The sequence below is a fragment of the Numenius arquata genome, chromosome 3 (genome assembly GCF_964106895.1).
Source record: "Numenius arquata chromosome 3, bNumArq3.hap1.1, whole genome shotgun sequence".
Taxonomy (NCBI): domain Eukaryota; kingdom Metazoa; phylum Chordata; class Aves; order Charadriiformes; family Scolopacidae; genus Numenius; species Numenius arquata.
In genome coordinates, this window is record NC_133578.1 from 65,368,688 (window position 1) to 65,423,962 (window position 55,275).

Genomic DNA, 55,275 nt, shown 5'->3' on the forward strand with positions numbered 1-55,275 from the left:
ATTAAACTAGATAGATTATAACTGATTTAAAACTAACACTTCTACCTTGTTGTAAAGCACATCAAGCACTTTTTCCTACTATAAATTACATTTGACTTTAAGGAGATGTAAGATGAGTTTAGAGTTGAAGATGGTCTACAATGTTTAGAGAAGCATTTGGAGACTGTTCTTTTATATTTCAGCGTGTGGAGCCCTTATAGTGCACAAATAAACAGTTTTAAAAAATAAGTAAAAAAACAGTAAAAATAAGAAAGACAGGGGATAGGGGGGAAGGGGAGATAAAAGATCTGATAGATTCAAGGCATCAGCAGTTAGAACTGGTGGGAAGTTGCAATACATTGCAGATATTTCTGAAGACAAAATCTACTCTCTTCCTTTAGCTAAAGACAATTAAGCTTGTAGTGGATAGAAAGTGCTCATCTGTCAGTAGAGAAGAACAGAAGAAACACTACCATGAGCTTAGAATCATAGAATCATTGCATCATTTAAGTTGGAAAAGACCTTTAAGATCATTGAGTCCAACTGTTAACCTAACAATGCCAAGTCCACCACAAAAGTATGACCCTAAGTGCCAGGTAGCTTCCCATATTGCAAAAGAGAGACAACGTACCCTACCTGAAAATAGCTGGTAATACAGCTGAGCAATCACAGCCATTTTTTTATTTCTGTCATCTCAAGCAGATGCCAGAACCATGCTCGGGAACAGAGGCTTATGGAGGAGTGATGTCACAACACCAGAAAGGGTAGCTGGTCAGGATGCTGCTGACAGTGCTCACCCGCTGCAGCTCCAACACAGATTGATGCTGATAATGTGCATGGGAAAATGCAGACGCAGACCCTTAAAAGCAAATTGCCAGGAAGAGCCAGCAGGAAGGCGGCTGCTGAGTCGAGGTGCAGGTCTAATAGCGACGGGCAGAGCTCTGAAAAGGGCTGGATTGATCCAGGGATGTTGAGTGCCTACCCTGGTCTTCATTTTTGCCGTGTCCATTTTATGTGCTTTATTTAGTGGATGTCTAAGTTCAAGCTTCTCTTTGGTTGATGTTTTTTATTTTTCTTTGGCTTAACAGAAATAAGCAATAAATCTCAAAATGGCAGCACACAGAAAGGGCAGACAGAGCCAGCCATGCTCTTTACAGCGCTGACTCCTGCACAAGTGGAATAAAATTTAGGGCACTGTTCAGTTGTTCAAACATAGGTATGTGGTGCCGTTGGAGGTGCCCTAGGGTAAGCTGCCCGCTGCCTGTCAGAAATGAGTGGTCTCCTGTGGCACCTGCACCTGTGAACCTAGTGCAGATGGCTCGCATACCTGGGGGCATCTCCAATGGTTTCTGGAGGTGGCCAACAGAATCATACCACAGCTATTTCACCAGTTTTCTTATTATTCACATATTTTTAATTATGTTCACCAAAATGCATTGGAGAAAACTGAGGTTTTAAAAAGAATGACATAAACCAGTTCCATGTGCAACAGTCTGAGCTTTCCTTTCTACCAAGCAGGTGAGCTCATGCCTCAGCCTTTTGTTCAGGGCATTTCTAATACAGTCTCCCTCTCCTCAAAATCTTCAAGAAATGTAACAGGCACCTAATACTTTTGAGAGTAACACCCTGCTGGTAAACTCATCCAAAAATTGTCCAGTGGGTTCAAGTATTTTCAGCTGGAGTATCAGATCTATACATACTGATGTTTCTTTAGGAAGCCAAACCCCAAACAATCCATAACGTCCCAAAGGTGAGCACAGGAATGCCAGAAAAACAAACAGATAAGCCAAAACAATTGAAAACCCACCACAGATCAAAAACTGGAACCTGTTAAGATTTCTCAGTTCTCACTCTGCAGTCACTGAGTCACCAGTTCAAAGACCTTCGGGTAGCCTTGTCTCCAGCTAATGAACCAGCTCTCTTCCAGCTCAGCACCGCTAGAGCTGTCAGGACTGGTTTGGGCAGAGCTGATCTTGCTGTAGGCAATGGATAAGTGAACTGACATCTCAAGGTGCCTTCCAGTTCTCTGATTTTCTGTATTCCTCTTTTGTGTGGAGAGGAGAAATTATGTTCTCTGTCTACCAAGAAATGTCCCAAACCATCTAGTTCCCTTGTTAGCATAATAAACAACAGGATTGGGCTGTTTATCTTATTAGTTAAATTGTATCTAATACACTACGATCACGAAAGACAGCTTTTGGCAAATCAGCACCTACATGATTAATTTTTTATCAACACACATATACTCAAGATTAATTATTTATCCTGGCAGAAGCATTTAGTAAGCTATAATGCAACTGGAATCCAAGGTTAATCCTAGACTAACAGTACTGGATAGAGAAAAAAAAAAGGGCACGTTGTCTTGATCTTGTGGTTTTAGTCTTCTACCTCACACGTTGTCAGGATAACATCCTGTTAGCAGAGCAACCTCTGAGCTCTTACTCAAAGGGATAGTCTTAGAGACAAACAGCCCAAATCTCATCACTCATTTCCAAGCATTTCCGTGTGTTAAGAACAAAACACAAGAACAAAAATGGAAGTAGGCTGCAGTATTTTGGTTCTGATCTACTTCCAATGACAGACTGAAAACATGATGCTATGTTTGTACTTCACCAATAATCTGATTTACCAGAACAGACATTTCCAGTCATAAATATTTTTTTTCACCCTGTTGTAACGCTAGCCCTAGGCCCCTTTGAACTGGGTCAATTTTTGGATCATAGCAGAAGGTATGAGCAGAACAATATTCACAGCCTTCTACCCCTATATAAGGTATATTATTCTTTTATAATATTGACACTTTATTTTAAACCTATGCATTCCCAATAGAAAATAAATCTGCCTGCTTGTGTCAGTTAAAAACGCAGTCAAGACCAGAATGAACATCAAAAGAGAAGAGGAAAAGCCATTTCAGCAGTAGCATCCAACCTGCCTGACAAGCAACATCCCTCCCTCGCCCTTGGCCAAGAGCCTGGAGGCGCGTATGGCACATCTCGGAGCTGCGGATGGGAGAGCTCTCAGAGCTGGTGGGCAGAGGATCATCAACGCCAGGAGCCTCTGGCGTTGCTGTGGGATGGATGAGGACCCTGGGGCAAGATGGACATGGAGCTTGGTGATCTGTGGCTGCTCCCTGTAGCAGCAAGGCCCCAGACACCAGCACAGCCCTGCTCCCAGCCGTGTCAGCCAGCCAGGTATGGGGCTGCAAATATTCCTGGGGGATAAAAGGGTGACTTGCTCAGAAAGCTCCAGACCATCATCAGAAAGGGCACAATAGCAGAAAAAACCCATTTAATTTCAGTGCATAGGTACTTCCATGAGAAAAACTTCTTAATATTAGAGCTCTTTAATATAGTGGAGAAGCAAAAGAAACAAAGATCAATTACTGTTAGGCAAGGTCGGGTCTCATCTAGCTAGGGAAGGCTGTTAGGGATGAGGATATCCGGTCATTAGCGGATCTGGATTCCCCATCTCCTGTCACCCTTGCATCAGACATGTTCTTCTGCAAGCTCTTCTTCAGTGAAATTCAAATAATTGGGCTCATTTATGTGAAATGTAAAGGCTTTTGGCACACAGGTCAGAGTAGATGGGTGCTAACATTTAAAGGCAACCAGAAGCCCACAGCTGTGGCACGTTGCAGTGGGGCAGTATCAGCAGGCACCAGGGTTCGTGCTATGGCAGTAAAAGGTGGGGCTGAGAAACACCTTTTTGACTTATGTTAATTGGCAAGCGCTACCGTGAGGACTATGTGAGTCCTTTTGACTCACGTAGCAGAGGTTTCCCCCTCCGCTGTTTTGCAAAACGTACCTGTCATTTTTGTTTGTTTGAGCAATTTTCTCAGTCAACCACAATAATATGAAACTGGAAAATTTCCATCTGCCTCCTGACTGCTCAGAGAATGGTATCGGCGTCGCCGAATGCCATCTGCCATCTGCCAGGCAGGCTGTCACTCTCCCAAATCCTTACGGCTGTTTTAGGTCTCACAGCTGTATGACAGCAACACGCACTGTCAGGCTAGCTTGTTGCTGACAGTCTGTTGCTATCAATCAGGAACAAAACAGTTTCTATATGAAGTATAATACAATGGATAATACAATGTATGTAAGTCATGTTGACTCGACTTCATTACTCGACAGCCTTTGCAATGATTCAGTGACTCCTTCCAAACGGAGAGGTGCATATAACCTTATTTTCTACATCTAAGACTAAAACTACAGTGACAACAAGGTCCTAATAAAATTAGTGGCATTTACTTTTTCCTATTACAAACAAGTGGCAACAGTGAAGGTAATTGCTCAGGCAGTTATTTAAACTGCAAAATTAAAACCATCAATCTCCTACAACATCCCTCCTGTTTCTGAATAGCTGTTAATAAATCATCTCATAACAGCTTATGGCTAGTTTTTATCCATTCAATTTATTCACGCTCATCACCATGATAGAGAAGTCCACAATTTAGAGAAAAAATATATGTTTGGAGGGTTTTCTCGTGGCTGAGTTTTACACCATCCATTTTTATTTTGTGTCCACACCTTCTTGTGGCTGGTGGAACTCCCGAATGCAGATGATTACTTTTAAAATCAGAGTTAGCTACCAGGGTACCATGCAGTGGGAATGCCAAAGTTGCAGAACTGCAGCTTTTATTTCTAAAGGGCTCAATTCATCTGCTGAAATACAGATACCTTTGAGATGTGCCAGAGCACCCGGAACCTGTGGTGGTGCTGGCAGAGGTGACCTGACTCCCCTGGTGTGGCAGCTGAAGCTGAGGCAGGAAAGGATGCCAGAAATCTCCAGAGGCTCCATGCTTGTGTTTAGACATGAGTCATTTCCTTTTAATACTAATCTTGCAAATGGAAGCCACAAAAAATGGCAAACAAATGGCTTTATTCACATGGGACAAATCTAGAATTCCAAGTCTGCAATAATTCTCTGTGGAGGTGGACTTGTCTACTTTTATTTATTGACGATAACGCCTGGTTGCAAAACACTTTGTATGCTGGGCCAGTAGGGATAATGATAACTAAAATGATTGGAAACTGGCATATTCTGCCTCTGAGATAGATACCCAATCTCTGACTTGCCTACTGATAAAGAGAGAGCTTAAGTTTTCTTACGTCTTATTAAAAATTTTACACTCATTACCTCAACTGAGACTTGTGATGATTTTTGGTAAGTTAACACAGATGGAACTGAAGTAAATTCATGGGCATGCCAGCATGAAAGCTAACATGACTTAAGTATACCTACGCAGGGCTCAAATACATGGACACAATCTTTGGGAACATCATGCTGACTCTTTTGTGTATTCTAAAGCTGAATTATTTAAAAAGAGAAGAACTAAAAGGATGTTGCACTCCATCAGGGAAGCCCCAAGATTACATGCTTCTCCTCTTGGTCCCTTCATTGTTTTTAAAACGTTCCTCTGCAAGATGCATTATTTAAACATCATCTATACATTCACAGACACATAGAAGGGCTGTTACTATACAGACATTGCATGTTTAGTGTCCGTCAAACCAACTGTGTCTACTCAACTTGGAGGTTTCTGCGTCTAACTCCTTTCTACCTCACAGGATGGAGGAAATCTCAAGACACTCCCAGGTCAGCTGAGTCACCCAGAGCAGCATTAATCAGTCCATTGCTTCAGTCAGAGCCATAGTTAATAATAAAGCAGAGTAATTTTTCCAGATAGTAACAACAGAACTTAGTAGAATATACTAAAACTGTTGTATACAAAAAAAGAGCATTAGAGTCCAGATATTTTGGAATTTTTTATGTTTTTGTAAAACATAATTGTTTGACCTGTTTATATGATGTAACACATAAATGTAATCACCCTTTGATACTTCAGATGGGTTCTTTTCTTTTGCCACAAACTCATAATAAATTTTTCATGGGCAGATGCTTTTTAACACCTACCACAGCTGCAGTCACAGAACAGCCTCAGACCTAAAAGGAACAGCAAGTGCCCTGGATAAAAGGGGACCATGGAAACGAAAAGAATCTGCCACAGCTCTTCCCCGTGTTGTGTGGCTGAACAAGAAGGTATATTTATTTTCTGCTGACTGTGGGGTTATGGCCAGGGACTGAACAAGAATTGACTGTCACTGAATGTTGGTCTGCCCAGGGAAGCAACAAATAGCAATTGTTGAGCTTTGTGATGTGATAATAAAATCGCGCTGTAGTAAGTAATACTTGTACTACAGAAACATGTTCTACAAGGCTAGAAACGTCCATAGGCAACACAGAAGCCCTTCTGATGTTTGTGAGCTTATCCCCAAGAGGACCCTTCAGGCAGATGTGCTCTCCAAGTTATACTTACTTTTTTACCTTCAAGTTCTCAAACCATCTGGCCCACAACAACCTGCCACCCCCCATCTTACGTTATAGTCCTCCCTGGCAGAAGGTTTGGGCTCCTTTACCATGAGACGATGAATATCAAGGGAGTTCCAGAGAATCTCAAAAAGTGGTTTAAGTTAAAAACAAAGAACTCGCACACTCCCCAGATTAATTCAAGTCACAAACATCACAGAGAACAACAGGATAATGCATAAAGAGTCTTCTTGGATTCTTGAGAGAAGGCTAAAAAACAATTACACAATTTCACAAAAGTCAAAATCCATCAAACTTTTCAAACCATCGTATCATCAAAACTATTGCTGCTATTCCCAAAATGTCCCCAAAGCACCTTGCTTACAGCAGAGCAGCTACTCAGATTTTCAGGTGGATTGATTCTATTTGTGGTAATTTTAAAGGCAGCAGAAGTACAGATAAGCTTGATGGAAGACTGCAAACAGAGTAAATAATTAGAGACTTTAAATCTCTAAGTATGTGCAGTCAAAAACTTTGTTTGATTGTAGAAAAAGGGATCAAGTTCAGAGAGCAAAAAGCATGTGGAAATAAGCAAATCTGGAGCTGTAATATTGCACCAGGTGCAGCTCTTAATGGAGAGCTCAGTTTCTATTAGAAAGGTACACTTTAGAGCTGGTTGGAAATTTTTGTTGAAAGCATTTTTTTCAGTAAAATTTGTTATTTTTTGTTCAAAATTTACATGTTCAGGAAGATAGTAATTTTGATAAAACCTCCATTTTAAAATGAGTCATTTTGATATAGCTGAAAAGTTCCATTTTAACATCCACATAATGGAAGCTTTTCTTTGAACAATGCTTAGCATTCGGTGAAAACTTCATTTAATAATGACATCTTAAAAATAAGTTTTAAAACCTAAATCCATTTAACCAAATAAAATACCTCATTTGACACAGATGATTAATTTGACATTTCTCCCAGCAGAGAAATGGGCCATTAAAAAAGATTTCACTCCTGATATTTCAAGGCAGACAAAATTTTGGAAAGATGCAGTACTCAACAGAGTGAAGCAACACAGTTTTACCCAGCTTTCCAGTGTCAGGCTTGACCATGAAAGAGGAGTTGCCTTTGTGCACTGCAGTGCCTCCCAAAGCCACCATAAACCACAGCAACATGTGCTGCAACACCACGGTGCCCCTTTCATCCTTCATTAAAAAAGCGCTTACTGGCTCCTCTGCTGACAAACTGGTAGTCCCTACGGTTGGTTTCCGCATATCCGCTGCGAGTTTGTAAGACTTGCTCTGGAGGTTTAAAAAACACAATACATAAGACACTCATGAACCTGTGGTTGCAAAACATGAGATTAGGAGAAAGAACAAACTGCAGCTGAAAAGCTCTGTTAAGAATTTAATATTTTCAGGCTGTTCCAGAAGCGGTTCTCTGATGCAGGTGCAGACATTTCTCCAATGTTACCTGCAATTTTCTAGGGACAAACACAGAACGATGCAATTCTCAGAAGAGTCATGGGCTGAATCGTGGGATTCTATTCCAACATGGGCTCACACCTCTTCCCACTGGAGCCGACAGCCAGTGTACTGCCTCTATATCCAGGCTACCTGGTCCAGCATGGAGCTCATACAACTGCTAAACCTGCCTGAGATGCCGTGCTGAGATGTCTCTTGCCATAGATAGACCTCAACTGGCTAGTTTAAACCTAAATGGAATAGGCATCCAGTGAGAGGCTCTCCAGGGTCAGGACCCTCAGAAGATGCCTGCCAACAACCCTACGGTGTGTGCTGATGTGGACATGTGGGGCAGGAGCTTTCTTGGCCTTGTTTCCTACACAAAGACAGGTTGCTGAATGGCTCGCTTCTCTCCCATCAGACAAGCAGCCAGGCTACAAAAGGATGGTGAAGAGATGGGACCATGTACCCTTTCTCAGGGGGACAAAAAGCTGGAGCTTTGTACAAACGGTATGGGCTCTCTTGCTCAGCCTGGCAAAGAAAACATCCTGGAGAGCTGGTCCAAAAGCAGCAGATGCTCGGCATCGCTCAAGGCCTTGCTGAATTTGAATTAAAAAAATAGTCACAAAATAAAATAATATAAATCTTAGAGAAACTAATGTCACATTAACCTGTATCAGCAAACAGGCTGTCGTCTATCAATACATACTGTAAACCTGCAGGTTTTCAGACAGCATTCAAGGAGAAAATGCGCTGCTAAATAAATATTGCCCTTTATCCATTAGTTTAAAATTGGAGCTTTAAAACCTCAACTTCCTCAGCGCAAGCTACTCAACTTTCAGAAGCACCAATTATTTAGAGCTACCACACAAGCTTTTGACAATCAGGCTGTTTTGAGGTTAAATATCTTTATGAAGATTTAGATACTTATTTTTAAACACCCAAATGTTAGCCAAAATTGTCTCAGTCAAAACTCATACAGTAGTTTGATGTAGGAAATCCTGATACCTGGATTTTAATCAGGCCCTTCTGTGAGCACCACATTTGAGACTACTCCTGTCCCTGCTATTCAGTGATAAAGTTAGACAGATTTTGAAAGTGTTGGCCTTTGGGACAGGAAGTTTTTCATACATCTTTAGGGAATTATTTTAGTTTTCAGAATGTTCCAACACAAATTTGCTAAACTAACTAAAATGAGTTTTCCCATGACATCCTACGCATCTTTTTTTTTTTTTTTCTAAAATTAAAGTGCTGCCCTTTTTAACTAAGCCACAATGGATGTTAAAACACCTAGAATCTGTGTGTTACAGTGTTTCATTACTCATGTACTGCAATTAAGGGATGTTACCAGCTATAGACAAGTTTCCCACCCACACTTAAAGTAGATTTTGAGGGTCAATCTTCATTTGCAGCTGTATTAATGTCATTTAAAGTGAAAATGGACAAAAATAAAAGCAGGAAATTGTTGCATTCTTGATAATCCAAATTAAATAACTACTTACATGTGAACTGCCCATTTTTGCTTAGCCTGAGGAGGGAAGATGCAACTCTTCTGCTCTTCAATAAAGCAAGCATTCAGATGGAATAGTAAACTTTTACTAGAGCGGCTATATCCTACCCAACCCTGGGTTAATCAATAACGCCTGTCATTATTTAAATTCTAGTCATTACAAGGTGGGGCATATTCATCATTACATGGTGGCTTTATTATCCCTACTATCTAATAGCACATCCTGTTGGGTCATGGAGCTGGCTGGTTTCTCCAAAGAAAATCAGGATTTCACAATATAAGACTCGAGATTATACATATTCACTTATCTAAATGTTATTACAATGCTTTAAAACATATAGCTATGGTAGTGCCCAACACCAGCTTTGCAAATGTTTTAGAAGAAAAGATGCCTCCTCTGAAGAGTTTATATTGGATCTTCTAGGACTTAGTGGTATTTAATATGTCATTGAGAACTCTCACCTCCTACAAAGTATTTTGAACATAATCTCACTGCTTTTATTGGGTTTACGTGGCAAGGTTTTGATAGTGGGGGGGTTGCAGGGGTGGCCTCTGTGAGAAGAGACCAGGGGCTGTCCCCATGCCAGACAGAGCCAGTGCCAGCTGACTCCAAAACAGATCCACCGCTGGACAAAGCTGAGCTCCATCAGCAATGCTGGTGGTGTCTCTGTGATAACATATTTAAGAAAGGGTAAAAAATACTGCATAGCAGCTGTGAGAGAGGAATGAGAAAAATGTGAGATAAACACCCCTGCAGACACCAAGGTCAGTGTGGAAGGAAGGGGAGGAGGTGCTCAAGGCTCTACAGCAGGAGATTCTCTTGCAGCCTGTGGAGAAGACCACGGGGAAGCAGGTTGTCCCCCTGCAGCGCATAGACATCCAGAGTGGAGCAGATATCTATCTGCAGTCCATGGAGGATCCCATGCTGGAGCAGGTGGATGTGCCCTGAAGGAAGCTGCAGCCCATGAAGAGGTGGCCTCTGGAGAGGAGACCATGCAGGAGAAGGTTTTCTGGAAGGACCTGTGACTCTGTGAGGGACCCACACTGGAGCAGGGGAAGAACACGAGGAGGAAGGAGCAGCAGAGACAAAATATTATGGACTGACTGCAACCCACATTCCTCAACCCCAACTCCTCCTGTGCTGCTTGTGGGGAGGAGGTAGAAAAGTTGGGAATGAAGGAGTCAAGTTTAGCCTGGGAAGAAGGAGGGAGAGGAAGGTGGTTTTAGTTTTGTCTATCACTATCCTACTCTATTTTTAATTGGCAATAAAGTAAATTAATTTCCCTAAGTCAAGCCTGTTTTGCCTATGACAGTAACTAGTGAACAATCTCCTTGTCTTTATCTCAGCCCATGAGCTTTTCATCTTATTTTCTCCTCCCTGTCCTTTTGAGGAGGGGGGTGTGAGAGAGCAGCTTGATGGGCACTTGGCAGCCGGCCAAGGTCCTGCTTTAGACCTCAAGTAGGACACCCTGAGAAAAATAAGAGAAGAAAACAAGTACACTTGAATTTATAGCAGTTCCGGGGAAAATAAAAATAAAATAAAATATCTATGTGATTATCTAAACAGTAAGCAGAAGAAAATCACTGTGTTAGGTAGTAATACGTATAGGTTTTAAATGGTTTGACAAACAGTACTTTCCTGTGAAGACCCTGCTACCATCCACACACACTTAAAATAAATGTTCAGCTTTGATTATGGTGTTGAAACACATGCAATGTAAAAAGCAAATGTGAGTACGAAGAATTTTATCCAGAATTCAATACTTTGTGGTAACATACTGTCTCAAAGGCATCTTTAAAGCCTTTACTGAGCTGAGAACTAACCACTTCTTTCATAATATTTTTGGGAATAAAGCTGTCCCAACTGACATTTAAGGAAATAATAAAGTTGGAGCGAGAGCAACTGCAGGGTTTCTCTTGAATCTGTCAGGTCAGAGGGCACTCATAAACTCAAAAACAGACTAGTAATCCTACTGCTTTTACTAGCTGTGAGCGAAACACAGCAGCCCAGAAGGTGCAACTCATTCCGGACTTAATACAAGCAGCAGATTGAGTCATACTGTATTGTACTGTGCATGCAAATGGTCTGTCTAAAGATGCAAATAGGGTATCAGTAGGAAAATTATGCCCTACTCCCACTGATCAATTTGGTTGACTTATGTTATGTACTGAGAGTTTAAAAGTTTGTATAATAAACAAAATTAATGATTATATGGTACTTTTCAGCTTTGTAAATAACTGGACTCACTCTCCGCAGAAGACCTGAGGACCATACTCCCGTGGGTGACATACCCCAAGCAATGAGATGGGGGCATCTCTTGGTATCTAGTGCATGGAGTCCACCTCCACCTATTTCTTCCTCCTTTTGCCAGAAGGATGGAAAACTGAGGGATGGATATCACGCCATGGGAAGATCAAGCAGGCTGGATGCAAAGAAGGCACTAAGGATTATAACTTCAGAGTCCAATGACCTCAATTGAAGGTGCAGGAGTTTAGTGTGTTTTATCTATGACTTTTATTTAGCAAGTGAATTTGAATCAGCTGTCTGCAAATTCTCAAACTGACTGATAAACACAGAACAATTTTGTTGTATGGTGTCCTTTCTGGTAATAAATTAAAATTGTGTTAAAAATCAAGTACTTGCACTGTTGCTTTCTAATCATAGCTCTGATGAGTTATTCTGCCTCTCTTAAGACCTACCTTACATCAATAGTTTCTAATTGTCTTATTTCCTTTTTGCCAATGCTATCCCTGGAAAGTCTGAGGCAGATAACAGAAATGTAACAGAAGCCTCCAAGCTATAAAATAAGTTTCTTTTTACTGCATACGTTACTGTTATTCAGATCACCTGACTTTTTAGCTTGTGGATTCTCATATCTGTGTTTTACTTATTCAGATGTTGGTTCCACTAACAAGATAATTTACCTCAGAAACATGCAAGAAAAAAATTATCCCGCCCTGCTGAGAGGTGTGTCTAATTTCTCCTATCAAAAGCAAACAGACAGTACCAGCCAAAGACCTGTACCATCTGGTTTATGTGGCAGTGGGCAAGGCAAAAAGGGTTTCTCATTAATATCTTTTCATAGTTTATTTATAAACCAATGTAGGGTGTGACAAAGAAAGGTTCATAAGAAACCTGACAGCTGGGGTTAAAAGAATTAAGGTTGGCAGGCTGTAACTGTGTTCCTGGACTGAATCCTGCCAGTGGTATCAGCAGGCAGGCCTTATCTGAGATTCTGGAGATTGAGGGAGCTGCTCACCATCTCCTCAGCTGCAGGGATCTCTGCATGTTGGCACCACGGGGCACATCTGCCGGCTGAGCATTTGTGCTTCTGCAGTTACGCAGAACTGGGATCCTGAAGACACCAGTGATGCCGAAGGTGAATTGGGTCTGCAGTTCCCTGGGAACCTACTCGAAGTTAACAGAGCACTGAGTTTCTTTCTACTGCTGTTGGTCCCCTTTCAGCTCTGTCACCACTGATCCAAGGTTATTACTGAGTGTGCAGGGTAACAGCCTTAAAAATAAATGGCACAAGTGATCAGGGCCTTTCTTGCTTTGTTTATTCTACTTATAAATCAAATCATTCACTAAAGTGTTGTGCAGTGTTAAGAACATACAGCCCTTTCCCCCATCTGCAATTCCCTGACACTTAAACAATAAGAAAATGCTTCTGTATGCAAAGTTGGCGCTGGTTTTGATGCAGGTAAGACTTTAAATGACTCACAAGAACCTAGATCCTAAGATAAGGAGGGGCACCTGCTGCTTTTTTATTTGAAGCTTTCTCGATGACATTAGCCCACTTGCTCAAGACCCCGTATGAACAGGATGGGCTGCTGTTGGTATTTGGTTCTTCAAGCTTTCAGTCCCCATGTTACACAGACCACACACTGGGGGCACTGCTCGGTTGGCATAGCCCAAGGCCGCTGCTAAATGATCTTGTTTGTTCCTTGTCATAAGTGCTTATTAATGTTCCGGCACGAGCAGCTGTTAGTGACTTCTTGGAGCACTCACTCACATTTGTCCAGGTGTTTTGTGAACTGCATTAGGAAACTAACATGAGAACTGACCAAGCAAGTAACAGAGGCATTTTAAGCTTGGATCCGTTCCCAACCTGTGTCAGCCCAGGGACGGTGGCGTTGGTGCATGTGGGAAGCAGCCAAGGCGGGGGATAACCTTCTCAAGGCACAAGCGTGTGGCGGTGCAGTGCGTGTAAGGCCTCGACACTCCTCCCGCCCGCTGCAGTGGCCGAGGCCTCCCCTCCGCCTACACCAGCTTATTAACACCGAACGAAATGACCTCGCCGCGCCCCCCTGCCGCCCGACGAAGCCGGTGAAGGAAGCTGCCCACCGGAACTCTCCGGGGCGAAACACCGAACCCTGCTCCCCCGAGGCCGCGGCCGCTAAGGGACCGCCCGCCGCCGCTCTGCGCATGCGCAGCCGCACTCCCACCCTGCCACCGGCCCTATCCCCGCCCCGCCGGAACTGACGTATCAGGCGCTTCCGGGGGCGTAACGCGGAAGCGGCGGCAGGCGGGAGGTGGTTGCGGTAGTGGCGGCGGGCCGAGGGCAGGGCGGCCCCGGGGCTGGAGCGCCTCCCGGCGACGGGGCCCCACGGCGCGACCGGGCCTTCCCGCCATGAACATCGACGTGGAGTTCCACATCCGCCACAACTACCCCTGGGCCCGGCTGCCGGCCAGCGTCAAGCAGGTGCCGGCGGGCGGGCGAGCAAGGTCCGGGTTGCCGAGCTCCCGGCCCGGGAAGGGCGCCTGGCAGTGTGAGGGGAGGTGTGGGAACTCAGCCCTGCCTGCCCTGGAGGAAGGCAGGCGGCCGGGGCCACGAGTCGCTTGCGGGCGGGGCCAGGGGGAAGCGTGTGGCTGTTGGGAGGGAGGCGAGATGAGGTCGGTATGGGGCTTTCTGTAGAGAGAGTGAGGTATGGGGAGGGTGTGGGGTCGTATGTGAAGAGGAGGGGGGAGAGGGGGTGTGCAACTCCTCTGTGGGGAGAGGGGGGGATGTGTGTGTGGTGTCTCAGAGGAGAGGGGGGATATGAGCGTCTGGATGTGAGGAGTGGGGTGGCGGGGTGGGCCTGGGGTGGGCGTTGTCTGTGAGGAGAGGGGAATGTGGGGGTGGCTTGGAGTCTTTGTGAGCAGAGAGAGGTGTGGGGGTCCTCTCTCAGGTTGCGCAGATGCAAGACCATGCAATCCCCCATGCAATCCCAGAATAGTGTGAGAGCTGAACCAGGACAGGTGTCATTGGAGACTTGTCCAGCCCTGCGTTTCGGTAGCCAGGGAACTGTTGCATGGAGTGAATTGTGGAAAAGAAAACCTCATGAAATTTTGATTTGCTGGGTCTAATGGGCCTCTGACAGCAGGGGGGAGGTATTGTGTCAAGTTGAGGGGATGCTCTCATCTCCAAAGTCTTATGCTACTTGAAAGCAGATGCTAAAAAACAATTCCTGCTCTTGCACAAGGGAAGGATGGAGAGAATGAGTAGTGTCTGCAGGCCCTAAGTAATTGAATTCCTTGAGTTTGGGATTTCAGAAGTTAAACGATGATTTCTCTTTACCTGCACAGCTGAGTGCCATACTGCTGGCTACATGGATAGAAAACATACTAGTATTTAATGCATTAGTTGCTTTAGTGTAACTTCTCCTTTTATTTACTTTAGCATTAGAATAGTCCTTATTATTTTTGTGCTTTGTACTTCGAGCAAATACTTGGAACCCTCTTTGGATGTTTAATCAATTATGGACCCTCTCTGTGATATCAGGTGTTTCTTTTCTAATACCTGATTCTGCAGTATGTGAATTATTTGTTTATCCCATATATGCAGTAAAGTACTTTTTTATCTAAAGATCTTTTTAAATATGAACATGACCGAGGGAGCCGGGAGAGGGAGAAAAAACCAAAAACCCAAACAGGCTGCTTGTTGCAGATGCAGAATAGTAGAGTAATATGAAGAATTTTGAGGGGACGGTTTTTGAAATAAGGCATTTAAAGCATCAACCAAAGGTCTCTTTTTATCTTCTTTCATGATAGTCAAGTAATGTGCTATGCTTATGCCTTAATCTTGTGACCTAAGATCACTTGATTGCTTTACTTGTGTGAAGCTACATGTTGAGCTGTTTCATTATTTATTTTTTCCATTATAAGCTTCTTATGTGCAGCAATTGAAGCTTCACATATCATTCACCATGCTTGGTTTATGCTACGCTAATTCTGGGCAATTCTTTAAGACTGAGACAGTGAAAGCTTGGTAAAATGCTTGATGCTTCATGTCAACTAAAAGATGGTTTAAAACCTTTGATTTAAGAATTAGATGTTCCCTTTTTTATAAGAATGGCACTAGGAAAAGAAAATCTAGAAATTATTGCTTACATCTGCATCCTGTATAGGGAGACGTATTTAACTAAAGATACTTTTGACCTTGTACAGAGACTGGAGGTGCTATCGCTATATTGAACTGGGGGACTTCTTGAGTAATGACAACCACCTGCATAAAACGCTTTGCAGTGGTTTAACTAAAAGTGGTTTTGTGCATGTCAGCTAAAAGGCCTTTATGTTTTCAAGGGTCTTGGAAACTCTCAGAGGGAATATGAAAGGCAGGTCGTACTCTACAGCATCCGCAATCAGTTACGATACCGGAATAACTTAGGTGAGTAAAGAAGCTGAGTAACTGCTAATTTCTACCTGATTCTTCTGGCTTTAGTTTGTCTTTACTGTAAAACTGCAGAAACTATCCCTGTTCAAAGGTCTCTCCTTACCTCAGAATAGATACTTTAAAATGATAAAACATCAAGAAAAGTCTTGACTTTTGAGTACATTTGGCAGCTTTACTAGTGAAGCATTCTTTAAGGTTACTGAGTTGGTAGGTGGAACTGAATTTCTGCTGTAGTTGTGCCGACCTTTTCCGAGATGTTAAGAGAGGACTTGATTAATAAAATGAAGCCTGCCACCAGATGAGATGCAGACGGTGGCCCTGACTCACTAACGGCTGTGACTTGTTTGCAGACTTTCAATTTATTTTGCATTGACTGCATCCATTTGTTCTCCCAAAGTAGATAATACTTTCACTAATTAAAAGATAATTTTCTACAGCCTATATGACATCTTTCTCAATGGGCCACTTCCTGGTAACCTGTGAAATAAATCTGCTCTGTTCTAATGTCATCCCTAAAGGCTCTGAGAGTACTGCTATCATATGTAGAAATACTTGGATGCTGAATGCCCTGTTTTGTGTCATTTATTTTGTTTTTAATTTTCTGTCCATTGCCGTTATACTGTTTTTAATCCTTCTAACACTTTTTTTTAATTGAACTTCATAGAACAATGTAACTGTTTTTTTCCCCTTGTAGTTAAGCATGTCAAGAAAGACGAACGTAAATATTATGAGGATCTGTTAAAATACAGTCGAGATCATCTCATGTTGTACCCTTATCATTTGTCTGACATCATGGTAAAAGGTCTGAGGGTAACACCGTTTTCATATTACACTGGCATAATGGAGGTGAGTACAAAATTATGGTGAGAATATGTTGTTTTCTGTCCTAGAGATGTTGATGATGGCCCTTTAGTGCATACAAGGCAGTATCTTGTAGTTTGTTCACTTTTGGGTAGGTTATGCTGACAAATAAGGAAACAGTAAGGAAGCTTTCTAAACAACTGCTTGTACCTGCAGTTTTTTCCCTTCTGTCCCGGTAACCCGTTCAAGAGCTGGACTTTGTCATGTGGAACGGGGTGGGACTCACGCTAAGGCCAGTCTTTCTCTTTTGGTGTTTGAGATTGTGACTTGTCACTTCAAACTGTAAAAGAAATAGCTCAATCCGTTAGATTAATAAAACAAAGAGAATTTTCAGTTTTAAAAAACAGCACATTTGAACGGTTATTTTCTTTTTTATTCCCTTTCAAAAAGGATACTTAAACATATTAAAGCTTTTTCAAAAGCCTGAAGCAGATCTTTTTTTATGAGAACAAAGATGTTTCTGTTTTCTGTCAGCACTCTGACAACCTTCTTTTATTTTCATTGGATATCAGAAGTGCTTTGTTTATTTTGTGTATAGTGATTGCAAACATAACGGAGTAGTTGTTAGCTTATTCTGTTATTACTATTAGCAATTCCTTGTGTTGCAGGGTTTTTTTGTGAGGACAGATACAGGACTTTAGTCTGTCAGTATTTTTCTTCGTAAAGCTTACGTTAAACAGAAGTCTCTATGTATTTAACTTATTGTGTAATGATTAATCAAGTAATTGGCAAGTTTGATAAGGTAATTGACTTTAATAGATTTGTTTTAATTTCATTTTGTTCCTAAAAAAAAAAAAAAAAAAGCAAGCAGGCAGAATTTTGGACCTGCTTCTCTGAAACAATGACTTTCTTGTTGCAACTAAGTTTTCCTGTCTTTTTCAGGATATAATGAACAGTGAAAAAAGCTATGATTCATTACCCAACTTCACTGCCGCTGACTGTGAGTATCACCTAGCTGCATTACTGCTTTCAACAAGTTGGAAATAAGGAGCTTCTGAAAATGGATTTGCGAGCATCTGTTTGCTTGAACATAAGTGTGTGAATGATGGTGTAGAAGCATTTAAGTAGTTATATTAAGGAGCGTGTGCTCTCCATACGGAGTTCTGTCCGTATGGTCAGCACTGGAATTGGGCTAGTTTGAGTACAAATAGGAATGGTGCAAAACCTTGTGCTGTCCAAGGAAATCGGAATGCAACACAAGCAAGGACTTCCGGCTGGAAAATCTTACTGGCCGTTGTGCATCAGCAAGCTGAGCTGCTGGTCCTTTCCTGGTGTGTTTTTTGGCAATGTGTTGGGCAGAAAGCTTTGGGAAGACACTGAAAGGCTGTTAACACCCTTGTGAGCTAGCATCAGTGTGGATCGAGGAATGATGTACCAGAAAAGAGAGAGGAAGAGAATCTCATACTTTGTGACACTCGTGGATGTGCTAGGTTTTTTATCTTGCTTTCATTTCCTGTTGTGGGAATGAGGTGGGGAGATCAGGAAAGCAAAAACGTTGAACCTGGTGGATGAGAACAGAGCAAGAGCAACAGCCTACTGATAAGTCTTATAGAGGAAAATGCAAACTGCTGGCATAGGGAGGGTGTTAATCAAACCTGCCACTGAGAAGTTATTTATAGCTGAAGACTTAATTCCTCATCCTCAGTATGAAATTATATAGTTCTCTTTAAGGATAGTGTGTAGTCAGGTGAGGAATAGGTGGCTGCTTTTGAAAACAGTTTGGTGGGGTGTTTTTGTGTGCTCTGTGTGTAGGTTTTCTGGGTTTTTTTTTGTTTTGTTTTTTGTTTTTTTTTTAAAGGGTATTGTCAGTTAAGTGTACTGATTTGCCTCTATGTAATGTTCACACTGGAAAAACAGATCAAGAAAAACTATTTCATTCAGTGCCAGGTAGCTTGTTGGAAATCTAGTGTTACTCAAGCGTATGAAGAGAGGAAAGGCTTCCCTGTTTGTTGTTTGGTTGTGTTTTTTTTTTTTTTTTTCCCCCTAGCAAATCGGTTATTTTAGCAGCAGCTACAGGTCAGTTGCTGAGGTATAATTGAGTTAAACATATTTATTAACATCTTATCGTAAAAACCAGTGTCAAACTAGAAAGTTGTCTTAACCCGTACTCTGTCTCAGTTTTAAAACTATGAGTAATTTTCCAGCATCTTTTCATAGTTGCTTAATGGTTGAAGGCTAGAGATTATAGAATTAAATTCTGATTCAGTTTAACTCAACTAGATCTAAATCATCTTCCTTAGAGGCTTGTGTGGCCTTTTGTGCTCTTGGTTTAGAGTTCTAATGCAGTGCTTGGTGTAGGCTTTATTAGTGGGGAAGAAAAACTATTGACCAAAATCTGGTACAACTTTAGTTCTGTTAATCTGAATCATAGTTATTACCTGTTGGTGTGAGTGTAGGAGAGAAAGGGGTTTTGTGTTATTCCCTGCTACCCTGTAACTTGAGAGATACAAGGAATGGTTTGTGTTTTTTTTTTTTTTTTAACATCTACAGAGTAAATGAATGGGGATGGATTCTGGTTTTAGATGCGTATGCTTCTCTGTCAAATTCAGTTAAAACTGAATTGAGTTCCTGTAACTATCCTTTTATGTTGGGAAAAAAGAGTAATTAAAGATGATATTACAGAACCAGGTCTGATACTTTGAAGAATGTTTTATGTATCTTGAGTTTAAATCTGTCTTAAGAAAAATAAAACCTTACTTATTTTTCAGGTCTAAGACTTCTTGGTATAGGAAGAAACCAGTATATAGATTTAATGAACCAATGTAGGTCTTCAAAAGTAAGTTTGTCGTTAACTTCCTCTCCCTTACCTTTCCCCGCCCCCTGTTGCCACCATTATTTCATAGGAAATGAAGAATGGAATAATTTCACGGATCTTGTTAGTTTAATAGTATGGCTAGTAGAATGTGACATAGTGTATTGCTAATTATATTGTGTTTCCTGAAGGTAATAAAGAGCTTTTTTAATTTAAAATCAAAGTATACTAAAGAAAAAGATATTAAATGCTATGTCTTTTTTTTTCTTTTTTTTTCACAAACATATTTTCAGAGCTGTTTATTCTATGGCACCACATAACTAATGTCTCCTGGCCAGTATAAACATGGAATAATGATGCTGGTTCTGGAAGAATTATTCCATGTTGCTGTGGCTGCAGTTGAGATTGGAGCTTATTCTGGGACAGTCCTCCATCTAGGTGTAAATTTTTGTAGTATGTATGGTTTTTTTCTGAGAGAACAGTAATGAGTCTGAACAGGTGTCCTTGTGTGCGAACAGCAAGTGTGGAAAACACTATAATGATTATTGAAAAAAAATAGGCCCTTTAGTTTCAACAGTTCCTTTCTTCAGGAAGTTCATAAGTGCTCTTGCAGTAGCTTCACAGTGCTCCTTCAACCAAAAGTGTGCTTACAAAAACGTGAAGTTGATAGTGTGAAGCCAAAGGTAATGGCTGAGACAATGAAAGAGAAACAATGTTCTGAAACAATGGAAGAGAAGCTGTTCAGGTCTATAAATAGTACCCTCCAGTTTTTCTTTCTTGGACTGAAATTCATTGTAGTTTTTTAGCACTGTGTTTACTGAGAATGTGGGATAGTTTTTCCATTAAAGTAAATCAAATGGTCCTAAAATGTTTTTTAAAAATCATTGAACTTCTTTAAAGTACCCCATTTGTACACTTTGTTTGCTGTGGTCTTACCTGTTCACATTAGAAAATGTCATAGATAGTTTAAATTTGGACTTGATCCTAATGTGTTTGAACAGTGTGGTTTTTAATTAGTGACACATACAATATGGATGAAAATAAGGGTTTATGGGAAGACTTAACAGTATCAGATGCAAATAGTTTTTTCCTTCCCATTTGCACATGATTTGAGAGAGGAGGGAAGCTTTTACCAAATGACAAGTATTTGTGTGTGTTCAGTCCGTGAATATAATATACTTCAAAACTGATTTTTATAAACATTTATTTTTTAAATGTAAATGGTTGTCTGCACATGTGAAGTGCTCTTTATTACTATCTCAAATGGACTGTACCACTGCAGAAATTTTTCAGAAGGAAAACTGCTCATGATCTGTTGCCTGTGAAGCCTGTGGAGATTGCTATAGAAGCTTGGTGGGTCGTGCAGTCTGGCTACATCACTGAGGATGACATCAAGGTATTTTAGCATGGATTGAATTTCTAATTTTGGTTGAATACTGGTAGTCCCTGAAAACATGGGCTTCCTTTTGTGTAGAATATGCAAAGATTATGTTGCAGGTTTATAGCAACTCTTTTATGGAAATAGAGATTGGAACTAATGGAAATGGTGATGTTTTATTTGTTTACATATTCTGCCCTCTCCTTCCTTTGTACTTTCTGCGCTATGTACGGTGAGGTGATTTTGCATCAACCAATTTGTGGTAACTAACGTGTGTGATAATGTGCTTTGTAGGGAGCAACCAACAAAATAAGTTTTCTTAAATTTGTATTTAAGCTATGACAGTTCAGTTTTGACTGAATTTTCATCTTCAGTATAATTAGAATCAGAATGTTACTGGACTTTATTTGGAATACCTTATGCAGTGGCTACTTACGTTCTGACATCCCATCACCCCAGAGGAGTTAACCCGACACATCTTACTTTGATATGTAAGGGGTAATGGACCTCTTTCTAGAATGGTTCCAGTTGTGTGGCTGAACACTGTGTTTGGAAGTTCTAAAAGGCAAACCTGTTACACTGTGGAGTTCACTTGCCAAATATCTGCACAATTAAGTACCGTTCCTAGAGCCTGTATAATTTTGTGTGAGGATAAGAGTTAAGACTTCAGCAGGAACTGGAGCAAATTCTTCAGTGCCAATATTTTGATTAAGAATGTGGTTACTTCTTATATTACTTATGACTGATTCGAGGCTGAAATGTTTGGGATTTTTTTGAGTGGTATTAAGTAAGCTGTATAGACTCATTTCTACAAAAGACTAACACAATTTCTTTTACCTAGATTTGTACTACATCGGAGAAGTCTGCTATTGATAAGATAATTGATTCAGGTCCTCAGCTTGCTGGTTCGTTAGACTTCAATGTAGTTCACAGTAAGTTTTTAACAAACGTTCCTTTTCTGTTTGTAGATCATGCTCAATAATTTCTGAGAGTAGTATCTGAAAGCTAGGAATAAAAGGGGAAGCATAAGACGAGGTGAAGGAAAATAACGAAGAGCTTGTACAGACAGCAGTCTAGATCTTGTGAAGGGTTTAACAGTGAGCCATTAGCAGCTGTTCCTCTGTTATTGTTTGATTCAACAAATTATTTCATTAGAAACTGTCAGTTATGATTATGGGGAAGGGAGGTGTAGACAAGCAAAACTAAAATTAAACGTGTCAACTTGGTAATCCTTGGTGGTAAAACTTCACTCCTTGATTTTCAAAGAAGGAGAGGTTTTGTAACTTTGTGCTTTTATGGTGTTTGAACACCATAAAAATGGGCCTTAAATCTAAGGGGCTGTCTTGTTTCTCAAAGGTCTGCAACTGTTACTGAAAAATGCGTGTGTCTCTCCATTTCAGTGTAACAAGTATTAGATATAGACAAACTGTATTAGGCAAGGGAGTACAAGATCACCGACAAACTCCTTGAGAATCTGCCTTATTATTATTCTCATTGTATGCAGTGTCCTTTTGTATCTGCTGCAGCTTTGCTGATGCCTTGTGCTGAGGTGCCCCAGAATTTATTTCTGCAGTTGTGTAAGAAAGAGTTTCTGTGGAGATGTGTGGGAAGGGCATGCGAGGACCATCAGAACTGACGTGGTTTAGTTTGTATTCTTGCTAGGAAGTGTGCAAGTTCCAGCCTGAGTTAGGTCAGAACCAAAATGTAGCCAGAATCCTCAGCTGACAAAACTAATTCAGGATAAAAAACTCCCACTTCTTGACACTACAGCAATGATGGTGAAAACTAAGTTAACTGTTTGGCAGGGACACATTAATTGTTTTCCAATGTAGCTGCTTCAATCTGTGGTCATTCTACTGTCCTGGAAGTACTTGTAGAGCTCCAAGTGTACTGCATCAGATTGCAAGTCAAGAACTTTGATTTAGGGTGACACCTCTTTAATATTAGATGTGGTGTATTGATTCCAGCATTGGAAAGTAGTATTCTATTGTGGAGGCTATTAGGAAAAATTACTTTAAATTCTGATTTGGCTGATGGGGAGGTCTACTTAGTATCATCAGTAGTCTGGAAAATGCTTTCTTCTAAAATGATGTGCTTTTATTTATAAAGGTTTGTATAACAAAGGATTTATTTACCTTGATGTACCAATATCTGATGACAGCTGTATAGCGGGTAAGTACATATTTAATGGTATTATACCTATGTTTTCTTGGTTTCATTTCAGTTCCTGTAGTTGTCTGTTTTGGAAGCTGCTTGTCTCCATGCATGAGTTTGCTTAAACAAAATGTTTGAGCTATGAAAATTTTTACTGACTAAATGTTTTCAACCCTATTAAAACATCATTTTTTATTGTATATAGGATTTATTTCAACTTCAATTCTTATATTTTCTTATTTTGTATGCATATTTAGGTAAGGTGAGATTCTTTTAAAGATTCATGGCATGAGTTAATAAGTACCTTCTTATACGTCTGTAATCAAAAGGAAGAATAGCATAGAGAAACATAGTCACCCTGCCAAAAGGACACCTTTTTTTGACTCCTATTTTCTAGACAGATGCAACTTTTTTTATAGATACGAATTCCATCTTTCATTATCTTGTCACCTCCTTTAGTCACCCACTGACTTTCTGTACTATGTAGGAGCTCAAACACATGGCACAAGCACAACACATGGCTGCCCTTTTGAACAGCTTGTGCTATGATGGGTCTCAGGGGGTTCTGAATTCAGTGTAATCTTCGAAGACATAAATCGTTTGGAACCTGGCCATCCAGGAGTACCTGTTGCTGCTGTAGTAGAGATCAGTTAAGTGAAAGTCCTCTAAATACAAGAGAATTACTGCTTCGGTAATAGCTTTGGGAGTCTCAGCTATAGAGTCTGCGTGTGAGGAGGTTTTTTTTGTGTCCCACTCCAGTTAGAGGCATGATTTAATCTGCATACACATTTCTGCATACAAAATCGTTTTATGGCTGGGTGTCTGGAAATTACCTGTAGTGGATGAGCTGGAGACTGCAAGATTATGATGCAGAGTAGAGTGGCTTTAGTTTTTATAAGAAAACACATTGACAACCATTACTTTTCTTAAGGAGTGGGAGAACTTTAAATACCATGTACACTATCTTTAGGTTTTTATTTTGTGACTAGAAAATCCTCAAAATTACAGATACCATGAAAGCTAAAAAAGTGTAAATTTATTAAACTGAAACTGTATAAAACCAGAAAAATAAAGTTAATTACTGAATTGTAATATTGCAAGTAACTCTTCTTTTTAGTGCCACCACTTGAAGGTTTTGTGATGAACAGAGTGCAAGGTGATTACTTTGAAACACTCCTGTACAAGATATTTGTTTCAATAGATGAACACACTAATGTGGCAGAGGTAAGTAAAACTTCCCTGTGTCAGGGAGTAAACGGGTCTAGTGGGTAGTGTCCCTGCCCAAGGCAGGGGGTAGGGACTAGATGATCTCTCAGGTCCCTTTCAACCCAAACCATTCTATGATTCTATGAAATAGGAAAACTTGAAAGGGCCCAAAGCACAATGCTGAAAATACTTAAGGCAGAGATATTGATCCCTATCAAGTTATTTTATTTAGATGTTTTGCCAGGCTTAAGATCCAACCTGTTTTTTATCCTGATTGTAACTTTTATAGTGCTTCAGGCTTGAAGGAGTACCTTCAATTCAGTGAAACAATTCCACCAGGAATTGTTGGAACGATTGATAGAAAGAAAACCAACGAAAAGATGCTGAAGTCCACAAGTAGTGAATCACTCTGCATTGTTAATTCTTACATTGTTTATTCTTTCTTTTTTTTTTTTTTTAGCTTGCAAACGTCCTAGAGATTGATTTATCTTTAGTCAAGGTATGTGTATATAATGCAACTGTTGAACTTGATGTGGAAAGTTCACTGTCTTGCAACTTGATTTCATATAGCAGTTCCTGATTACATGTATGTGTGTTTCTTCAGAATGCTGTGTCCATGTATTGTCGGTTAGGCTTTGCTCATAAAAAAGGCCAAGTAATAAACCTGGATAATCTTCATCCATCGTGGAAGAATGTTCCTTCGGTAAACAGACTGAAGTAAGTGTCTACATTCTTTCACAAGACTTATTTTTCGCATTGAAGAGAAAGCTAGAACCAGAATCCAATTGTAAAGCTTTTGGTTGCTTTCTTCTGCAACAGCAAATCTCTCTTTGCTGTCTAACGTGTACAATGACAAGAATACTTGATCCTCTTTTTAATGGGAGGATAAGGAGTGATAATTTAGCTTGTAAGTTCAATGTACTTCTTTAGTTGCTGTTACTTAGTACTGGCTTTTTCACCTTTAAGTGCCTAATTGCTCGCTTTTGAAACAGGCAAGTGTACATTTTCTTTAAACTCCCGGGGCCAGAAATAACAGCTGTTACTGTGGTAGTACAGAGACAGTGTCTCTTGGCACTGCTCTCAGTGAATGTGTACGTAAAGTTTGCTTGCTTGCTGTCAGGTACCATTGCAATTCTGACATTGACACTGGCATATATGTATATCTGTATCAAATCCTGGGAAAGTGATGTTAACACCAGTCAACAAAGAGTTCTCCAAATTGGAGTGCCAAGGTGCATTAATTAAGAATTGTCAAGCACTTTTAGTTCAATATCTATTAAGCCATTTAAAATGACTGCTGTGCCTGAGTCTTTTTTTGATGCTAATTCAGACTGTGAGAACAAAGTGAATTAGATTATTTTCCATTGGATTCTTTTTCAATAATGGTGGCTTGATTTTTCAGGTCTCTTTTTCAAAATCTGGTATTTTCAAACCCCCAAATCTAAAGCAGGAGTCTGAGGGATATCAAGCTTGACTGGTTTAGGGCTTAGAAGTATTGAAAGGCGTGAATGGCGTATTCCTGTGCATGGACTACTAGCAGTGGAAGGCAGAGATACTTCTCTGGTGCTACTGTGACCGATAGATGTGGATTTTAATTCACATTAATAGGAGTACTTTGGACCCTCAAAAGATGCTGCTTTCATGGGACAGTGGGGAAAACAGAAGTCCTATACAGGAAGCTGGGTCATCAGCCACAGATACAGATACCAACAGTCAAGATGATCCAGGTTAGCACTATCAGTAAATTTTAATACATTAGGATCATTTTTTTTTAATATTTCAGCCATAGGCTGAAAAGAAGAAACAAATAGAACAAATAAAACACAGATTGTGCAGATCCTTTTTGCATATGGAATATGCAGCGGGGGAGGTGGTGTGTACTTTGGTTTAAAATTCTTTACCCAAATAGTTTTTTTCTGAAGATGAGGCTGATCTGTGTTATGGATATCAATCGACACAAAGATACCAACCTCTGAATTAGGTCAATCAGTAGTTTAGTAGTGATAAGGGAATTCAGTTCTGCTCAGTGTAACAATAACTAACGGGTTTTTTCTTTTTTTTTTTTTAATAGATCTGACTTAAACTTGGTGATTTTATTTTTAAATAAAACAAATGTGATCATATATTTTCTTTTTGTTTTTTATTAGCTGAAACAGCCAGCGTGAGCAGCCTGAATCTGTCTAGTGGACACACAAAGCGTATTGCCTTCCTGTTTGATTCTACTCTCACTGCCTTTTTAATGATGGGAAATCTTTCACCAGTATGTCAAAATTGTTCAGTGTATTATACCAAGAATAAATACGTATAGCTTTAAAATACTTTGACTTCAATATAGTACAATTGTAATTTTTTAGAAAAACTTCTGTATTTTATTGTTAAGAAATGTTTTTGCTTAATAAAACTTTTGACTTGCGCATTCCATTCTCAAAGAATTTAGATGGTTTGGTTTTGTTCTTCCAGAACTTGAAAAGTCATGCAGTCACTATGTTTGAAGTTGGGAAACTGTCAGATGAGAGTCTTGACAGCTTCTTGGTGGAGCTGGAAAAGGTAATTTGTTATGTGTTTGACCAAATGCTTTTTCAGCACTTGAATTGTTAAAGGGGCCAAAACCCCTGGTATTTTTATTGTGTAAAACTGCTTGTTTAGCAATACAGTGATAAGAACAAGCACCTTATCATTCTGAACTTAAGTGGTTCAGTTAAAATGTTTCTTATTCATAGCATTTATACCTCCTAGTGACTTTCAGGAACAGACACACCATGCATGTGTATGAATGTGAGTCTGGTGAACAAAGTGAGTTAATGAAGTACATTTCACTGAATCACAGAATGGTAGGGATTGGGAGTGACCTTTGGAGATCATCTAGTCAACCTCCTCTGCCAAAGCAGGGTCACCTGGAGCAGGTTGGACAGGAACACATCCAGGGAGAGTTTGAATATCTCCAGAGAAGGAGACTCCACAACCTCTCTGGGCAACCTGTTCCAGTGCTCTGGCACCTTCAAAGTAAAGAAGTTTTTTTTCCTCATGTTGAGACAGAATTTCTTGTGTTCCAGCTTGTGTCCGTTGCCCCTTGTCCTGTCATCGGGCACCACTGAGTGGCCCCATCCTCTTGACACCCACCCTTTAGATATTTATGAGCATTGATGAGGTCCCCTATCAGTCTTCTTTTCTCCAGGCTAAACAGACCCAGGTCTCTCAGCCTTTCCTCATGAGAGATGCTCCAGTCCATTGATCATCTTCGTACACTTGTTGCTTGAGTCTGTGTACACATACCTGCATTAGGGCTTGTTCAATGGAAACCACTTTCTTTTTAGTAAGGTGTCAATATTTCTGAAAGTCTGCACACCGTTTTTGTAGGAAACTTTGACCATTATGTCAAATGCTTCAGCAGGGGAGTTGGACTAGATGATCTTTATGGTCCCTTCCAACTCTAAAAAAATTCAGTGAAAATTCAGTGAAATGTGCTGGAATACTTAACCTATCCACGTTTTAAAGGTAATTCTAGAAAGACAACTGTAGAATTATGTAGGATGACTGCTGTTAATTGCTGTATCATTTTATACCAGTCAGGATGACTCGGCATTTAAATACTTTTACCTAAGGACTGAGTTGTAGTTCTGATTCATAGATACTGTCTTTGTGTCCTTTTTGACTGTTTGACTAGCATCGCCAAGACTCACTTTACATTTAATAATTGTTGTAAATCACCTTTGCATATAAGCTGCAAGGTTGTTACGTAGTCACAAAGCTTTAAAATGCTAATTTGTTAATATTTCCTTTTGTGTAATTGATGGAAACAGTCTGCCACCTGTATGCCTTAATTTTGTTTCTTGTTTAGGTTCAAAGCACAGGTGAAGGGGAAGCACAGCGGTACTTCGATCATGCACTTACACTGAGAAACACAATACTGTTTTTGCGACACAATAAAGACCTGGGGGCACAAGCTGTACAGCCTGATCAGCCAAATAACGGTACTGTGAACACTTCTGAGGAAATCCTTCTCAGTTTGTTTACTTATCTGCCATGGACTCAGCTTTCTGATTAAGCTGCTATTTCAGAAAGCAATCTGTATCCTACTTGTTTAAAAATGTTTTGAAGCCAAAACATCAATTTTTCATCATCCTTTGAACCTGCATTACTGGTTTTGCCCGTTGAATGACAGATTTGGTTGCCAAAACTTGGAATTAACATCCAAAGCAACAGATCAAAGCATAATGATGGCAAGATAAGCTGAACTTGAGGAAGAGATTGGTTTCAAATTGTGTGCTTTTGAAGGCCATAATAAAGGAGTCATTGTTTATTCAGAGTTTTTCTGTCAAAGAAACATTTTTCAAGTCATGAAAGGGAGTGTGTTCTTCTAATGGGGATAGATTTTTTTTTTTTATTATTATTATTTTATTTTTCAAAAAGCCTTAACTAACTTCTTTGGTATCTTGGTGCTTTTTTCCTGGGATCAGTTAGTTGGTGAGGAGCAAGCGGTAGCTCTGTGCCAGACAATCCTGTATGACTGGAATTGCTAAAACTATGTGCAGTTTTATTAAAATTCACCCCAATAAAGTAAAATTTAGTTGTGGAAAATGTTGTATTCATGGCTTAGCACAGGAGAATAGAAATTCTGAAATCATATTTTGGGTTGTATGTTCCATCTTAAGTGATAATTTAAGAATCTTACATTTCTCATACAGGGTTTCCCTTGGATCTCTTACGGTGTGAGAGTTTGCTTGGCTTGGATCCAGCTACCTGCAGCAGAGTTCTCAACAAAAATTATACTCTGCTGGTTTCCATGGCACCGCTCACCAATGAAATTCGACCTATTAGCAGCTGTACACCCCAGGTGAAAAAATACTGAGGATTTTTCACCCCAGTATCTAGTAATATTATATCTTCTTAATAGCTTTGTTTTGGATACGTCTTTAGATGTCACTTTAAATGTCTCAATTATTGGCATGTAGGATAATAAAATACTTTTTCCATCTAAAAAAAAAAGCGTTTAGTGAGGAAAAATGTGAATACTTAATAAATTAAGTTTAATTTATTAACAATTTATTTTTTTCAAGTAGAGTCAATGACAGATATTTTGTTCTTGAATTTATATTCATAGAAAATACCTTACTATTGCCTTTCTGTCAAAAGTCTTGCAATACTGGACTAAGGATCTGGAATATGATTCTGTAATATCAGTAGCAGAGTACACATTTGAACAGGATTTGTATTTCTTTAAAACTGTTGTTAAATGATACCTGTGTATATATATAACAGTTGCAATATTAAGTTGTTCCTGATTTCTTGAATAATCTCTCTTCAGCATATTGGACCTGCGATACCAGAAGTCAGTTCAGTTTGGTTCAAACTGTATATTTACCACATAACTGGACAAGGACCGCCCTCTCTGTTGCTCTCGAAGGGAACACGTCTTCGAAAACTTCCAGACATTTTTCAGGTAGTGTATGGATGGATTTATTCTCTCTCCCTTCTCCAAACATTTCAAAGATAGGTTGTACACAGTTGAAGTCAGAGGTCTGATTCATTGTAGATGATGCACCTTTTCTAGAAGTGAGTTTTATGTAGTGTAGCATCTTGGTTTGTGTCTTTTTTTTTTTTTTCTTCCCCTAGGTTCTGAAAAAGGAATGCTACTTATGTCTCTCTTCTTGTCACAATGTGACTCCAGTGTGTTTGATGCCACCCCTTCCAATTTTAGTGTAAAATGTGGTACTGTGATTGTGAATTTAAGCGTGTAAGCCCATCCATAGAGTGTGTTAAGGAGGTGTGGGAGAGCTACATCAAAAGACAGAGACTTAGTGTATTGTGCTTTTTCTAGTATCACATAACATCTCTACGTATAACTTTGCTGGTTTAGAAGATGGCCAAGATGATCTCTTCCAGTTTGTCCACTGTAGAAATCTGTGATAGAGACTTTGAAGCTTAGAGACTTTTGCAGTTTAAATAAAGTTGCACTATGTTGGAAAAAAGGTCTCCTAGCCCAGTAGCCTGGCTCTAGCAGTGGCTGGAAATAGGAAGAATAAGCACAATATGTAATACTTCCTCTTATGACCTTTCCAGCCCTCCCCATGTTCTGATCTGAAACTTTCTGAGCTGTATGTGATTTTGTGTATATAGAGGTTGTGACTGGAATTCTTGTCTTTGCAGTGACCAGTTGCTCTCCCAAATTTCTCTCTCTTCTAGGGTTATGATCGCTTACTAATCACCTCTTGGGGTCACGACCCAGGAGTAGTTCCTACTTCAAATGTGCTCACAATGTTGAATGATGCTTTAACACATTCTGCTGTTCTAATTCAGGTACAGAGTGCTTTGTATAAATGACAAAAACGCATATTTTTTTGAGTTAAGCCGTTACATGGTAGAGGAGATTAACAACGTAGGGGAGCTACACTTTTGGTGAGAGCTGAGAAATATGTTTAACTTCTGTAGCCAGTGCTGCTATGATTCAGTGGTAGTGAAGATGCGTAATGTATGCATTATTGTATCATGGGCAGACATAATAGAGTTTTGCCAGCTAAAAATGAGATGTGGATTTATAAGAGTGTTAGGGATATAGAAAACTAGAATGAAAGTGAAGAACCCGCAAGTTTTTTAGACAGTAGTGGTATAAGATAGCTGGGAGTATGAACTGTTACTTAGAAATGCACCTTTTCAGAGTGCTTGGTATTCAGCTTTTATAGTAAATTATAGCAAAACATGCTCTTTATCACAAACAGCAAAACTAGGATGAGTTTGTCTATTTGGGAGAAGTAAAATAGCTTCCTCTTCTGTTTCATCATTTCAGCTGAACTCTCAGAATTAATCATTCAAATAAATGTTTAGTATTGTAACAAACATAAAATTACACATTCTCTAAGGCCCGCTTGTGACAGCCTTGATTGCTCAAAAATGTTCTGTACTTAAGGGTGTAAACTCCCATTTTTCTCCAAAAGTGCTTGGTGATTATGAAATCTGTTTATAACTAGTAATTGGAGAGAAAAATTGCTCATTTTCACTGAAGTCTAACTTCATTGTGTTTACTCACATGCATTTTAGCGGGAAGGGAAGGTTAGTTATTTCAGCTAAGCAAGAACTTTAATAATCTGCTTATTTGTTTCATCGACTTGACTGATACTCCTTAAAAGGGAGCACAAGTAGGACTAAGCTGATGAGTGTATTTTTCTTTTCCTAATCAAATTTCTTGATGTTCAGGGGCATGGCATGCACGGAATGGGAGAAACAGTGCACATACCTTTCCCATTTGATGAAGCTGAGCAGCAGGGAGGTAACTGACTGTCTTTAATGTAATCTCTACACCACCCTATTTAATTTTCTTGCACGTTAACTTGTGCAGTAAGGTTGCAATAATCCTTTTAATACAAATTTTCTTTAACTTAGTCAAGTTAGATGAGACAATCGAACCAATATTTAAATGGTTGACAAGTCTGTTCTGAGCTTAGAGATACGGTCTTCTCTTTTCTATCTTCACTGTCCTAAGTAGAATGTGTTTTCTGACCTCTCTTCTCTCCTAGCACAGATGTAAAAAAAGTAACTTCCACAAATACTTCCAAATCTTTCTTTGTGCATACTTTCTTATTAACTAGCATGTTTATTAACTGCAGCAATAAATCTGTGTATTCTATTCAGCATCTCTTAACTGTAAGACAGGTGAGACTGAAACTGAACAAACTATCTTAATTTAAATTTAAATTACTGTCTTAATTAGTAGCACTAGGAACTATTATGGAGGTTTTTTCCCCAGGAAGAGCTTTGCTAGCAAAATCTATTCCTTCAAAGTCTGCCTAGTTCAAGTGATTAGATGGGAATTAGCATGTTCTGAAATACTCCTTGATGAGTAGGACACAAGCTTTGGGTAGTTGAGGCCATAGCCTTCCCAACCGAGAGCTGTCATGAAAGTATGAATTTCCAGGTATGAAATGTAAAATTATTTAAGCTACCACTTGAAAAAGTCTGGGCCAACTAGAAGTAAACCTATATTCCTAATGTAGTTTTTACTAGATTCAAAATAACTTATTTTTGTATTCGCTCTCTCTGGGATGTCTGTTTTCTTCTGACCCAATGCTCGGTAGAAAATCTTGAAGACAGAATCTCTTAAGTTCAAGCATGAACAACTCAATGTCGAAACTTCTTGTTAACCTCTAATACTGTATTCTGATTCTCCCTAAGTTCAAATATGTGGAACATGTCTCTTGTATGGAATTTGCCGTAAAAGACTCTGGCACTGGAAGAGCTGGATGTCTGATTCCTAGCTGAACCTTTCCATCTCTGGTGTCTATGTGTGAGAGAGAGATCATCTTTTGTTTGAGTTTTTCTTTCTCTTTGGCTCTTTTACTGTACTATAAAATGCCAGTTAGTGCTTGGTGTGGGAAGACTATGACCACTTATGTGTTATACCAGATCTACCAACGTGATCACTAATCTGGAGCATTACAAGAGAGAAAAATTCAGATTAAAAAGTTAGTCTGGTCTAGAGATGAGCTATATGGTTATGGAGGAGGCTTCTTGTAAAGTAAGCTGGAATATGTGTTGTTTCCTACTAGATTTCTCTCGTGTGAACATGGGCATTCATACGGCTTTAAAAATACTGAGAAACAAAGTAGACTTGCAGCATTTTTGTGGCTATGTCACGATGCTGAACCCTTCAAGTCGGAATGCTAACAGAAAGCTGAGCGATGCTTCTGATGGAAGAGGTTAGTTATCAATAATTGTCTTTTTTGGCTGTGTTCCCATAATTTCACATACAATCACTTTAGCAAAGTGAACAAAGGATTACATTCTTTGATTTGGAACTCTACTATCCAACCCAGGTAAGAATCCATTTTGAGTGTAAATCTATTGGCGTAGGCTTACTTCCTAATTCTTCATTGTTACTAGCTCAGAAATAGCAAATATAGACTGAAAAATCATTGGACTAGAACAGTCAACAGAAGAAAAAGAATAATTTCAAAATATTAAAAGTAAATTTTGTCATTTTTATATTCTAGAACTTAATCTTTCATAAATGTGTGGAGGATCCCTAAGTGACTCTTTAGTCCTGAAATGAATCAGACCCTATGTTTCTCCATATCCCTTCCTCCAGTTTTATAGCCAGATGGTCTTTGGGCAAAGCTTGTGTCATGTTCCTTACATCAGGTGGTAACTAAACTTATATTCATCTGCATGTTTATGTAAGAATTACTTTACCTTTAGGAGAGGCTGAACTAGTATCGGGATCTGATGTAAATGGGAGTACAGAATCATTTGAGATGGTAATAGAAGAAACTCCAGTGGATTCTGCAGTCAAGCAAAGCCTTGAAGGTAAACACATGACAAATGGCTTGTACTAAACATTTTTGGTCCAATGAGATATCTTCATTTTAAGGATCTGAATATGTTGTTGTTTGCACTTATTATCCCAGACAATAATCAACGCTAACTGTTCTTTCTTCTTAAAATTCAGAGTCCCTTAAATCTTTGAGCAGTTCTGTAGATGAACTATCTTAAAAAGTATGAACAGTCCAATGGAGCCTCACCTGAGATGACCAGTTCTGCGATCAATATTCTTGCTTTGTCTTTTCTTAAAATTTTGTTGTCTCTTGGTTTTATTTCTGTAGTACCCACAACAGAACTGGAGTGGGTTCCCCTGGAATTATGCTTTGGCATTCCACTCTTCAGCTCTGAGTTGAATCAGAAAGTCTGCAGAAAAATTGCCACTCATGGATTGTGTAGAAAAGAAAGGTGAGCTGTAATTTATCAGCTACAGGTTTAACAGGTTGAATGTGTTATGTCCAGAGCTTCTGCAGAAATGACACCTACAACTCAATGACTATAGGAGCAGAACTGAGCGAAGTTTTATAGAGTACCTAATTCTAGTGTGTAAGGTGATTACTTTTTAGCTCGTAGATACCAGCTATAATATATAATCTAGTAGTCCTTAGTTGTGCTAAGATTAAGATTTGGCTTTTTGTAGTTTCTGCAACGTGAAAATGAGTTCTTTGTAGTAAACTGTCTATGAACAGATCAGGAAAGAAAGTAAGTTTGTGTGACTCGCTACTCATTTCCCCTTCCTACGTTAGCACAGGCTTTCTTTCCTCCTCCTAACCCGCCTACCCCTGTTCTGGGGGAAGCTTACTGGTAATGCTTTGATGCTTTTAATGCATTAAAGCATTTTTAAATGCATTTTTACATGCATTTAGCTTTTGTAGAAATTTTCTTTACTATTGGTGTCTTATTTGCTAAGTTTAGTCATGGCTTATGATCAAGTTCTGAGTTTTACTGTAGCTTTTTTTTATGAAAGATTGCTTTTTCAACAATGGGATTTTTGGGTTTGCTTTTTTGTTTGTGGTTTGTTTTGTTTTTCTAGGGCGTCGTTCTGGAGACCAAAAATTAGGCTGCTTGAAAACATGGCTTAAGGATTTTATTATAGTAGTTGATCTGCTTTTTAACAGTGTGTCGCTAATCTGCTTCTTAAAAGTCACGTTACCAGACTGACCTAGATAAGAATGAGACATGATAAAGTCTGATATATTAATATATATCTTATGTAAAACAGTGTTTTTTCAATTGCAATGGTTTCACTTTAGCATGCTGTAAATGATAGGGAAAATACCCTTTATTGACTAGACTCAATAGCAGATGAGATAAGTTGAGCACCTCTTCAGCGATGACAATATTGTCAAGCTTTCTGTGTGAAAGCTTTTAACTCAGTCTCATGTCTAGTAGTTAACTACTACTAGAGTTACTTGTGAGCAAGTTACTATGGTGGTATAGTAAAAATTAGTGCACCTTGGACATAGCTTCTTCTCTTTTGTGTTTGGCAGCCTCCAAAAACTCCTACATTCCAGTAGAAAGCTGTCTCTTCAGGTCCTTAATTTTGTTCATTCATTCCAGGTAAGGAGCAATAATCCAGATGTAAATAACTCTGTATGGTCTGTTGTTCTTTTTTGCCCTCCTACTCGCCATTCTTGGCTGTATGGAAACATACATGGTTTGTTTTATTTGCTTTTTCTTTAAATGGTAACTGTATTAAGAGCATTATCAACCTCATTCTACTGGTAGCAGAAAGCGAGTGCTTCCCTGCCCCTTTTCTAGCCTTATTTAATACTTGTTTCTTGGCTTCTGTGGTTGCATCTTGTGTGTAATGAGTTTCATTATATTTTATGGGACTTGCACAGCAAAACTGTTTTTCACTCCTGTGCTATAACACAGCCTACTCTGCTGGTTACTTGAATGCTTTTATGTTAGATATATTAGGGAGATTTACTGCAAACCATGGATGTGCTAATCTTCTGAGACTTTATCTGCATCTCGAGTTAACTGTGTTCCCTTAGAAAAAAATAAAATACATTAACGTGTATTTTATACCAGTTACTTTTTGCACTTGTCCTAAGATCCTCTAGAACTTGAATGAATATAATATGTAAAACTGCATTCTCTGGGAGGGTTTTTTTAAGATCATAGAGAGAGAAAAGGGGTCTTGTGTAACAAGCAAGGAGGAATGCCAAGTCTGCAGCCTGCTATAATTCTGCATGGAAATATATACCAGCGAGGCATGTCCACATGTAACATGGAATCTGCTTAGCTGCTTATGTCTTATGGTACTTTTCTCTAAAATTCTATATTTTCAGTAACGTAAGGAACTTGCAGATTACTTAACAAGTAAGGTAGTGTTATGGATGGTGTGACCCTGAAACCACTTCCTCATGAAACCACTGGAAATTCCCAGTAGGTTAGAAACCTTGAAATCATCTGTCAAACAGTCTCAAGTGATTCCTGGCCTAATCTCTTAGGTGTTATCTCTGAGAGATGCTTTTCTTGGTGGTGATCTGCATAGAGAGGAAAAAAAGATGATGCTGAAGTGATTTTTAAGCTGAGAAAACCAAACTTCTGGGAAATAAAACTACTCAAAATATGGTCAAATCAGTGCCTCCAAATATATGTGTACCTCTTAGCACACTATGGGATAAATAGCAGTATGGTGGCTGTTCTGAAGATTTTATAGCTTTACATAAATGTTGCTAGGTCTTTCCTTCAATTTTAAGCCTCAGACTTTCCTGAAGGTTTCTTGGAAGCCAAATTATGCATCCACAGATGTATCCGAGGCAGCTGTATGTTTATTTCAGGCTTCCCCTTGTTTCTTCTGGTTTTACTTCCATAATGATTTAGTATTTATTGGATTAAAGTAACACGCTTCAGAAATACTAAGTGTATTTGCAGATTGGATTAGCTTGTCATATTCTACCCGTTAAATCCTTCATTAGTTGTCCTTAAGACGCTATTTTCTCTTCCTTTTGCTTTTAGGAAGGTATTTCAACGCTGGATCAGCTCCATGATGCTGGTTCTTCAAGTTCACTTTTGCAGCCTCTTTCTGCAGATACGGGTGTTCCGCTTCCCGCCAAGAATCTCATGTTCAAAGACGGTGTATTATCTGAATGGAACGGATGGTCTCCTTCCTCGGTTTTTTTCAACCACACCTAAGGAACAGGTCAAATAGGGATTCTCATGCATTGATCACTGAATGCCTTTCTTCTATTATGGTTAATTCCTAGTGCCAACCACTAAGAAGTGTACCGCTGCTGCAGCATAACCCATGTAAAAGTAGTGTTACAAAAATGTGTTGTGTTGCAGTATTGGGGAAGTGCTTAAACTGTCTAGAACTTGTTACTCATTACTGCATATCTTGCTGCAACAGAGAGCTTTTTAGCTGTCAGCACTATTTTTATCTTGAGACAATCTTTCTTTTATAACTAAACATGCCCTTTCTAGGCTTTCTGATGATTGTTAAATTTCTATGCTGTCACCACAAAATGGCAATAGTAGTTTTCTATGTTCGTTACTCAAACATAAATTCTGTTTAGTTTTGTACTGTATTACTGAAAATCTTTCTGTATAAAGGTAAGAGATTTGGCTCTTCCTCTGAAAGCTCAGTGATACCTACTGTTTAAAAAAAAAGTATCATGATGATATGGGGCATTAAGACTTGTTGAATTCTGTAGTTGAGCTTAACGCTGAGGTCTTGACAAATCAGTACAATGGGAAGAATTTGGATGCTTACAGGAGGCTGAGTTAGTGCAAGACTTAAAGGCCGCCTAATGACTTAAGGCCACTTCGAAGATTAGTGGTGCACTTTCGTCTCTGGCAGAATTCGATGGAGGTGTGGAATTATGGAAGGACTGAAGTGGGAAACTGTTCAGGGGGTTCTTCATGATAAGATTCATCTTGCTCTTTGTATGAAACCAGAAGTGTCTGAGACTTGATCATGCTGGGAGTTCGTCCCTCGTTATTTGAAGCTGGCGATGATTGCTGCGGGAAAACTCCTGGTATAAGTTGAGTATAAGGTAGATAACTATGTCTGTCCTGTTGCTTAATATTTGAAAGAACAGAGCTTTTGATTTTTCACATGACAGTCATTAGCAAAGGAAGATAACAGCAGAGGATGTGTAGGCAGAGACTTCTGAATCTGTTTTCCTTGAACAGCTGTTGATTATGACAAACATTAACAGTAAGCCGTTTCATCTAAAATCATGTTCTGGCTCTATTTGTAGGGGATGATTTTATGTAGCATGATTTCACTTTGTTTATATTAGACATTAACTTCTTGCCAGCCTAAAAGAAGTCTGTCCCATTTAGCACATGAGGAGAACAAGAAATGTAAAATGTTAAGACTTTTAACGCAGCTGTCTAAAGTACCCTGCCAACTCTTCTTTACTGGAATTGCCTTGTTTTAAACAGTCATAATTAAAAATGAGACTTAACCGTCCTGTCATTACTAGTCTACAGTACGTAATGGACCAAGAATCTGTGGCATAGATGGTGCTGGACAACAGCAAGAAGAAAAATGGCAACATTTGGGTTTGTATCCTGTTCTGTGTGGCTGTAATAAACACATCAGAAGTTTGAAAAGGACAAACCTACCACGATAGGATAATGCAGTGGCTTCAGTTACAACTGTGAAAATTCCATTCTTTTTTTCCTTTGCTTTGTGTACATTCCTAAAGTGTAAGTGTGGGACTTGCACTCTAAGGAACTGGAAATCTGTAGTACTTCAGTTTCCTCAGTGCTGCTTTCTTATATCTATTTTAGTTTTGTATTTTACCAACAGCAGCTGAACTTAGTATTCTTGAACATGCATATGTTACAGAGCTGGGTTATCTATATGAAGTTGATCACACTACAGTGACTTTTGTACTGGACGTGGATACTCTCCATAGCGTTTTTGTTTAAGTTGCCTTATTTCCTTCGAAAGAAATTAAAAATGGAATTGGATGTCAATCTGCTAGAAATGGCAGAGGAAGCATTTACTGTGAGAATTGTTCTGTGGAGGTTAAGCCAATTTCTAGCACTGTAGAGGAACTAAGCAGTAGGCGATGGCTTAACACTTTCAGTACTATAGATGTTACTTTAAGTGCTACAGTGAGCTGTGGTAGATGAGCTAGTTCGGCGTATTGTATCGAATTTTGCCATGCGCTGTCTATACTAGTATGTAAAGTGATGATAGCACAAGTTGTACGGAAGTTTGAAAATGGATAAAAATTTCTTGTTCTCACTGCCTATTCTTCAGTGTTACTAAGTGAAGGATACCCTTTGTTATTAGGTTGTTTAAAGTAAAGTTTCTAAATAAAAGTAGCCTGCTCTTCAGAGTTGTTTAATACCCATAAATCTTACAGTTAATGCTGAGAATTCCAGATATGTTGCAGTTTTTTAGAACTCAAGCCAGTCTAATTTAGGTGCTTCAACACTAGTTTAGGAGCTTAAATGTTCAGGTCTGCATATCTGAAGTTTATTGAAGAGATTGCAACCAAAGAAGTCCATAAAATACCTGAAACTCAACTACAGCTCCAGTGCTTGGGATGGTCCAGAGGCTTTACTCAAAGTATGTGACTTTTGTTTTAAATATGGTGTAAAAAAAAAAACAAAACAAAAATAAGATCTCAAAGATCTTCATACCAAAAGAATCTATTTTATATTGTATTGCAAATAAAGACAAATTAAATCCATTACTTTTCTTCAGGTAGTTTTATTGACAGTGGGGAAAATCACATGCATTGCACATTGTAAAGCTGTTTTAAGTTTCTCTCTTCAGCAAGACTTTTAACTTGCGGAAGAGAGATTGTTTTTGTGCTGGCACAGCCCAAGTAGTAGTCAGTCTAGATGGATATACCTGAAGCTGTTCAGGAGCCAACTAGAAAGTGTGTTATGTTTGTTTTCAGGTTTTTTGATCATGAGTTATTATTTCAGAGTTTTCTTTTTCTTTTCCCTCATTGTTCTTGGATTTTCCTTTATTTTCTTGTTCAGTGTTCCAAATGGTTTGTATTTTGAAGGTTTTAAAGTACAACTGTAACTGAATACAGTTGGGCTCTTCAAGTGTGACGTTGTTAATATTATACATGGAATTGTACAAAGTCTGTGTTCAGTTAAATTATTGGCACATGTAACGAATGTTTACAAATAAACTGTGGTGTAGGTCAAACCATGTGCAGAATCCTTCACATGCAGTAGTTTTCTCCTTGGGCCCAGCACTAAAATGTCACTCTGTCACTGTAGTGCCCAAGAGTACCAGACGTCATCAAAGTTTTTCTTTCCTGTATGCATGCAATTCTGCAGAAATGCAGTTTTATCAACGGAAACTCCTTATTTTAGTGTAGTCTTTTCCATGCCATATGCTTAGCCCCTAAGGAGAAGAGAAAAGTACAAGAGGATGGTGTATGTGCTGTCTCCTTCAGCTACAGTTTAAACCTGTAGTGTTTGATACTGAATGTTTGAAGACGCTTGAGGATAAGGTTTAGTGAATGGAGTCTTGGCCTGGCGCTGTTGACTGAAAATAGTTTTTACAATAGAAGGAATATACTCAACTGGGGTATGGAAATGGAAGTGAAAAGAAGCTGATGATGAGAAGGAGGAAGGAAAAATTGTCTAGGAAAAAGTGCTGGGAGAAGGGGGGAAGTGTCTGTCTGACCTGCTGTATCCTAGTGCTCACTCTTACAGAATAGAGAAATGGAAACACACCTTTTAATTACAAGTCCTCAGGGACCATTCCTAACCCCCAAAAAAATGAGAAGTTAGACATGGAAATGAGAGGTGCTGAGAGTGTGAGCAGATTGGGACAGGAAGTAGAATTAGAAAGTATAGAATCATAGTGCTCTCCTGGCTTATTTCTCTGGCTTTCTGAATTCCTTCAAACAATCAACATGAATTGGCCCAGGTTGTATTTTCACCTGATGTATAAAAACAAAACACATTTTGAAAATGCGTGATGAGATATTACTGCAATCATATTCTGAAATCGTATGCTTGTTTAACTGGACTGCACAGTGCGAGTGATGCAGTAGGACATACCAGGATGAGGTTTCTAGACACACAAACGTCTTGCCCTGTAGGTTTCAGCACTTCTCCTGTTACTGTCTTGACTTCCAGCAACAGGCAGCATCAGGAAAAAACAGTGGATTTGGGTATTTTATTTTATTAAGAGTATTATTCAAGATGTTCTTTGCTAGTGAACAGTACTGAAGTAAGGCAGTTTTATGGAATTAGCAGGCAGAGCTCTCCTTACTGGATAAAGAGACTTCAGAAAACAGACTTGGTTAAAAAGTTACTTGCAGAATACCACATACATGTTTATAAAACTATCTAAATAATAGGACTAAGCCTTTGGCAAATATTGATACAACAAATGACATTCATCAGTGGTAATGAACTTGTTGATTCCATAAGCATTGCCATATATGACAGTGTCTTTTAGGTTAGGCATTAGCTCCGGTTCAGCTTTCTTGGAGAACTTGAGTCCAGCTCTGGAAAAGGCAGTTCAGTGCTGAGTAACTGTGTGGGACTCGAGTGTCTGAGAAACCTGAGAGACCTGGGCCTCTGAGACACCTTGGAAACAGGAGGAGGAATGTGTTTTTAGCCCATCTCTGTTTACATAAGATTTTTTTTATAACTGTGGTTGGGAGGGTAGAAGAGTGAGTTTGAAATGCGCATAGATAGAAAGTCACCGTGGAGCATTTTCTCTTTTGGAGCTGGTACTCCCTCAGATGCCTGGGGGTCTGACAGGGCTAGCATAGTCATTTGAGTCGGAAATGAATTGGGATTTATATGCAGAAGACAGATGAAGCTTAGTTTTTGTAGCGTTCCTTACACTTTTTGCTCTGCATTGATCCTGACTGGCAGTTTGTCTGGGCTGTCTCTGTATTTCTGACCTCATGAATTACCAGAGAGCTCTTTTCCTTGGCGCTTGCTTCCAGGGCAGTCTGATAAAAGCATTATTAGCTGAATTTCTGTACGTCAGTTTTCTTTGGCGAACAAATCTGATTATCGATTCATTTTCTTCATGGGTCCAACATTTCTTGCCGTCCTCCTAGAGAGCTGATTTTACAGCTATGCAGAGCATGTCCCGAGGGGACTGAGTAGATGTCAGTGACGAAACTGAAGGTTTGACCATGGTAACACACATGTGATAAAGTTGTAGAAGGGGGGAGGAGGTAGTTGTGTTTTCATTTTCTACTCTTGAGAGCGGATGCATCTCAAATCCATTATTAAACAGATGGCAGGATCTATAATTACAGCGCTCTGTTTGTCTTCAGGCTCGCTGTACAGGAGGTGAAGGTGCTGTGGGGTATGAGTGAAGCAAGATAAAATAGAGTCAGTTCCTCTGGACAGGATGGTCTGGAGATTATTTTTTGACTTGAGTTCATGCATTGAAATAATGAATTTATCTACGTCAAGCCTGTGGACTGAGTCGGTGGAGCCAACAGCTCCTGGGGAGGTTGCTAAGCTTGAAGTAAGGTGAGTTAGGCAAAGGCAGCCGGCCCCAGGCAAAGCCAGGAGCAGCAGAGAGCTTGGTCTTGGCTACGAAATATACCCATGAGGCTGCATAAATACACAGGGTGTCTGAGCCAACCCCTGCTTATGGAGACCAATGGAGGGCAGTGAGTGAGAGAGACTGGGGTGCATCAGCTTGTGCCAAAGGAAACGCCTGTGTGAAGCTGCGTGTGGACACCTCCACAGGCTTTGTGTAAACTTTCACTGTAGACCAGCAAAATTGGAACTGGTTGGGAAAGTTTTACAAGCAGTCCTGGATAGAAATGGAACTTCATGGAAGGGAACTTGCTGAAAGGAAACTCTGTGGGCCTGAGATGCCTGTATCTGTGCGATGGACTCTTTTTCCCTGCAGCAGAGATGTCTGTTGAGCGCTAAATCCCTGCCCTGAACCAGGTGTGCCATTACTCCAAAGGGGTATGCTCTTCTTTGCTGTAACTAGGATACTTATAGATGACCTTTAAAGGTCCCTTCCAACCCAATCTTATTCCTTGAGTCTGTGATTCTATAACTCATTTAAATAGCTGCATATTATGGAAAGAAACTCTGTAGCCTGCAATTACAAAAAAAAATAAAATCTGCATGGGATGCTGATTCTTTATAGTCTTTGCTCTGAGTTGGGCAGAACAGCTGCTTTGTTTATCAAGGGAAAAAATCTAGATAATGCTTTCTTAGGATGCAGAACAAACCATTACTTTTTCAGAAACTGATTTTTAACTCACAGCCAGTGGTACCACTGTCCTGCTGATACTGGAAAAGGACCAATTGCTGCTTGACAGGGTTTTAATAGGATGCGAACAGCAGGCAGGGTTTCTCCAACAGAGAGCACTCTTGCATTTGAAAAAATGAGAGACTGATCTATTGCAGAGAAGTGCTGTTGTGTCTGCTCCTCCTGGGTTAGGAGTGAGAGCAGCTGCCCAGAAGCTTTTTATTTTAGAAAAATGTACTTTTGTTTTTCTAAACAGGCCCTCTCCCCTCCTATCCCTATTCCTGGCTGCACCTCCATCTGCAGAGAGTGGATGAGCGTGTTGTAAAGGCGTTAAGTTTCTGACTGCAGCTCCTGGCTTGGCTTCTCGCTTTTACTTCATCTTTGCAAGTGCTTACAGGGCAGCAATGGCTTCTCGCTGTGTGTCGGTGCGGTGCCTGCAGCAGTGGTCCCCGGCTGTCCACTGAGGACCCTGGGGGACATCAGCGTGGTGTGCCTGGCAGCCTGAGAGCCACATCCCCATCTAGCTGGCTGCCTTTTCTCAAAGACAACCAGTTTGTACTGCTCAAACAGCCCAGCTGCCGACCTCTGCGTGTGCCTGATGCAGTCAGGGTGCCTACATTCACAGGGCAAAGACCATCACTCCCTTTGCACTTAAAAGGGACCCCAGGACCACTTCAGCAGTGCAGCCCAAGCAGGTGTCCCCAAAAGCAGACTTTATCCCTGTTGCAAATCCAACATCACCGGCCTCACTGAGGGGCTGTGAGGACTCGCTGCCATCACCTCTGCAAAAGATCTCATGGAGGAGACGGATGCTCTAAGAGCATTTCTGTAGCTGCGAGTGCAGCGGGGGGAGCCCGGCTGGATTAGCTGTGTGTTTGCTCTGCAGGGGATGCTTCAGCGTGGCCGGTGCTTGCCAGGTCCTTGGGCCAGCTCTGCTGAGCTCTCTTCTGCCAGGGCTAAGCTGCAAGCAAGCCGCTAGCTTAAATCAGGCTTATCTTAGGTCTTTGTGATTTCCCCAGCAGGTTCAGTTCCCTTCCTTCAGAAGACTTCAGCAAGGAAGCACACATGGAGGCTGGAAGGCTTAGCAGCATGCCTGAGCACCCTGACCTATTTAATAAGCCAATCTAATACAATTAACACGCATCTCATCAGGACTAGCTGGGGTTAGGTAAGTTTCCAGCCTGAGGACAACCAGCAGGTGACTGGAGCAATCTTGCACCCTGTTGTTCGGCTGCTCTTGTATTGCCCGACTCCAATAAACCATCACGGCATTGTGGAAGTAACAAACGCTGCCCTTTGCGGGTGGTTTCTCGTTTTGCCATCCCCGAGGTGCATTGCAATTTACTGTAGCCGTGAACTTCCCAGTCACGATCGCGGAAGGCAATGCAGAGGTCTGGGTGCTCGAGATGCAGTTCATTACCCTAATCTTTCTGCATCTCTGCCATGTTATCTGTGAGCCACACTGGGGTGAAAGAAAAGAACCAGAGAATGATTGGCTTTGGATATTTAGAAATTGAAGGGGTTTGGTGGCAGTTCCTGGGATGCCCCCAGTCCTGCATGTACAAACCTGGAGGAGAAGCCACCTACAGCTGTCTGTAGCCAATCCTGATCTAGATGCTGATATTTCTTTAGGTAATGAATGCAGTCAGGATCATGGTAGACTTTTTCGTCTCCTTCTCCAAACAAATCTAAAGTTCTATGTAATGATGAATCCATTATACTAATTACAGCTGCGGGAAAAGGTTAGCCCTCTCTGCCAACAGCTCATCTGCATTGCTGAGACACAGGTCAGACTCAGGAAGAATTTTTCTGCTGCAGATCTGTATTTATTCATGGTAGCAGTTCCAGGCTTTATTATTATAACAGCGCAGACACTCTCCATTAATTCATATTGCATTGCTCTGCCTGTCACACGTGGGCTTGAGGCTTCAGTGCTCAGCGGCTTCTCGGGTGATGTGGGGAGCGGGCTCAGGGCAGAGATTGCCATTTTGCAGGAAGGAGAGAATGTTTAAAGCAAATGAAAATGGATGAAGGTCTGAGGTTTGGGACATCGTATTAATATTTAGAAATAGAGCTCCTGCTCTGAAAGCTACAGAATCGTGCTGTGTATCAAGTTATTTTGCTGCAGGCTTGTCTTTGCCTTGAGTGGGACAGAAGAAAATGACTACGACTTCATTGTGCCATTTTATTTGTAAATAAAAATACGTAGGCTACCAGTGACTTTGCTATAAACAGTATAGATACTGCCTTATTAATAATTTTTTTTTTTAAAAAGAAAGTACTTCACCCCTGAAGGCTGCATTTCTAAGGAATTATAGCAGGGTCAGAAAGGTCTTGCAGCTGGCACCATGATGTTTGTGTGGTACCTGCAGAATACAGTGTTGATGCTCTAGAAGCGATGGAGACCTTTTCCCCTCAATTTACCCCTTCCCTGGGTTACTGCCAAAACTCTTCCCAGGCTTGAGTCAGCAGGAGGTCAAATGCAGATGAATGGAGGGAGATGCCCCAGGAGACGTTCCAGCTTTGTGCTGCCCCTGCACTGGGCTGTGTCTAAAAAGCACAGAGCCCTGAAGAAATGAATTTACCATAGATTTGCAAACTTGACTGAACTTACAACTTTAATTGCCCAGAAAGATATTGGAAGGTTGTTCTGCATCCCGCATGGCAGGGACAGCCCTGTCTTTGTCATGCAGAGCTCTATGCAATGTTGCCTCCTGCTGCCGAAACCCAGGGGTCTGATGAGTAATTTTGTGTGAAGGTGGTAGGCGAGTTGTGTATGTGTCTGTAACATGCATATATAGTGTCACATATGTGTTCCTTTCTTCTGTACCCTCTTTCCCTGCTCCGAAATGTGTCCCCTGTCAAATGCCTCTGGAGGAAATGCTCTCAGACTGATGAGTCTCTATGTGTGAAATGCAGAAAAGCCTCCTACCTTGTCGCCCTGTCAGAGACCCTCCCAGGGTGATCCACATCATCTCTTTCTGGCAGATACTTTTAAGTGACGGATCTTAAATACATAAATTCATAGCAAAAATTCTTTTTTGTCCTACTGTTAAATTCATTAAAACTCCTATACTGAAATATGGAAGAGCAAAGAAGAAAACAGACTGAATAGCCTGGAGCTAAAGAAAATCTAAATCTGGTAATCCTGTGAAAACAGTTCAACTTTCTGTGCTAGATGCTGCCTCATTTTGAGGCAGATATACCAAATTCTCATGAAGTAACTAAAGCTGGCCAAAGTGGTCAGTGTTCCATGTGCTACTGGAGATGCAGCATTCAAATGTCCAGCCAGCATGAGTCTTGCCAACCTAAAAAAATCTTAAAATATGAGAAAATTATGTTGAGGGATTTTTGCCTTTGATTGTAGAATTAGTGATTTATGCTCATGCTCAGATCATGTGCTAGGACTAGGTTTTCTAAAACATGAATGTGATAATTGAGTGCAGTCACGTGGCTCCAGGAGGAAACCCTGAAGTTCTTGTTAGTCTTGTTACCCAGTTATGGAGCAAGACAACTTTCTGAATCTCTGTCACTTTCAGCAATTAAAAAAATACTGTTATTTGTATCACAAACAGCAAAGACAATAAAACATCAATTCACAGTCCAGATCTTCCTTCTCTTGATTTCAAAGGACAAAAATTATTTTAAGGAAATGGAGAACTGACTTTTGCAGGAGGTGCTAACCTTTTCTTCCCCACATCCCCCAGAACTTTCTCCTGCAACTTCTTTAAATACTTTGCACAGTGAATTGAAATTATTTGTATAACAATTTATGACGGCTCAGCCTGGTGCAGCAAAACACACAAGTGGGCACTTTGTTAAATGACTCCAATGGCACGAAACACAGGATTATGCTTGGTTTGAAGGTTCTGTATGTGACTCCACTTCTTGCTGGGTTTAACTTTATCATGGCATCTCTGGACACAGGTGACACTTTCCATGTATTATGCTGGCTGCCTGCAGTGCTGTGTTAACCTTGTGAGCAAAAGGCTGCTGGTCTGAGTTGTGCTTGACTTATGGTCTTGCTCCTTTATCAAAAGTAATTTTGGGTCAAGAGTTCGAGGCTGAAGGAGAGGAAGGGTGCTGCTGGGCACGGCAATATGCGCTCCTGTGCCCCAGTGACTTTCTGCACAGCAGAGCCCCAGGAGCTTTTGGTTTCAGTTAGTGAAGTTACAGTCGATGGTACGGTCTGCTCTTGGCCACTCTGACAGTGTAAAGCAAACATCTCAGGCAAACACAGGTGTCTCTGGCAAATGTAAGCAAAAGATACAGCATCAGTGATGCTGTGAACACCAAGTGATACGTGCTGCTCTGATACAGCAGTAAGTAACTAGACGTCACAGTAATATTGTCAGAAATGCACTGGGGATTTGTAGTTATCCAAGACTCATGCATGATATTGTCTCTGGATCATGTGGAAAATGTACCTTCATCCATGTTGTAGTGTTGAAGGGCAAACCTGTGAAGTTCCTGAACGATGGAGTTGAGATGTCTAAATTTCATGAGGATGGAGAAAGAAACAAGTGAAAAGATGCAAAGAAGTCATGTGACATTTTTAAAATGACAGGTCAGGGAGACGCCCTCAGAGCTTTTGAGTGGATTTGGCTGAAAGCACTTGGGAAGGTAGCAAGGAAGTTACCAAAACTGAGCTGAGGTTCTCCAGGCTAAAGAGCAGTGGGCATGCTCAGAGCATGAAGCTGGTTTGAAAAACTCCAAATATGGGACTGATGATGCCAGATTCATGAACAACATTTTGTAATCGTAATTTGCCATAGTCTCTGCAGACTTCAGCTGAGCTTCATGGCATTTTGCTGTCATATTTAATATTTGCTTTTTTTACTGTAAATATGTAGCTTCCCAGTGTGATTCTGTGAACCGGCTGCTCTGGAGTCAAGTTGATATTTTCATCAGACTATTCTGATAGCAAACTAATGGGAATTAAACCCCAAAACAAATATATGATGCATAGTCATACTATAACAATTTATATCTTTAAAACCTATTAGACTGTTGTAGACAGAGGGATTTAGTATGGTTTGTATGTTGACTTTATGCGCAGGAACATTAACTTGTATTATCTGTGTTAGCAGCTTCTGGATGGAGTTGCACTTCTGCGAATGTAATGCAGAAAGAATTGGAAGGTTTAGTATTTGCCTGCAAAAAGAGTGGTACTTGAGTGACTGTCTTCCCCACGGTGTTTAATTCCTGCCTAACACCTGCTGCCCACAAAGCTTTGCCTCTGATGCTGGTGCCGTAGCTCTCTACAAAGTATTCAAGAGCTGTACAGGGTGCTGGTATTTCTGTAAATGGGTTTTAGTTATCTGCTGTGAAGAGGTTGAAAAGTCACTGAATTAGACTCTGGAAAAGCTGTTCCTAGTTTTACAGACTATTTGAGTGTGACACTGACTTCTTCCAAAAAGGCAACTACCTGAGATGAAAATTTTAAGAACAAGGCAGGTTTTGTATCTTGAACAAAAAAATCCAAATGATGTTTTAAAGTTAGACACAAAACTTCTCAACTTTTAGAAACGTATTGAGTTGCAATTGCAAATTGTGCCGGTGGCTTTCTTATGTGGTTGAAGCAGATACTCAGTGCTGAAAGCCTAGAAAGGTGTTTGGGAACTTGGGTTGCAGTCAAAGGTCTGTTGGCAATAGCAGTACTATTATATTTGCTTCCACTGAGTGCTGAGGTGAGAAAGGGCTTTTTCAGCACGGAGGTTTTCTGAAGCATATTTACCTACCTGAACGTCACATCAGGAGCAATGATGTGGGAAAGAAGAGCCGTTGTGACAGCTCTGTTAAGCCCTGCTCGCAGCATGGGCTGAGCTCTGGCAGAGCCGGGCTCTCACCCACCGGGACAGCAGCCCTGGGAAATGATAATTAAAACATCCCCATGCAGGGCTGTCTGACTTGTAAGGTATTTCAGGTGCCGTGTTGTGGTGGCCAGAGAGGACAGCAGACAGCTTTCTGGATTGCAAGTGGGTTGGAAGCGAGGTGGGGGGGGCAACAGCGTGTCCGGCATGGGACAGGGAGGGCAGGGTTTCCTGCAGGGACGGGGCTGTTCTTTTGCTTGCCTGGTACAGGCAGGGATTGAGGATCCTCCTCTGGAAGAAATAATATACTGTGCTTTGTGTTCCTCCCAGGGGGATGCTGCGGGCTGTTCCCCGGCTCTTGCTTTGAGCTCAGTTCCAGCCTGCACATGCCACAAACCACAGGGTGATCCGTGGTGAGCCTGGGCTGCTGCCTGCCTTGGGCAAAGCTGCAGGGAAACCAACCTCTCTGGTGGGTTCTGGAGCAAAACACATTTTATTGGCCAAGATGTACGTGGTCTCTCGCTGGTGTTACATGTTAGATGCCCTTCAGAGGTTTTTAGTGTCCTCATGTGAGAAAGCAGCTGTGGATGAGACAGCATCACACACATGTATTCTCTAGTGTGTGTTTTAATTGTGCTTCCTCCCTTGATAATTCCTTGCTATGGGAATTACAGCTGAGAAGGTGTTGTAGGAGAAATACAGTTGAGACAATTTGTGTCTATGAATATCAGATGTTTGATTTCAGAGTGTTGTGAGACCTTCTTTGGAAACAGAAATCACTTGAAGGTCTTCCTTTGATCGTGTTTTATTTATTCTGAAATAGGTAGAGTTTCAGTTCCACAGCCTGTCATCTCCAACTCTGAAAACTGGAATAGTTTTCACATCTGTATGGCCAGCTATGGAAGAGAAGATCCAGCTGCCGGACTGTGCACATCTCCTCCAGCTGTGCCATGTACCTCTCACAGGTGTGCTCTGTGGGCCCTGCATTTGTCAGCTCTTCCTTGGGATGAACACAGACAGCAGGAAACAATGAATTGTTTGTGTTCTGCTGCTCAGATTTATCTAGAGATTTCACCCTCACTTGATTAAAAAATTTGCAAACTGCAGTCTGCAGTCCTGTGTGAGGAGTAGGATGGCAAAAAAGATTCATGCCTGCACCAAGCTCTAATTTATTTTTATCACTCACTTCAAAGAATACAGATAAGTGGTATTTTCTAGAGAAATGGAGTTAATCTTTTTCAACACAAGGCATAAACCACAATTAAACAGAAATTTCCCTCCCCAATGCAAACAAGCCAGTTAAAGCTGAAGATTGGAGCTGAGACACTATTTGAATGACGTATTTTGGACAAATTGTTTACCTGTTGAAAAAATGTAAACGAAACAGGATTTTCGTGTTGAACTATTTGCTGATTTCGTCTAAATATATTCCACTGTGAAATATTTTGCCTATGTTTAAATTTGAAAGGTAAAAAAATATTTAAATAAAATCATGCTTAAAAGAGGCATTTCATTCAGTCTCAAACTGATCAAGGTTATATTCTCTACTTTGCCAGCAGAAATGAACTGGTCCTGTCCCTGCAGTCGGTGACAGAACATGGGAGAGAGCCGTGAAGCTGCCGTGGCATCTGAAGGAGATCAGTGCTGGCCGCTCCCCCAGGGTCTAGAGCTGCAAACACATGTTCCTGAATGGATCTATAGAAGTCACTGCTTTTTAAGGGAAGAGGAACAGCATTAAATTTCTGGGGCCAATTTCCTCTTCTGCAGACCCTTTGGGTTCAAATTCCACCCCGGGAGCATCCTTGCAGGGAGGGATGCCAGGCGGGGAGCGCTGCTGTGCCCCATCCCACTCCCGTGGTGCCCACACCTGATGCAGCAGCAGCCGCAAACCCTGATGAGCCGGTGGGAGCTGGTCAGGGAGGCAAAGTGCTAAAGTGAGACTGTAACCATCTGCGTCAAGTGGTTTTTCTGCTGGAGAGATGCAAAGGGCAAAGAGGTTTTAACTGTAGGTAACCCCTCAGTTTTCTTGACTTGCTGAGCAGCAGAGCTGTGTCTGTGTGTGTGTCATCTGGCTGATACCCGGAACAATGATACTTCGGAATAAGGAGTAAAGACCTCGACGAAAATATAAGGACAGAAATGAAGGGATTTCCTAATTACAGTGCTCCCTACTAGCCTCTTAGGACCGACTCATTCAGCAACTTTGCTTTTATATATGCTATTGTGGTCGTCAAATATTTCCTTTTATTTTAGAGAAAAAGAGCAGAGATTCATACCATCACACTGAAATGAAGGAATATTTATTTCCTAATCATGCTGAATGCAAGATTGCTGAAAATCTCCGAAGCAGATATGGTAACCACAAGAGCGAGTTCACGAGGAGCAACCCAGGTAATGTGATCTGTAACAATAAAAGAGGCAAAACGTCTTGTTCCAAAATTGTTGAATCTTGTTAAATTGTTGAATCTTGTTAAATTCCTGCGTCTGGTAGTTTCAAATACAGCTGTGTTCGCATAGCATGGTTAGCTGCCCTAGAAGTAAAACAGAAAACATTACCACCACCCCTCAGTCTTCCAGGGTGCATTTTTCAGGTTCGGCACCTGACACCTCCTCAGCAGAGGAAGGACATGGACCCATTGGATCAGGTCCAGAGGAGGGCCACCAAAATGATCAGAGGGCTAGAGCACCTCTCCTATGAGGACAGGCTGAGAGAGTTGGGGTTGTTCATCCTAGAGAAGAGAAGGCTTCAGGGAGACCTTATAACGGCCTTCCAGTACTAAAGGAGGCCTACAGGAAAGATGGGGAGGGACTCTTTATCAGGGAGTGGAGTGATAGGATGAGGGGTAATGGTTTTAAACTGAAAGAGGAGAGATTTAGATTAGATATTAGGAAGAAATTATTTACTGCAAGGGTGGTGATTCACTGGAACAGGTTGCCCAGAGAAGTTGTGGATGTCCCTTCCCTGGAGGTGTTCAAGGCCAGGCTGGATGGGGCTTTGAGCAACCTGCTCTAGTGGGAGGTGTCCCTGCCCATGGCAGGGGGGTTGGAACTCGATGATCTTTAAGGTGCCTTCCAACCCAAACCATTCTATGATTGTATGACTGCCCATTCATGTCCTCTGCTGGCAAATTCCCTTCCTGGGTTACCACATCGCTGGGCGATCCTGTGCCATGGCAGTCTAGTGCCTGAAGGACACGGCTGCAGAGATCCGAGATCCTTCTGTTTTGCATTTTGTTCTACTCGGAGAATGTGTTTATCTGCTGGGTCCCAAACCCTGCCCGGACTCAGGCCAGCCGAGGGCAGTGAGCCTGCGGCTGCTGCACTGCGGGATGTGCGGTGCCTGCGCTGGTTCAGTGACCCTTTCCCTGGCTGCCCCATGAATATCCTATTGTTTATATAAATCAGAAGAACAATTTCAGGAGAAGACTGCGACTCATATTTCCTTTCTCTTTTCATTTTTTCATAGTGTCATGATTAGAGCATCCAGGCAGGATGCAGAGGGCTCACCTCCCAGTCGGGTTTCTATCAGATGACAGCGTCACCTGGCGCTTCCCACATTTTTATAGAAATACCTTAGCAGGTGTTGAGTGTCAAGACTTTATCATGGAAAGCTTTGGCTGGTGTACAGGCACTTTACAAAAGTGGGAAAAGCCTAGAGTTTTTGGAAATAAATGTAATTTCATATTAGTAACTGGCTTTATCCAGCCTCTGGTAAGTGGATGTTTGGCTCCTCAATGTAAATATTATGCTCCAAGATACGGCGTTATTTGCAGCATGTGGTCAGAGCTGTGTGTGTGTTCCTGACGCTGCAGCTGAGATTCTGGAGCTGTGGTGGGAATGGGTATCTAATGGGACTGGGGCTCTGCTGGTTCTTGGGGGAAGGGAGAGAGCAGGTGGGCTCCAGGCTCTGCCTGCAAATAGTTCTTTACCCGGAAAGCAAGCAATTAAGTGACAAAGGGTTTTGGTTATCCTTTGCAAAAAAGTATCAAGCTGTTCAGTGTTTGTGTGAAAACATAATGACAGTTAAAGGAGCTTTGTTAAATCTTTCATAAACACATTCAGGGTGGAGAAGGCAGAGGAGTTAAAAGTCTAGCGTTTTCCCTGTAGATTTTCCAAATACCGAGGTCTGCAGAGCTGCGGTTCCTACATGTAGTTGCTCATTTTTGCACACAGACATTTCTGTGAGTGGCTGTTTTGAGAGTGAAAACTCTAAGATCCTGAATTTTCTCCTATTCCATCTGAAGTAATTTTTCTCCAATCCAATTCCATCTGAAGTCCATTTTCTCATTTTTTCTCCAATTTTCCAAATAGGGGATTTTTTGTGTTTAAATGCAACAGTGTTTTTAAATCCACTGTTTTTTTCATGAGGGAACAGGTAATTATTTCAAAAGGATCTTTACAGAGAAGAGAAGAGGCAGGCTTTTGGGGACAGCTATAAATTTCTTAGATAATCCCATTTCCTGGGTAAAATGGTTTTATAAACTACCCCCAGATACAGAACCCTGTATGAGAGCAATCCAGGTCTGTGTTTTACAGAGATTTTGGAAAAAGCAAAGTCTGTACGTGGTCAAATGCTGATGTAAGTTAAGTTATACCACAGGTGACTGACAGCTGCTCTGTTTCCAATTTCAATGACTATCACAGTGCTGCTTGGGTTTGTCATGTATTAATTAGGTTTTAACATGCCTCAACTTTGTGTTAGTATCTTTTTATTATATTAATATCTAAATTCAAATTGAAAAGCATGGCTAGCAGCATACACAGTACCTGTCACAAAATTTATCTAAATATCTTGAAAAAAAGGTTTTAATTCATGTTTGTTGAGATAACTAACACAAAAATTCTGCCCTCTCTTTCTTTTTTTTCTTATTTATATTCCTAGACACCTATTTTATCTGTCTTTCAAGTCCTCAATGCAGTGGATTTTTGCTGCTTAAAATAAAGCAATTCCTTTGCAGACCAACAAATGTGCTTCCACATCAGGGAGACGAGTATTTGGCTTCTGTGCTTCGCTAACCTGCGCTGATGCTCTGAGGAGGTGGGTTGTTTCTGTTGATCCTGGCAGTGTTGATGTGTTCGATAACAAGACATCTCCACTGTGACTTATGGCAGTTCAGCATAGCAAATATTATTGTTAACTTCAGTTTGTGCGGAATAACTGACATGAAGCAACGCAGCTTTTTGTGCACCTCTTTGTTTAACAAGGGCTGTAATTTGTGCAGTGTGTGTTTGGTGTGGAAAGACAATTTAATGGAAGCATATTTCCTCCCATTTACAAATCAAACCCTCCTAATAAACAGTGAGTCAAATCCCAGGGAGCTTAGGGAGATGCTTCATCTCTCTCGTGCTCTTTTCTTCCCTGCATAGTGGGTGCTTTGAGGCAGCAGATACACTTCCCCATCTCTCTCTGACAGTCTGGACAGAGCTCTGTGGAGTGCGAGCTTTAATGTCTCACAGAATGTTACAAAAGGAGCATAGAAATGGCTTGTACAAACAGAATCATCTCCTTTTACTAGGAGATGGTTACTATATTCATGGTTACTATATTCTTAATATAGTTTGAGGCAGCGATTGGAATGAAGATTTCACTCGTACTGTGAAACCAGTTCATCCTGCACGCAGACTGTCTATTTGGTATTTGGAGAGTGATGGGGTAGTATATGCCATATACAAGCTCCCTTCAGCACTTGATTTGGGTTTAAGACTCTGGATTAAAGCCCTGGGGCCAAAATGCTCTTGTCCATTCTTTGAGGTCTCAGTAGGGAAAAGATGTTGCCACAGAGAGAGCTTGAACCCGCATTTCAGCCAGCTCTGTGCTGGCAGCTAAAGGTCACCCTTACAAAATGAGAGAACAAAATCTTGCAGACTGAGGATAACCAGATTCTGGTCATTATAATTATCTCTATTAAGGGTCAGGGTGTTTGGGGTCAGGGTCCCTTGGGGCAGGTTTTGGGTACTGCAAAGCAAAGGGGCAGTCTCTGTCTCCCCATTGTCCCACCATTCCTGGAGCACATCCAAGGTTGACTGTTCCTTGCTGGCGTCTCTGAGGGCTTCAACTGTGACCCGTTGGGGTGCACAGTGATGCTTCTGATGGTTGGACTAGATGATCTTAAAGGTCTCATCCAACCTAGACAATTCCATGATTCTGGTATTTCCATTCCGCACTGCTTTCTTCTATGACTCTGTATGGAGCTGTGGGTTGCCTCATTAGTTCACTAAGGTGGGAGTTGGGTGGTCTGGGCTCAATCTGTGTGACCTTACCCACCTCCCATTTTCTTGAGCTCTTTTTTTTTTTTTTTTTAGAAGAATAGAGTTCTTTCTTCCACCTTTTCATTTTTTAAATCAGTTTTATACATGAGTGATATGAAAACTAAGCCAATGAAGAGAAGGCCATGCCACAGGGTCTATTTATGGGGCAGTGTACTTGCTGAAGCATACCCGGTTTGCTCAGGTTTTTAAGCTTTTTGGGGGAGGAACTATCCCTCTGCAAAGCTCTGAATGAGTCCTAAGAGGGTGGCACCCAATTTAGAGTGGGGTCCTTAAGGAATGATCACTCTTGCTAAGACAGATAATCTCACAAGCAGGTAGCAGCTGCTGAGGCATTCAGAGAGATGTAAAATACTTGTGTTTGGGCAACAGCAGCATCATCTTTCTTAGGAAGAAATTTGAATGACTTGGAAAAAAGGTGTGAAGTGCAA

General features: G+C 40.7%; 1 protein-coding gene across 1 annotated transcript; it reads left to right on the plus strand.

Moving 5' to 3' along the window:
* The first annotated feature begins 13,791 nt into the window (after window positions 1–13,791).
* FAM91A1 (family with sequence similarity 91 member A1) lies at window positions 13,792–39,144 on the plus strand. The gene is made up of 24 exons (XM_074145209.1): window positions 13,792–13,964; window positions 15,824–15,908; window positions 16,609–16,760; window positions 17,658–17,715; window positions 19,484–19,551; window positions 20,810–20,923; window positions 21,747–21,837; window positions 23,015–23,077; window positions 24,177–24,283; window positions 24,726–24,764; window positions 24,870–24,982; window positions 25,874–25,992; window positions 26,413–26,525; window positions 26,726–26,812; window positions 28,104–28,236; window positions 28,951–29,099; window positions 29,571–29,705; window positions 30,449–30,562; window positions 31,457–31,529; window positions 32,806–32,955; window positions 33,455–33,562; window positions 33,859–33,982; window positions 35,065–35,134; window positions 36,545–39,144. Exons 1-24 carry the CDS (start codon window positions 13,893–13,895, stop codon window positions 36,719–36,721), a joined length of 2,514 nt encoding a protein of 837 aa, XP_074001310.1. The 5' UTR covers window positions 13,792–13,892; the 3' UTR covers window positions 36,722–39,144.
* The last annotated feature ends 16,131 nt before the right edge of the window (window positions 39,145–55,275 follow it).

Excerpts from the sequence above, each read along its gene's own strand:
- FAM91A1 (XM_074145209.1), top strand. The coding sequence starts at position 13,893 with ATGAACATCGACGTGGAGTTCCACATCCGCCACAACTACCCCTGGGCC. Across the intron at positions 19,552-20,809 it reads ACCAATGTAGGTCTTCAAAA|AAATTTTTCAGAAGGAAAAC; the intron begins GTAAGTTTGTCG and ends GTACCACTGCAG. Across the intron at positions 26,813-28,103 it reads TCTTGGTGGAGCTGGAAAAG|GTTCAAAGCACAGGTGAAGG; the intron begins GTAATTTGTTAT and ends TTTCTTGTTTAG.